Source organism: Coloeus monedula, assembly GCF_965178545.1.
Source record: "Coloeus monedula genome assembly, chromosome: 7".
In the NCBI taxonomy this organism is placed as follows: Eukaryota; Metazoa; Chordata; class Aves; order Passeriformes; family Corvidae; genus Coloeus; species Coloeus monedula.
This window is the reverse complement of record NC_138787.1, coordinates 12,946,320-13,018,408: the sequence shown is the minus strand read 5'-3', so window position 1 is coordinate 13,018,408 and position 72,089 is coordinate 12,946,320. Positions and strand designations below refer to the sequence as shown.

The 72,089-nt window shown below is 41.1% G+C and overlaps 3 protein-coding genes and 1 long non-coding RNA gene across 5 annotated transcripts in view; 1 reads left to right on the top strand and 3 right to left on the bottom strand.

Moving 5' to 3' along the window:
* Positions 1–6,496, bottom strand: part of PLEKHM3 (pleckstrin homology domain containing M3) — a 78,771-nt gene extending 72,275 nt beyond the window's left edge. Inside the window, exon 1 of one of the 2 annotated variants that reach the window (XM_082285176.1) lies at positions 6,415–6,496. The gene's annotated coding sequence lies outside the window, so the exon portion shown is untranslated. The remainder of the gene's footprint in view (positions 1–6,414) is intronic. The other variant, XM_082285177.1, reaches the window with a different exon arrangement.
* Positions 6,497–22,978: 16,482 nt separating this feature from the next.
* Positions 22,979–29,396, bottom strand: LOC309574851. The gene is made up of 4 exons (XR_014226559.1): positions 28,532–29,396; positions 26,649–26,702; positions 25,412–25,575; positions 22,979–25,294 (listed from the first exon to the last, which is right to left on the bottom strand). It is a non-coding gene; the product is annotated as an uncharacterized lncRNA (long non-coding RNA).
* Positions 29,397–33,348: 3,952 nt separating this feature from the next.
* CARF (calcium responsive transcription factor) lies at positions 33,349–60,958 on the bottom strand. The gene is made up of 15 exons (XM_082284781.1): positions 60,557–60,958; positions 57,154–57,275; positions 55,361–55,582; positions 54,232–54,352; positions 51,914–52,043; positions 50,260–50,344; positions 46,078–46,267; positions 43,795–43,915; positions 42,776–42,919; positions 42,110–42,340; positions 41,554–41,716; positions 40,482–40,557; positions 36,730–36,860; positions 35,359–35,725; positions 33,349–33,569 (listed from the first exon to the last, which is right to left on the bottom strand). The coding sequence occupies exons 2-15, from the start codon at positions 57,262–57,264 to the stop codon at positions 33,481–33,483; spliced, it is 2,181 nt and encodes a 726-aa protein (XP_082140907.1). The 5' UTR covers positions 57,265–57,275; positions 60,557–60,958; the 3' UTR covers positions 33,349–33,480.
* A 147-nt stretch (positions 60,959–61,105) lies between these two features.
* Positions 61,106–69,081, top strand: WDR12 (WD repeat domain 12). Its single transcript, XM_082285474.1, has 13 exons — positions 61,106–61,238; positions 61,324–61,418; positions 62,506–62,600; positions 63,240–63,346; positions 64,155–64,270; positions 64,662–64,816; positions 65,401–65,446; positions 65,637–65,722; positions 65,912–66,052; positions 66,164–66,269; positions 67,204–67,336; positions 67,859–67,931; positions 68,626–69,081. The coding sequence occupies exons 1-13, from the start codon at positions 61,198–61,200 to the stop codon at positions 68,701–68,703; spliced, it is 1,272 nt and encodes a 423-aa protein (XP_082141600.1). The 5' UTR covers positions 61,106–61,197; the 3' UTR covers positions 68,704–69,081.
* The last annotated feature ends 3,008 nt before the right edge of the window (positions 69,082–72,089 follow it).

The window sequence follows — 72,089 nt, the reverse complement described above, 5'->3', positions numbered from 1 at the left end:
CACACGGTCATGACAAGATGACAGGCCCCCCCTGTATCACATGGTTCACAAACTGCAGCATTCATACCTTCCAAACTAGTCTGTTTGCCCTGCTCAATAAAGACATGAAAGGTGACGTCAGTGGTGGCAGGCTCATCCTTTCCTACACCAACAGAGTTGTGCCAGTAATTCCCACTAGCACTGGGATCCTGCAATCACGTATCCTCCATAAACACAATTAGGCACTTTCTGACAGTGGCACTCAACAAAAATTTAATTCAAATGTCTGCATGGATTTGGTGCCAAGTGAAAGCAAACTCTGACATGGCAGCAAACAGTTTCATCAGAATCTCCTCCAGGAGGGAAAGCAGTGAAAATCACTTCCTTCATGTGAAGGGTAAAAAAGGCAAACAATGGCATAAATTAAACTCCTTTTAAGTTACTATAAAATGTATTGCCTTATGTGTTGTTTCTTGAGACACCTTAAATTTTCCAAAGACATTCAGTCTAAGGCAGTGAATATGAGAGGAAGAAAGAAGCATCAGCCCAAACTATCAAAGACTGATGTAGCTATGGGCAACTATAAACATGGATCTGTGCTCATCCAGGCCCCTGGGAACCAGTCTTACTGAAAAAAGGATAAAGGAACATGCTGCATTGTACTCAGCAAAAACTGCTGGATACAGGAATTGCAGCAGCTGAAAAACAGTTTTCTGTATATCTGCCCAGCATGAACAAGCAGCAGTCAGATAATTAATGTGCATTTGCAACATGAGTAGTCTTTACTATTACAAGTTTATAGTGGCCCCATTACTCACATGGCTGAGGTAAACAGCAAGGATTACTAGTCATAGCACATAAGACACTGAAGTTCAGTTTAGTAAAGATTACCTCCCTTGGAGAAGCCACATGGACTTAACTTAGGTGACAGCACAGTCTGACAGCAGAGAAAAATCATGTATGACAAATGCCAAGGAACATACACTGGAAGAGATCATTTAACTTCCTGATATGTTTTCTGGATCCTCATGGGTCATGGAAAATATCCAAGCATTGCATGGCAAAATTTAAACAGCATAGAAAATGCAAGGGCAGAAAGTAAATCTCGCAGGTGGTATGTACCACCACAACAGGCACCCACAATCAATGATGTTCATGAGAAAATGCATAAGTTATAGGAGCTCTCAGTCAGTAAAAGGCAGCAAAAGACAGGTAATATAAAAAGTCCCTCAAGTCTCATTGATTCTTAATGACTCTTGGGCTCAAATTCCTGGCAAAGATTTGGGTTTCTGAGAATTTTATCTCAAGGGCACAGGAGGAGTTTTACAAGCTACCTGTATGCAAGTAGAGAGCAGGGCTCCCTCAGACACTGAGGAGCTTGCCCTATCCCCTTCTCAATGCACTGGAACCTGCTGCAGGAACCAGCTCTGCGTAATCTCACACCACATTACAACTGTGGGCTGAAACTCCAAGGCCAAGAAGGAAAACAGAAAGAGATTCTTTCAGTTGGGTAATAATTGGGTAGCAGAGCAAATTCAAGGAGCCTCAGGGACTTTAATTTGTCTTATGCTGCAGGCCTGGACCACTACAGTCCAGTTTACGGGCTGCAACAAACCTGAACGACAGGTCATTTGAAGAAGAGGTGGATCCACTCTCTGTTTGAATACAATCCACTGGGGCTGGAGCAGCTAAGCACCAACTGAGCTTTTCTACCTGTCAGTCTGAGCAACCTCAGACTGCGACCTGAATGTCTTCCAGTGGTACCTCACACAATCACAACCCACAGGTTTTGCTGCTACAAGGATTTCTGATCTGCTTTGTGGGTCACATCAGACAAGTACTGCCCTGAATCTAAACAGGACACACTTAGTGACAATCCTTGAAAACCAGGCTCTGATGTGCAGGATCCCTGAAAAAAGCTATGAAGCTGATGACTTACGTGCTCCCTAATAGTTAAGAAGTTGAGCTGTATTTGTCAGGTGGGCACACCTGAGTGGGCAGAAGAGAGAAAAAGGATGCACAGATGGCCATCACACACACAGCCTTTACCACCGCCTGTGCAGTTCTGCACATCACTGGCACGGAGTGCTTGCACAAGGAGCTGAAGAGCTGACAGTGACAGGTATTGTGGAGTGCCCGCTTTCCAGCACCAACCTGCTGCAACTAGACAACAGCTGATGCCTTCTTTATTTGCAGTATAGCAAGGCTGACCCAGCAAACACTCTCCATCTTGTTCTGCTCAGAAGCTCTTTCAAAGCATGATGGCACCTTGGTCTCTCCCAGGCAGAGTCCCCTCTCCCTCAGCTGTACAGAAGCACAGTATCATAGCTGCTGTGGATGAAGCCTCAGCATACAGCATCCCCAGTCAGAACTGTTGCACTGTGTGCCATCCACAAGTAACCAAAGAGCAGTCCTGGTTCAAAACACTTCCACTCCAAGTGGTTATGAACCCCAGGCAATGCAATAGCCAGTTCTCTGAGCAGCAGCTGAAGGCTGCACTCCTGCTTGCCTGTCACACTCATCTTGGAGAGGCAACCGATAAGGAGGAATTTCACAAGGGACAACCATACAGAGCAAGCATCAGCTGGGACACTGTCCCTGTGCAAGCTATCACATTCTCCTGGATCCTGGCTGTATTTGTTCCCATGGCACAAGGAAAGCCTTTTCCTAAGTGATTCCAAAACCCCAGATGACCTACTGCTGTTTACATCAAGTGAGACAGAGCACACAAGCTTGTTAGATTCACCATTTCAATGGCTGGAGGAAATTTACAGTGCCTCGCAAAGAAGAGAAAACTACAGGAAACTCCTCATATACAGGGGATCACAGTTTCAAAAGGTTGCCATATGATAGTCAATGGTTGGTTCAACATCACCTGGTCAATTGTCCTTAGATCACATTTTTAAAGCCCCTCTCCAAAGGCCTCTTTCCCCAACAGACAAACTGAGAAAGTCATAGATTAAATTTTTCAGACTATCCCAACTTTAAAGTGTCTCACAAAAATACCTTTTGACTGATATTCCTGCACAAACCCACTGGCAATATTCAGGAAAAACTCACAAAAACTGGAGAAAGAGACTTCCTGGTCAGGAATGCTTGGCTACAGGCGAAGGGGTGGGTAGCTGAATGTAAGCATAACTATCTCCATGTTGCAAACCCCCGTTTGCCTAAGGATGACATTAACTGCCAACACTTATCAATGAAGAAGAGCTCTCACATCCTGTCTGCTAGACCCAGGGAGAGGCAAACAGCAGGAACACCTACAATTAACTTGGAGCCTAATTACAGTCAAGCTAGAAGACAGTGGTGATGTCTTCTACTCTACAGAAAACAAAACGAAAAAGAAACCGAACTTCCTTCAGTTCATCAACTGCAAGAAGATGAACTGAAGAAAGAAGTGAAAACAGGCAGGAAGAAGAAAGCCATGTTCTCTGAGGAGAAGCAAACCCTTAGCAAGGACACACGAGTCTGGCTCTGTGAAGCACAGATTTTCCCCAGCTGCTGATCTCACCCAGTGCCTCTAACAAGGAAGCTCCTCAGGCATCCTCCCCGTGTGGAGAACTAACATATCACAGCTCCAGAACAGCTCATCCAGTGATGAGCCACAGCAACGCACAATAAACAGTGCTTACAGGATACATTGTCTTTAATTTTAACTGCCATTCGGAAACAGTGATTAAAACACAAAAAACACTAAGCTGCAAAGAGCACAAGAGCCTGCACCAGCACAAAGCAGGGCTCCGGAGGCTGAGGAGCACCCAGGAGTGGCGGAAGACAGACAACCAGAAGGATTTCTTTTCCAGAAACTGACTGCTGGACAGCTCTCCCAAGATTTTTATCACTGACTCATTTGCCTTGCAGCCATGTGACACACATCCCACCTGGCTGTGGAGCACCACCAAGTAACGAAGGGCTGTATCACTTCCTGGGGATGAGTAACCATTTAAAATCTCAGCAGCTGGACTGGGATGAAGGATGAAGGACCTTTAGCATGGAAAGGAAGAAAAAGCCAAGCAGACCGACCACAGGGGAGTAGCTGGTGGTGACACACAGCCCAGGCTGCAGCCAGCCAAACCCATCAGCACGTGGGCACTTTCTTAAATCACATCAGACTGAAATCCAGACCACCCCCCTCTGCATGCTGCCTGGTGGCTGCCCAACCTCACAAAATCCACAGGGACAAAAAGAACAAAGCAGTGTAGTGATTTGGCCTGAGACATGGATCTGTGGTCTCAAACACACATGAACCCTCAAATAACAACCCAAGGGAGGGAATGATTTCTGTGCTTATATTCCAGTTTTGTCCAAACTTGTATAACTTGGATTTTACATGCTGTCCTTGTCTATTCGAACACTGCCTGTTCTGCCAGGCACACAGAAACCACAGAACACCTCCTGAATCCAGCACAGAGCACAGAAATTGTCAGGGAACAGGGTATCCAAGAGGGGCAATACAAACTCTTCCAGTACAAGACGAAACATGATTAAACTAGACAAGCAGGAAACAACAAACGACATGACTCAGTCTAATACTTCTAATTGTATCTACCTCTATGGAGCAGTTTGGCTCCTGCTAGGATGTGGAGCAACTTTGTACATGTCAGGTGAAATAAAACTTTTCTTTAAAAAAAACCAAAACATTTCCATTTAATGCAAACTGAAATTTTATAAGTACCTCCTCACTCCACATTTCCTAGGACTAGGTTGAAGAGGAAAGACAGTCAGTCCTTAAATACTTTTTCTTTTTTTAAAGTTCAGAAATTAAGACTTTTCAGTTTGCCATTGTTGAGCTGTGAACAGAAGTAAAAAGCACAGCTGGAAATAACAGCTTGCATTGCCCCAGAGGCCCAAAAGAAGGTAAGAAACACGGCATCTCCCACAAGAACACAAGAGACCGTTTCTTCCCTGAGATCCTGGCACAGCAGTAAGAAAATACACTTGACATCCAAATCTGTACTGCACACAGCTTTCTAAGTAACCCTGATCTGCAACTGGAGCTAACTCCTCTCTCCAGCTGCAGTACCCTAAGAATCAGCTGGGATTCTACATTTCTACATCAGCTATTCTACAGTGAGACCTGGATTTCCCATAACTGTTAGTGGCTGCATGCTGACATTGATGGGATACAGTGCTTAATAACAACCTCATTTCAGACCTCGAACTAAGCTCTTCTCTTGTTTTTCAAACAGCCAGGACCACAGTGGTTTGTCACATAAATTGGCAGAAGGAAAAGAAGCAATGATCCAAATCATTCTGAAGTTCGGTCCAAGTGCTCAGGTCCTGGCAGCCCTGCCACAACAGCTGACCCTGAGGGATGGCTGTAACCACAGGTACCACTACAGAGTTGTGTCACTACTCAGCACAAGTGCTTGTTCTGTTCTAAACTGAACTACGTCTTCATTACAGAAAATCATAGCAGAAGCCCTGTAGAAACGTCAAGGCTTCTGATTATACTGAAATGCTAACACATAACCTGACTTCAGTCTGATAAGGTCCTGACAGAATGATGTATCTAGCTACTATAGACTGATAAGAACTTTCATTCCACTATACAGTGCTCTGTTTCACATTTTAGATTTCTGATTTAAAGTCCCAAATTTAATTCATCAATTTTGGATAAGTAAGATGTAAAAGTGGCAAGATGAAAACTACTGCTGATTGAAGTGTATGGGCATTGGACCCACTAAGATTCAGAGGCTTATTCTTACACATTGCAACTTTTCGAAGTCACTTAGCACGGTATGCAATGCTGAAAATGAGATTTGCCTATAAAACTTTGTGGGATGACGGCTATTTGTGCATATTTGCAGAACAGATCAGGAGAAAGGCACGATGCCCTACACGAATGTACAGTCGAGTTTGTTCCCTTATCTTACCTCACACTGCCAGTTGACCCTAGCACTTCTGCTGATGCTCCAGCTAGCATACATTCATTCCCACATAACAGAGACTCTTGTCAGGCCTGTTTGATTCCAGAAGGTATAATTCCACTGTCTGTGTCTTGGTGCCTGCTTCTTAAAAGAAGCAATTTTACTGCAAGGTAAGAAGACCACGGCATTATGTCATACTCCGGGCTATTAAAATAGAGAGGGATGTCAGCACCCTGTGCCTACACATACTGGAGTCTGACTCGGGGAGCACCCAAATTCCTGCTGAGACCGTGAGCCGGGTGAGGAAAACAAAAGCACGGAGCCTTTTTATGCAGAGGTGAACGTGTCCTTCAGACGGGCACATGACTACAGGCGTGTTTGTGCTATAAATGCAAACGCGGCCGCGCCCGGGCCCTTGCACACAGCCCCGTACGCTCGGGCGGGCAGGCAGCGCGGCGAAGGCTGCGGGAAGCCCGGCCCGGCCGCCCGCCCCGGAGGGGCTGGGGAGCCTCGCAGCCCCCTCCGGCCCCGCCCCGCCCGCGGACCGAAGGGAGGATTTATTTACCTGCCGCCCGGGCCGCGCTGTGCCCGTGCTCCGGGAGGGGCCCGCGCTGGCCCGGCCCGGCGCCGAGCGCGCCCCTCCTGCCGCCGCGTCCTGCCGCAAAGCCGTCCCGGCCGCCGCGGGAAACGGCTCCGCCGCACCAAGGTTCCTGCCGCCGCCAGCGCCGCGCCCGCGGAGCGCCGCGCCCGCGGAGCCCCGGCCGAGCCGCCTCGGCCCGCCGGCCTCGCACCGGCCCTCGGAACCGCAGCAGTGCGGCTCGGCGGCCGCCGCCCGTCCCGGCAACCCACCAGTCTCACTTCCCTTAAAAACACAGCAATAGAAAAACCACAGCTTTTCCTGTATAAACATCAAGGGTAAAGTTGCACCTTTCCAAGCTTAAAGCAGCCGAGATTCTCAGGGGGCTGGCACTTGACTACAGGAGAGATGGGAAACGCAAAATCCTAACCGGATTTTAACAGTCCCAAGTGCAAGCTCACTTACCTAGGCGTGAAGGCTGCAGGAGCAGCGTGGTGCATGAATTCATATCGCCACAGGGCAGCAAAAGGATCTCTAGCAGAACCTGTAACCCAAGGAAAACAAAAGAGTTACAAGACAATTACAAATGGCTTATTTCAGGTAGCACGGCAACCCACCCGGCAATACCGGTCCTGTAAAAATAACCTCACGGCAAGAAATAGCCACGTCCGGATTAGGGATGCATCTGAATTCTGACGTGCCCTGTTCGCAGACCACCTCTGAGTAGCACCATGCACATGTCAAAACTCACGGGCATGGTGGTGTCTCGCTGGCTGCGCCCCAGGGGAGTCGGTGGTGCTGTGCTGAGCAGCAGAGATCAGGTTAGTGCTGAAGTGGAACTACATGAAGATGTGGTGCTGAATTGATTCCATAAAGAGGATTCACAATCCACAGCAAAAGGCAAGTGTTTGGACAGCTTCCACCAGTAGTTTTTCATTTCCTTACACATCGACCATTTAGTGTATACTGCAAAATGTAACCGGCACAATTAAGGAAGTTGTATTTATATAGATTATCTCACTTCACTGACAGCAAGGATAAATGAGAGACTTTGGCACAAAAAATACCAGTTAATCTGGCTGAAAAGTAATTGATCTTTGCCTTCAAGAATAACATATTACTAGACCACCATACATTCTAAGACCTGCTCTGAAAGATGAATGGCTTCTTCACTGGGTAACAGTCAAGGATTGATCTTTTTACCTGCCACGTTATTTATCATCAGACAGCCTTTTCTCAAATGGTACTTAGACATTTATCTCTTGGGCTCCTCAGAAGGAAAGAGAATCTCAAGGACTCACGTGTCTGACAGTGTTTCAGAACTTTGCCTCTCTTTCAGTTACAAACTAAAAGTTTCCCTTTGAGGCCCAACCAAATCGTACACAGGGCGAGCTGGTCCATTACCTGTGTGGACACAGCAGTCAGGGGAGAAGAGCAGGCACTTAGTGTGTGCTGTATAAAAATCCATCTCTTCCTTTCTGATTCCTCTAGTCGATTTCTGTAGTAGAGACTTTTCTTCCTGCAGTCTGTGTGCCAATGGAGAAAGAAAGAAAAAAAACCAACCAATTATCGACATTATCTTTCAAAGCTGCAGAATAATACTCTCAGTTCTCAAGAAGTAGGAACCTTTGAAATGTTTTTTGTTGTTATTACTATATATATCTTTCAGAATGCAAGCTCCAGATTTTGCAATTTTCATTGTTTAAGCATATCGCTGTCCCCCAACATGGAATCACAAGATGTTTCCAGTAAGGTATACTGGTTAAAGACATAGTGGTGGTTATCTATCAGAACCTTCCACATAACTTGACTTCCAGCTTTGTCCCCGTTACTCACTAACCATCAGCACATGGCTCAACACTGAACTGTGCATGGAGCCATATGGTGGTTACCTGTATGAGTAAAAGAATTGTACCTTATTTGTCCATGTGACAAAGACATAAAGGAACCCATCTTCCTGCTACTTGGAATGTGTCAAATGTCAGGTTTTCCTTAGTTTTAGATTATGATTCTGCAAGTCTAGAGAGATTTTAACACTGTGTTGAAAGAGGGAAAAAAATGGGTCTCTTTAGTAATACTAGAAACTTACCGTAGCTGCTTTCCTTGTGGGACAGTTTGCAATGCTCCTTCAATCTGAACATCTTCCATGAGTACTGCAGAATCATCTTTCAAAGACCAGATCATTGCACCATGTATTCCTAAGTTTGGCTCCTGTTGAAAAGAATCCAAACATCTTTCTCAAACTGGGAAACTCTCAACAACCCTCTGGGCATATCCTTTGCTGGCATAATGTGGAAGAAGCAATGCCTATTTATTGTGGCCATTGACTGACTTTGACAGCTCATACCAGCTGAGCATTAGACCCACCGTCTTCCACTGCCTCTGAAAAAGTGGCCTTTTTTCACACGTTTTAATTACTGACTCCCTACATAGAAGCTATTTCCTCAAAGAAAGGCCATTAACTGGAATGTTCAGCACAAGATGAAGCCTTTCTGATAATTGTTCCTTGAATTCATGTTTGTGAAAATAAGTATCATCAGATGATTAAATTAAACTCCACAGCCAGCCCGGCTAGACACTATTTTCACTTATCATGCAGAAGGGGAGATCAAAGAGAAGGCTCAGGTAGAATTATCCCAACTCTTCCAAGTTTGGCTGATAGCTACCCACTGAACACACTAATTAGCTTCCTGCGTGGGGTGTGCAGCACAAAATTAACCCTCCCAAAATTGGGTGGTATAACCATTTTCATGCTCTGTAATCAACTGGATGCAGATGGATGAATGTCTCATCTCTGTACAGTAAAGCAGCAGCGCTGCCTGATTCTGATTTTGGGGATTATTTGGCTTCCGTCCCCTTTGGAATTTTGTGTGGGCGCGAGGAGAGCTGTCCCTGGGGAAGATGAGGAAAGGCTGGAGGCACTCCAGTCCTGCGGGGTTTCTGCCTCCCAGCTCTTTCCTTCCCTTCTGGCGAGCAGACATGCCCGTCTCTGCGATCCTGCAGTGAGTAGCAACACGGCTCTCACAAGCCCCCTGGCACGGGGGCTGCCCAAACAGGGAGATGGTTTCCGAGAAAGAGTTTCGCTCAGCACTTGCCTGCTTTGCTTCCTTGGGCCCTGGAGGGCAGGAGAGGCGGGCGAAGCAGCGGGCAGAATAGTCCATTCCCACTGCGAGCCCGCTGTCCTCTCGTGAGCACACACACCCACACAACCAGAAAGCTCTGCTATTCTTCTGCTAATGGGATTGGCACCGCTTAAAGCAGTCTGCGAGGGTATTGTCTGCAACCACAGCAAGAGAAACATTATTCAAAGGCTATTCAGACCCCAAAAGAAGCGGCAGAGCAGAGTAATTATCGAAGACTCTCCATTAACGAGGGCATCTTTGCTCTTTGTCTGTGTTGGTTTAATAAGGGCCACTAATGGGGCCGGGGGAGGGGCGCACTAATGCTTCTAAACAAACCTCCTTCCCTTCCCCACCCCCGCACTGTGAGGAGAGCTGCCTTTATGGGCGATGACAGCCGGGCTGGGAGTTACCATATTGCAGAGTGACCTTCGGGAAAACTTAGTGTGAACCCAGCCGCATTCAGCCCCATCCCCACCGAGCCGCTTGGAGCATCGTTTGGGGTAGCTGTTCTCTTTTTAGCCTTTCCATATTTCCCGATGCTTGCCAGACCCTTTTGTACACCTTCTGCCCGACCTCCCTCATGTCATCTTGTGACCCTTCATGGCTAGACACGACGGCACTGAGTGGCAGTAATGAGGGACGACAGTGCAGATTAAGTTCTCGCAGCAAGACCTGGGGCTGCTGTCCATTATCCAGCAGCTGTGAGTGGGAGATGCTGCTGGGAAGGCAGGACTGGAGCAGCCTCCCCTTCCCACACTGCCAGAGAAGGCAGGCTGGGATTTAGCATGGGCCAGTGTCTCCTGCCTTCCGGCTGTGGGCAGTTCTCTGGTGATGAAGAGATGGACTGAGGCAAAAGCAAGCATGAACCTCTATCCTCACGTTCTTCAGAGCCGCTTGCATTAGCATGCAGCAAAATTTTTCTGAGGGCTTCTAAACTGCCTCCATCTTCAACCACCAGCTGTAAGGGGCCAATTTTTAAGGCCATATGCAATATTACAGGGTCAGATGCATGCTGGTCACTAAAACAATGAAATGGGGCCAAGAGGTCTCAGGAGGCCTCTGCAAAAGACCGCATTGGAAGAGTGAACTGTAATGGTACACACGGATACGAATGATAAACTATACAGCCTTTTCCAAGGTGTTGTGGATATAAGGCTGAAAACTGCTAGACTCATTTTTAGCCAATGAGGAAGCTCAAGAAAAATAAAAGGAAATTATTCTCCCAATATTTGGGAAGGTTTTTTACTGAAGCCAAGCCATGGACACTGTGCTATTCTATCTCACCTTCAAATAGATATTTGTACTGTACAACCAATCCATGGACTGGAGAGACAAAGCAGTGCCTTTGTGCCTAGGGCACTAGTCTTGGGAACCTCACTGCTGAGCCTCTTTTGGTATGATCAATTATTTCAATTCATTCAGCTGAGGTATGGAATAACAAAATTCTCTGCATAGGCACCCACCCAGTCCTCTCCACTTAGGCAAATGTCCTGATACTAAAGGTTTATCACAAGCAGAGGAAGAAAGGTATGTGGAGACAGACTCCTCACTTCTTAAATCACATGACTCTTGTTTGAAGAAACTGCCTCCACAAAGGATTTTAGCCTTGTTTCCTCAGGGCTTGGTAGTTTTGAAATTTTCATGATTTTGGCCTTTTCAACATTTCACCAGTAACTGCATCTCTTCTAACAAAAGAAACTTCTCAAAGGTGCTCCTCTGAACACCATCTCTATAGGATCAAAACATCTCAGAACAATCTTGCAGGTCAAAGAAAGAGCAATCACCCTTTACACACAGAGAGCTAAGCCTCAGTGAAATTAAATAAAACCGAAAATTCTTGCCAGAGCTATGAAGTTGATACAGTTCTTTCTCCAGAGTCTTATTGCAGTGTATCAAGATCACTGGTATTCCTTCTCCATCTTTTGAGTCACACTTCAGGATCACACTCCTGATACAGAAAATCCATCCTGTTTTCAGCATTTCATTCTTTGTGTTAATCAGTTTCTGTTTATATTCTTTTTTTTCTTCTTAAAAGAATAATCATTAAACATGCATAAAGCAATGATTACTAGTAGCACAGGACCTGGCCTCTGGCATGGGTTTTGCTTTATAAGTGTCTTTAAAAGTCCTCCTTCGTTGCCACTAGCAGATAATACTGCCAGCTTTGTTGCAAATGAAGACAATATTTGAACAAAAACAAAGCAGCTACTCAGAAGGAAGAATTTAAATCTCATTTATATCCAAGGCAAGGGGAAATGAATAGAGAGGTGAAAAAAAAAGTTAGTTTATGGCTTGGAAGAAATGGATACCACAAAAAAAAAGTAATTGCAGCATGTAAAGAAGGGATGGTCAAGGCAGAGATTTGTCATGAGAAAGGGGAGTTTTGAGACCCCACATGAAGGAAAGCTCAGTGAGCAGCTTGTGCATGGCAGACTGAAATGAGATGGTCCTTTAGAAGGGAGGAGAGCTCACAGTATCCTATCTCCCAGTGACAGAGATAGGATGGGCAATGAGAGACTGGTGGATCTAGTTCTTAGAACTTCAGCCAGACTAGGACAGCTGAAGGTGAGGCATCAGGTACAAAAGAGATGGAAACTCAGCAAGTAAGGTCTTGGAAGCAAAGCTTTGGTCTAAGAGCCACCATCTTTTCTGCAAGTCTTTGTCCAACTTACTCTCCTTCAGGTCTAGTTCCTGCAGTGAGCAGGGAATGACTACATCAGATCCCATCAAGCCAGTTCTATTTAGCCTTGCTCTTTACCACCTATAGTTTAGTACAGAGATATTCTCTCACCACCTTCCCCCTTTATTTATTTATTTTTATTATTATTAATTCTGCTAGCATTTGAAGCTAATAGACAATAAGTGGATTCATCCAAGTTGTTCTACTTCACTCTACTGTTGCTATCTTGTTACACTTTAAATAAACTGACTGGGATCTGATCTGAATTCTACTAAAACAATGAAAAGGCCTTCATTGGCTGTGTAGTTCTGGATTGTGCCTCGAATTGCATTTGATCTCATTTAATGTAGACTTGTGCCATTTATTCAATTGCACCTCTGTGTTGAAACCCAGGGGAAACTGGACTGGAGTAAGGAGGAGTAAAGTATACATTTCCAGAAAATCCTTTGTGTATGTTTGCAAGGAGAAAGACATATTATATGGGACAGGAAGCAGCTATTAATCTCTGCAAGTGCATCCTGGTTTAGTTCAATGCAACTTCCCTGCTTTGTCTTTGTATCCTTGGAGCTCCTCTTTCTCTACTAAACAGGTCTTGTTCTGCCAGTTTAGCAAAAACCTGTCCCTCTAATGCCCTCAACTGGTGTTTCCTGCACCTCCTTTTCATTCCTGCAGGCCATTCTCCTGGATAACAGGAGTGTACAGAGAAGCACTCACTCAGCAACCTGGTAGACCAAGGGCCCACTAGAACAGGGGGGACAGTAGCAACCATGTGACATTTTTGCCTGTCCACGTAGCCCCATTTGGAAAGGTTTACAGGCAGGAATGCCAGATTAGGGTGGTAACTTTCTGCTGTTACTCCTCTGGTATGCCATGGGCTTCCTGTGTGAGTTTAAGCAAGCTGCTTTAGTCTCCACCTCTCAATTTCCCTGTCCAGAAAGGGGAATGCTGCTGCAGGGATACATTTGAGAACACTTGAACTCTACACTGATAGAGACTGAGAAATCAATTTGTTCATTAAATCCTGTCCTGACCAGGAGGGGCTTCTGTATGCCTGCACCATGTTTAGCCTCCCCATCTTAAGGGGGTATAGGCAGCCTTAAGAGATGCTGCTGAATGTTCAGTATTCTCATTTCCTGACATGTCTTTTGCTCTGCTCTACCTATGAACTCTCCCTGCCTGCCTTTGCTCCAGGTCCATCTCTCTCCTTGTCCTGGTCCCACACAGTCCCTTGGCCTTTTGTGACCTGTTTTGGTGCGGTTCATGGTTTCTCCAGCTTCCCAGTCATAGGCATAGACCTTATTCTGATGTCAGGACATTGCTCACTTGCCCTGTAAGGTCTTTAATACAGCAGAGGAGTATCTATACCACGGGAGGCAGCTCAGTGCAGAGATTGCCCTATCCAGCACCAATCCTGCCAGCTTTGGGACTGGGAGGAACACTGACACCTCAGTGCTGTGTAACACTTCACTCACCTACCTGTGGGGCCCTGTGAGCAGCCATCCTGCACCAGAGCCTGGGCCAGTCCCTCTGCATGGCAGCACAACCGTGTGGAGCCTCCAGCCAATTCAGGGGTGTCTCACAAGACACTGCTTGCATTCAGTGTGGATACGGCCTATGTGAGCTCCTTGCTGGGATGCAAATGCTGTGGGAAGGAAATACTGAAACTGGAGTGAGATGAGTGAACAGATGTTATACAGCAATAACTTCCACCCCAATTCCCCTGGAAAGCCTTGACCCAGATCCCATCTAGAAGAAGTCTGAGATGCCAAAGCTTTCACAAATATAATCTGTTGACTCTACTTTGAAAAAGTCTGTAACAATTGACTGCTTATAATTGTTGCTGCTAGAAAGTTGCTTTTATTTTCTCTTACGAAGTTACAGACAGGCCTTCAGTGTCTGCCTCTGCACTCCTCTACAGTGAGTCTTCATCTTAATGCTAATTTAATTAGCAAGTAGCAGAGCAGGGAACTCTGGTTGATGTTTTAGCCTTTCAGGTGCAGCTGCAGTTACATGGAAGTTAGAAGTTAGAGCAGCCTCAGGGCTCTTTTTCTCTCTGTATGAGGACCAGAGCTCTTAAGACGATAAATGTGGCCCACAGGTATAATTTCCCCATAGCTACAACTGCTATACAAATACTATCCTGAGACCTAAAATCCTCTTTACTCCATCTACCCATCATGGTACTCATGTTCAAAGTACATCCAAGAATATGGTCAACCTCAATAGTATGTGTTATAATAGTCTCGGCCTTTTTCATTCTAACTTCTAAAGCTAGGGAACAAATAAAAAGAAGGGGAAAAGGCTGATAGAATTAACAGGGAATCCAAGTAAATAAAAATGATGTGTTTGTTATAAACGAGGCTGAGACTTTCTGAAAAGAGAAGCCAACTTGTTTATTTATTAACAGCTGAGAGCGGAAAGCCAGGATAAGCCCAGGCTCCGCATGACAAGACAGAGTAAACCAACACACAGACAGTTGGGACAGTGCGACCCACTGGGTGCTCCCTTGGACCCCAAGTTCCACAGGAGGACCCCGGATAAAGTCCCAGGTCTGTTTTTATGCCCTCTGTCCGTTCACAATGGGTGGATTTTGGATCCTTCTTCTGATTGGCTCGCTTCCAGGGGTTCTGTTGGTCTTTATCAAGATTAATTTTTGTCCAATCATTTCCCGAGGGCGCAGAATGATTGGATAATCCTTTATCCAGTAGCGGTCCAAGATGTTGACATCACCTGCATGAGGTAATTTTCTAGTCCATCACATCATCACATCCCCAGTTGCGTCTCCACCTGGTGCTCACACTCTGGTATTACACCTGGACAGTCTTGCAATATCCTCAGTTAACATGCCCATTTATTCAACTATCAACTCCCCTCTTTTATATCTCATCCAAGCAGTAACAACCAACACCCCGAAACCAATTCATTTATTACATGGTGGTGTTCATGCAGATGAACCTCTTAGGTGATAAAGGAACATAAGTTTGCCTTAGGCAGAGGAGTCTCTACAGTGTCACCTGTAAGAGAGTAACAGCTGGTTTTTGTACTTACTGCATCCTGTAAGAGTAAAGCCCAAGCAATCAAGCTTTATGCAATTATGTCACAAGATACCAAGGAGAAAAACTTAGCCACTCTGTATCCAAGTATAACCGGAAGAGGGCTGAAGTATCTTCTATTCCACAAATCAGACTGAGCTGCAAATCATCAACACTTAATGCTGGGAAAACTGTAATACTTGTGCATAGGTATCTATGAAGTCAGCGCCATTGTAATGCCATCCCATCTTCAGCCCTTTGCAAGAGCCCCCTTGTCTGGCTTCCTTAACAGGATCTATATCCAGCAGGACATCATGATTCTGGCAGCAATATTCCACTGAAGTATTGTGACTTGCATTTGAGTGATTTTGTGTCATATCTCATATCCGCCTGTCTATATGGACCTTCCTATCCGATATGTTACCTTTTCCCCACCATCGCTACTCTGCCGGAGCACGTGGCCGGGCATCACTGCCCTCTCCCGGGCAGAGCTGCCCCAACAAGAACGCCAAGCCCGGCTTGCCAAAGCTCTGCACAGCAAGTAAGATTGCTTTGCCTCAGGCACTGGAGCAGTGGGAATGTCCATTTGCTGTTGCCCTGACACTTAAAGTAACCTCACCAAGCATTAGTGACAGCTGAGCTACTTCTGAGGAATAATGATTTGCTGAAATACAACTAAACAGGATAGAGGTGGTGCTCACTAGGATTAGAGGTCCACATGTCAAGAACTCTGAATGTAGAAATAGATGCAATGTAAATTAAAATTTGCTCTGATTATGCAAAGCTAACTAATATATTTAAGCTAGGTCAGTTCAAGTGTGGCTGTATTTCAGCCTCCAAAGACCCCAAATTCTGGCTGCTAATGTGCTGTCAGCTGCAGTGTTACAGTGACAGATCCCTAGTGCAAAACAACGAGATGGCAAAAGAGTCAGTCAATACGTTTCACGATGTTACCTTGTGTTTTCAAGCCTCCTCCTGGGTGCTTTGGAAAATTTTGCTTGGAATACTACTTTGTGTATATATATACACACACACATAGTAACACGAGTGCTCCCTGTGTTACAGTTCCCATGTATTCACAGGGATACGAGAGACAACTTATTTCCTCAGAGGAAGTTGGGAAGATAAATTCAGTCACAACAGAGAGCTGCTCAGATATAGAAGAAATTGCAGCTACAGCATTTCATCATCTGAGTGTCTCTGAAAGCCATGTGTAATTTCCTAAGCAGATACATTCAGCCCTTCTAATTTTGCCAGTGATGGAAAAAGGTGCATTACAGTCATCAATAGCACTTTACTTTCCATCTGTGTTTCCTCAAGAATTGTACAAGGTATAGTGATTCATTCTGACTGCTCAAGCCATGGGCTCCCTCTAGCATCCAAAAGGATTAATGCAGTTGGTACCTTTGTCATCCTAAAGGAACAGAGAGCAAATACAAGGAAATATCAGAAAGACGAAGGAAGCCTGACTCTTTTCTTCTTTTTTGACAAAAAATAAACCAAAAGAAAAAAAACCCAAAACAACGAAACCAAACCTCAAAAACCAAAAACCAAACCAAAATCCTTTAAGTTATTTATGTGCACATAGCTAAACACTGTCACCCTAAGAATGATGAGGCGAACACACTCACAGGACAGAAAAAGGCAGGCTCTTAGTTTACATCCTAATCCATGAAATACAGGTACAGATTGTACAAGTCCACTCTGGTTCTCAGCTTTCACAGAAGTGTATAAACTGGCAAGATGGTGATTCTGGCCTTGAAGATGTGTTCATTGCTTAAATAATCATTGTCACCAGAAAGGAAATAAAAAGAGAAAAGAGAACTAACTTGGATAATAAATGGATGAACTAATCCTTTAGAGTACCTCAGCCGACAGTATGCAGGTTGGGCATTTAGAGATTCTCTAGTCATTACTTCCATTTTATAGCATTGGGAGCAAAACAGGATTGTTCCAGTGGTGTTAGAGCTCCTCTTCCCCAGGAATACCTAAATGGTGTTCCTCGAGAAAATTATGTGAGTGAGAAAGGCATCTAAGGGCTATGGTTTAAATCTTCCAGAGTGTGTTGGCAAGTTTCCTTCCCCAGATCCAGGGAAAGAAGAAGAGATGTAGCCAACAACTTTTTTGGTGGCATTTGGGAGTGGTTTTAGAGGTGACAAGCACAAACATGCTAAAGCCTGTATGTCTCTGCTCCACTAACTATGGTATTTCTGTTGTGCCCGGGGCCAGGAAGCCCCTCTCTATGGCACAGCAATTCTCTCAAAACACAGAGGGAGCAAAGAATGTCAGAGTGAGGCAAAACTTCTGATGAGAGAGGAAAGGTCAAATGGATTTGTTGCTACACATAGTTGCTGGCCAAAACTGCAAGCCAAACTAGTACATAGAAGCAACACCAGCCTTCACAAGAGTGCTCAGTAGTTAAGAGAGCTCCTTCTCCCATGTTCAGAAGAAAGCCACAACTCTGTAGTATGGGCAGGCATTGCAGATTTCAGTTGTGACATTCCCAATGACTCTGCGCTAGTGTCTGGTGTCCTGTCTTTGACATCCAAGTCTTGTCCTTGACATACATCACATGTCCATCAGTGCCACCAATATTCCTGAAAGATCAAGCACCTAATTAAATTCACTGCAAGGCTTCAGTTTTGAAGAGGCTGTTAATGCAAGAAGAATCTTTCTCTCTGTTTAATCCGAACTGGTCCAGTCTTGCTGGGAGGACCACAGACTTCATTCCAAGTTGCAGAATACAAGTTGCAGAATACACAGCACTGAAAGTCCAGGAATCTCTCCTTCTCCCTTCATACAGTCTGAGATGCTTTAACTTCATGCACTCATGTTGTGGCTGGAGAGTCCCAGTTACCCACACACAAAACAGATCTGTTGTGGCTATTCTTAGAAAAGAACAGCATTGTGCTGAGCAGAAACACTGCACCCTCTGCCACACATCCTTATTGCCCAGGGCAGGGGGAAAGACAGAAAGGGTGAAGTGCAGGGAAATCAGCTGATGTAGAAAACCAGGTCAGGCCAGGCTGAGATAAGCACATGTATATCAGTGCTGATGTTCCAGAAATGGTACCTAATTATGTTGGTAATTGCTTAGCGCTCATCTACATTTAGAACTTTGGCACTGCCTCTCCCTTCATTCAGTGCTACCTTTTCTGATGTCTTACATGCACCGTCTCACAGACCCCCTGTCTATGATTGCAGGGGCCTCCCCACTGCAATCCCTCTCTCTCCATTTGCAGAACAATGCAATCCCTGGATGCTGGCTAATACAAGCTGAAAATGAATTTTTGATGTCAGTTGAAGAAAACAGAGTCACTAATGATTCACAATCCAGACCCTTCCCAAGAGTTTGGCTTTACAATTCACTGAAGACTGTCATTGATTACAGCTGCTAGTGATTTTATTACATTTCTTAACTTTCAGTATCTAATTAGAATAAATCCTCTAATTCTCCTATAATGCCAGCTTGAAAACAGCTTGGAGACTCTATTCTCTAATCAAAGGTAGAAAAAAATCAAATTTCTGCATATGTAATTTTAATGTAGACTTCAGTGCCTGCTCAGCACAGAAGCAGCAATATATGGTAACAGCCATGCTAAATGTTTAAAATTCTTTTAACATGCAAGCAAACCACCTTACACTTCAGGAAATACGAATTTTTTAATCACTGTCTTTGTCAAACTGCTGTACATTCTATAGTTTCTAAGGCCTTATTGAGCTGTCACATGAAAACAAGCTATTTGCTTTTCATAGGATGACTGAAAGCAGCTTTCTGCCAAGCTCTTTGTAGCAGTTACTTTTAACAAATTATGACATAGTTACATGTGTATTGGATGTGTGTGTGCACTGCATGAGGCTACACACACACACACACACATACACACAAATCTCAGGGGTTTTGCAGCCTCCAGAAGTAGAGTTACTTCCTAAATTTGCCATCTCGATGTGTAAAGAGCAACCTGCTGCAGAAAGAACTGGCAACATTTACAAGAACAGCTACTAATGTTTGGTGGCTGAGCAGGGTGCACTTATCCAACATCCATCTCTTCTCATAACCTGTTGGCCTAACTGGCATCATCCCTCCCAGAGCCAAGAACTAGGGAATGGATAGCCTGGGCCAGAATATATTCCTTCCAAACAGCCTGCAGAAGACCGGGAAATTATCTTCTCACTTCTAATGCTACAGAAGTAGCTGGATGACTTTGTGGAGTTCAACCAGATGCCATCACCAACCTCCCACCTCTGCTTTCTCTTGCAATGCTGCTCATGAATTCCCCTAGAAATCTTTTGATCTAACATGGTAACACCTAAAAGAAAAACAGGGCTCACATCCATCTTCTATTTCATTCCTTGTTCTCTCATCTGCTGGATATAGGGATGGTGGCTGTGTCCCCAGCCAACACTCAATAACTGCAGCCATTGTTTTCCAAACAGCAGCACCCTCAGCCTATCTCTTCTGCTTGATTCGGTAGATGACAAAAATTTTTCAGCAGGGCAAAGACCTTCCAAGGAAGGAGTGGGCTCTTAATTATTATTGTCAGTTATCTACTGCCACTCAAACAAAAATCTGATAAAAGCCAGCAGAAAGAGTTTTGGATGCCCCATTCTGTGCTAATTCTCTACTCCTGTCTGACACTGCTTGTCCCTGTGTTAGTGATAATGTTATAAATGTGGATTAGAATGTCAAGATGTGCATTAGCAATGAGAACCCACCATCAAAAAATCAAATAATTGCCTGCTTTCCTCATACAATATATTAAAATATCAGTTCACATAAATATAGATAGAAAATTTAAAAATAAAACAAATTAAAAATCCCCAAAAATGGTATTTTTTTGTCCCAGTGGTTTAAGTCAATATGAGCACTCCTTTCTGGCACAAATTAATCAGACTATTACCTATTACACTAGGTAGAAATAGTCAGGTAAATATTATTTTCCCTCTGTCTCCCTTCTAATGGAAAACAGGAATTACAGATTTGAACAGAGATTCAATTTTTCAGCTTCTACTTTAAAAAAATGGAGCTTCAATTTTTGACTGCATCGTTTTTAGACTGCTTTCTCAAGCAACCCATTTAAACTGGGATGTGGTAAAATGACACTAAAAATTACCTTTAACCGAGTATGTGGCCCAACTAGAGACTTCTTTTCTGGCTTGGGCTGAACAGGAACAAATTTGTGTGTGTGCTGCTGAGAAGGTTTTGGAGGTTTGTGATAGCATGTGCTCAGGTCCACAATGCCAGCTTGGCAGCTCATGCTCCAGGATTTAAGAACATGTTCCATGGGCTTCTGAAAAGCAAGAGTTAGTTTTGGTGCACATTTTCTTTGTGGTACAGACTTTCCTAGATCTTTCTTCGGTATTTTCCACTGCTTCTCTTTTAGGAATTTCTGACACAGCTCATTGTCACCTAGAAGAGAGCTAAAGTACTTGGTTGTGAAATTGCACTTCTCATGTAGCCAAAAGTTAACCATTCATTCTAAAAAACAGCAAGAAGGAATCAGAGTCAGTGCTGGTCAAGTAGTCAAGAACCTAGTTCAGTTCTTCCTCTGTGGGCAAGGATGGTAAACTCTGGCTGACTTGTGCAAAGGAAGTTCTGCTTCAGATATCAGCCTTGGTGAATGCTATGCTTCAACAATGGTAACATCAAAAAATTGTTCCCCTCATTCCTCAAAACATCAGTACTCACCATATTATGCCAGCTTTGCCTTCTCAGCAGCCTTAAATAAATCCATCTCCAGAAGACAAGGTTTTATCTAGACAGCCAACTCTACTAACCTTTCTGCAAATCACTTAAGTAATGGGAAAGAAATTTTTTTCTGACTAAGTTAGTAAACAATACTACTTCAACACAGTGGAAACAGCATGCTACTGGAATATACTGACAAAAATTCCCTGGAGAAATTAAGTGACAGAAACTGGAAATCTGAAAAAAGCATCCAAATTGCACTATTACCAATCTGTAATATTATTAGCACTACCTGATCCTGGATCCTATAAAACTCGGCAAATAAGCTTAACATTATCTTTTGTTACCAGACAATGCTATAGAGAGAGAGAAAAAACCCCAAACCAACAACTTTTTATTCCTCAAATATCTCAAGACACTTACCAGTGTAAAAATTTTAAACATGCCAGCTGTTGCCTCTGTTTCTGGGTTTAAATGAAACATTTATCATGGACTCTTCTTTTTATCATCTCACTGGTATGTCAGCAGCAAGACACTGAATAATGAACACAAAGTATTCTAGGCATCTCACAACAGAGCAGGAAGCATCACTGCCTCACACCACATGGCTATGATGCCAGTCAGACTTCTCTGGAAACCTTGTTTATCTTTGTAACATTATGCCCAAAAAGTATGTTTCTCTGAGTGCAGAGGTGGCTCCAGCGTCTCTTCTTTTTGGAAATTCTGGCCATTCAAAATTCAATACAATCCTGGTTTCCCTACTTGAAACCATTTTAGCTGCAGTCAAGAACCTACAGTCCATTTCAAAATAGTCATTTTATTGCTAACAAATGCTGACAACTTCAAAGAAATGGTAATTCATCAATTCCGAAGCACAGATAAAAAGAGTGAATACAATGTGAAGTCTCTCTGAAATGTCTTGGTAATTATCAAGAATATTCAACTTTTACTATTTGTTAGAAAATATATGAAATATCATATCTTGCAATGAAGTACTTGTGTCTTATGCTCTAAGTATTAACTATTAACTTATTTTAACTTACTCTGCATAAGAGATCAAATAAAACAGACCCTACACTGGATACACAAAGGAATGAACACCAAGTAAAAGCTTGACAAAGCCAACAGAAACCAAAACCACCACAGACTGACATTTTACAAACTGCTTTATTTCCCAGTTATTTCTGCAATGGCTCATAAACATTATTTTTGTTTGCAAGATCAGAATAAACATCAGTGTACGACCAAAAGTATTAGCCTGTGGTTAATCTCTGGAAGATCTTACCTTACTAATGTTAATGATGCTGGCTGACTTTATGGTACATTTTGTTAGCACCTGTCCACAGGGAAACTTTTCCATTTTTGCAGTTATTAGCTAATCTCACTAGTGATCCCTCATTCTGCAAAGGAGTTCAGAAGTCTGAAATAAGAGGAGACACTTTTGTTCATGGATTAAACTAGATGAATGAAAACATTTCACTATGAAAACATCAATCTTTTTACAATTGCAACTGATGAACCGTAGGTCACAGCTCCTAAAGACGCTAAATTTGGTTCCAGTGTAGTCTGCCTTTTTTTTTTTTTTTTTTTTTTTTAAAGATGTCAGATTCACTCTGCCTGATCCAAGGAAAAATCACAAGATTATGGAGTACTTCAGCACAAAAGACTTTTTGGTAGTTATGGAACACGGATAATCATGGACTTTTCCAGAGCAGCTGGTGGCTAAATGCAAAATGAGGAATTCCTTTCCTTTTATAAAAACTTCCAGAGAAAAGAGAATTGCCATATGTATTATTTCTATTATTTCTTTTCTGACATGGCCAGAGAAGTTTAACGAATAAATTATACAGCAAATAAACAGTAAGACAATGATCAACAGTGAGTGATATCATTGGAAGAAATTACTTGATGAAGTTACAATGACAGTGCAATTCTTTCTGAAGCTCATCTAATTAATTATCAAAGAAGTCCTTTTTGTCCAACTCTTAATAAACAGTTTTATGGACAACTAACAATTCACCATGTTCCTTTTTTCTCTTTATGGTGAGATGTGAAGAGAGCGGAAGAAAAAAAAGAGATTAATTTAGCTAACGTTAGGAAGCTATCCATCAATTTTGTATTCCAAACAGAGCCCCCAGTATAAACTAGTAAGTGTGTCATGTCACCTAGTACCCTGTCTGGATGCCCCTGGTGCCCAGTGCCAGGTATTTTCCAAAGGTGGTGTAAGAACATAGATATAAAACTTACCCTCTCAAGGAAGTTCCCTTCTTATTCAGGAAAATAATCTCTGAAACGCACAAGAATATAAATCTCATTCCCAAACTCTGTGTATTTCTTTTCCCAAAGTTAACAGCACTTTCACCAAAGATGCCACTCACTGCAAACCTTGCCCCACTCTGAAGCACTGCAAGACGTAACACCGGGAAGATGCCACACCCTTAACACCTGTAAGAACAGCTTTACCAAAGTAGATAAAGTAGAATCTACTGCTACAGCACCCTTGCCTCAGAATGATTCTCCCATGCTCAAAGCTGTAAAGATATGGCTCGTATCCTTTTCCAGCTGAAATGTAATGGATTACACATGTTCCTGAGTTAATTCTCCAGCTCAGAGCTACTCTAGTGATGAGGTGAGTAAGCCGAACTTGAAAGGCCTAACCGGAATACATCCAGAAATGCAACTCCTGATTCAGACATGGTAAACTACTTCCTACACACAGAATGAATTCTTAAAAATCAAAATCTGATCAATTTTTTGTCTTACTTAAAAAATTGAAGGCAATAGTGACTTGCAGTGATCAAACAGAAATCAGGATTTTCTACCATGACTTGCATCCAGATGTAAATTTCAGTATTTGAATCAATATGAGGAAAACTAATTTATTGCCAATTAAAACAGATTACATCACTGAGAAACAAAGGAAAATTAAAAAACCACATTCCCTTCATGTTGCCTTCTTTCCTCAGACTCAACTTCACACTTTGAACCCCCAAATTCTCTGTCTCCCCTTGTCCAAGGCAGCACAGGGCTAAGTAGGGTCAGACTGTAACAGCTTCTTCCTATCGCTCCATCACGTGTCCTCTCCACAGGCCACAGTCCTTCAGCAGAAGCCTGTTCTGGCATGGCTCCTCTTCATGGACTGCAGTTCCTTCAGGAAAATCTGCACCTGCTCTGGCATGTGATCCTCTGTGGTCTGCAGGGAAAATACCTGCTCCAGCACCTGAGGCAACTCCTCCCTCTCCTTCTTCTCCGACTTTGGTGCTCAGAGGACTGTTTGACCTTCTTCCTCACTCCTCTCTGCCATGCAGCATTTTGCCCGATCATACAGACACCTCCACAGAGGTGCCCCCAGCATCACTGACGTGCTCAGCTGTGTCCCGTGGTGGGTCCACTGCAGAGCTGCCTGGAACCAGCTGTGTCCTGCACAGGGCCACCCACACCAGAGCACCTGAACTCAATACAAAAGCACAAACTAAAAGCTGGACATTAGGACTTCCTGGCCATCTCCTGTGCTCTCTTTCTTGTGCCCGAAGACTCATTTGTGGGGACACAGTGGGGCAGACCCACAGACTGATCTGGATTCACAAGAATAACTTTGTACTGATAATGTGCTGGTACACAAAGTGCAAGACACTGCTCTCATCAGCACAGTTCTGCAGTTGTGCTGGCCTGTGTGGAGATGCAGGTGCAGGAGCAGAACCTGTGGCAGGTGCTTCCTCTGAGGACTTCTGCAGTGAAAGGGGCAGTGGAGCTCAACCCAGTATTTCCCACTCCTTAAGCAAAACACAATGATATCTTACAGTTCAGTCATGTAAGAAATCAAACTCCAGCACAATAAAGCAGAGAGGAAATTAAACTCCAAAACATGGGAAACTGAGGATAGAGAAGTTTTTTAAGATCAGAAATTTGTTTCTGTGCTGCTCTGGGTATGAGAAAGAAGCAACAGGAGAAAAGCAGAAAAGTGGAAAATGAGAACATGTTAAAACGATTTCCCCACTCCCAAAAAGCAATAAGCATGAGTACGAGTGGTACGAGACAACAAACAATAAGGCTAGGCCAGTGAGAGGTAATTTTATGGCTTGTATTATATACAAAGTTAGACATACACTAGCACCTAACATGAAAAACCTGCACACCCACCAAATTATTGTGAGGATATTGATTTTAAACTGGTAAAGCCCTCTTTCCACAGATTATCTGTTCTCAGTAGAAGTAAGGTCAAGAAGGTTCCCACTTCCTCCATCTCCTTCCATGTACAGAACACCTCAGATGTGATAACAGCTTTGTCAACAGCCAAAAACATGGAGTTGTCAGACCAATTTGCATTCAGAAGATAACTAGTGCACTGAAGATAAAAGCAAACATACAAAATTACCATTCTAGCTTTTATTAGATGTGAGCTCAGAGCATAAACAATAACAAAATCAACAATTAAAAAGTAGTATATTAAAAAAACATTTACCATCTAAACTGAGCCATTTCAGCCATAAGAAATTGCAATCTTGAGCTGTAACTTTGAGAACTTTCTATCTCCTGCAAGCAGCTTTTTGCAAACTTCTCTTCCTCTTCTGCTCTCTGCTCTGGTCTCTTGACAGTTATCTGGAGTACTCTCAGAGGTAAGTGATCCTGAGAAAACAGCCAATACATAGTGAACTAAGAGCTAAAAGTGGAAGACAAGAAGGAAACACCTGCACATTTCAGAAAACTGAACAGTGTCGTGGGAGAAATAAATAATTTCCAATTCTCTCTCACATTTAGCTTTAAGAGAAATAGCTACACAGAAAAGTTAAATTTATGTAACTTAACAGTGACCTGACAAAGCAAAACTGAATTTAGATCTAAGATAGATTTTTTAGGCCAAACTTGTGATTAATTTGCAGATGCACTATTGAACTGTAGGCTGGCAGTGGGGAGAAACAGATTTGTTTTCTTCTCACTGCTGACCAGTGTTTGTCAAGAAACATGTTTAAGAAAACGTATTATGTAAGGGCAGTGCTATGTAAAGAGCAAGAATGCCTACTTTTACCATGATATTCTTCAGTTGCTTACTCCTTCTACCAGCTCCTATTTCTAAATTAAGCACGCTTGAGGGTGACTGTTCTAGGTGCTCCCAACTTTCTATATACAGCATCCATCAAGTTTTTATACACAGGGACTTTATCTTCCCTTAAGCTGGAAAGCAGAATTCCATGAACCATCTTTCAAGAGATTAATATGAGCAGCTTTGCATCAGGTAGAAACACAAATGCAGCTGTTCTTGCAAGCTGGAAGGTTTTTCTTCTGCTCAAGTACTGCAGAACACAGGGGCATAGTGTCAGAATTTGTCCCTAGCTCAGACAGAGCTCAGATTAAGATCAAATTCACAACAGAAGGCTCTCAGTTTGTGAGACAATTGTTTTTGACACCACTGGTTTCACCAAACCAATGCAAATTCCATGCACAAAGAAAATTCACTGCATCTAGAACTGATGTGATACAGATGTTAATAAACAAAATATGGTTTGCAGATATTTTAACTGACATGCTGTCAAGTGACCAGGTAGATGATGCAAATGAAAAAGTGTCCTCACATGATGGGATAGGTCTTAACTATGGATTCTGGTGTTATAGGCAAGACTGATCTTGCCTTGTAAATCACTGAACACAGTGATTTACAGCACAGCTGGAAGATCATCTACAAAGGAAGAAAAGTGCCAAACCTTTCAGGCTCTGGGCATGGTGGTTTTGAGGGGTAGTTTGGAATGCTTCATGTTCTGGATAAAAAGAAAAAAAAATTGAAAAGGCTTTGGTTAATTTAGGTTATTAAAGGGTTAGAAATATACAACATTAGTATGTTAAAGCTTACTCTGTAAAAAGTACCTATCTGAAAGGACTCTAGATAAAAGCTCTCTACTGTTTCTTTATAAAACAAGCTTTCATTTACTTTAAGAAAATGCACACAGACAATAAAAAAGATCAGGAGGTGCCACTGGCCTACAGTTTCAGTATGACATGCAAAGATGGCAAGGTATGAATTAGTATTCATTACCATTTTGGGACACACTCATAAAAACACTGAGATCTGTCCAAACACTAGGCATCTTGTCGAGCAGGTCAGAGAGAGTCAGCAATAATACTAATACTCTGGAAAGGAAGATTTACTTTTATTCTCTATTGGAAAATCCTCTTCCTCCCACCAAAGAAAGTGCATTACATAGAAGTCACGTCATCAAACTTTAATCTCCTCTGTTCCATTCCTGCAGGTCCTCTCATAAAATCTTACACACCTTCATGCTCTCCATGTCCCTTGCAGGCTTGTAGAACTTCTTGAGTGGGCAAGCAGAAAGAACAGCTATGTCAGCACACAAAGACAATCACTGTTTCTCAAGGGTGCTTTCAGGACTAGCACAGAGAATGTTAGTCTGGCACAAGGACACTCTGCCAACACACACCTCTCTGTTTCTGGCTCTCCTACTGCCATCTGATTGCCACACTTAATTACATTTTAAATAGTATCTACAGAGACTGTTCTCCAAAGTGCAGAAGCATTCCTATGATCTTTCCTGGAGCCACTGAACTGTCAACATTTGACCAAGGGATAGAGCTGAAATTTTAACAGTATTTTAGTGGCAGTTTATGCTGTATTAACACTGTGCTGCTATAGAAATCCAAGTACATTAGAAAAATGTCCAAATGGCAGATCCAGTAGCACGTAAGCTTTTGCTCTCTAGTTCCTTCCTAGTGAGGACCCAGAAATCAACTCTTATGAAAGCACTATACTACAAACAGATTTTCATGATGAGCCTTATCAATCCCTATTAGAAAAATGATGAGGAAGAGTGAGAAATTTAATTTGCTTAGAACAGCATGCTCTTGTTTAAACAGGCAGAATGTCATTAACAGAAGCCAGTACATGCCAAATGACCAACTGAGCTGTGCTGCAGAGATGGTTGTAGTAAAAACATGAATTCCAATTATCCACATTAAAAGATCTGATTACATGTGCCTGAAAATAGCTGCATCATTTAACCACAGCTAAGTGTAATTAAAACTGTATTAAAGAACTATGTGCAAACAATTATAGTCCTGTCTCCATATGATTTTGCAGTACATACATATATATATGGATATGTATTTTAAAACTATTAAGTATCCAAAGGTAACTTGCATAAAGAGGCTATCATATACGTGCTTGTTGCAAGGTTTCTTCTATCTAGCAGAGGCTAACAGACTACTGATGAGAATTGCTCCCACAGCTCCTATTGTCCAGGGAAGAGTCCTTAGGACAAGGATGCTCAGAGTACTTGTCCTCATAAAGCTTTCCATGCTTCTAAAACCCCTTCTGTACAAGAACAGGATGGGGTCCTAGATGACAAACATGCACTATTACTTTGTATGATACAGCAGTACTATTTCTGCCCACTCCTTTGAAGACTGTCCAGAAAACACATCATTCAGAAAATAAACATGTCATTTGTCACGTGCATCAGAAATGGAATGGAATACTAAGATGTAAGATCTTATATTGGAAAAAAAAAAAAAAAAAGGCATGCACATACACTCTTGTTATTTGCTGCCCCCTCCTTCTCCCCACAATTCATACCTCAATTGCTGTTGTTGGATAGACCAGCTGGATAGCTTCTGACCTAAAAAATCAACACCACCTGTTTTACACAAGGCTTGTTTCATTCATTAATGAGGTGCACTGTTGCTGGGAGAAGATAATTGTTACTGATGGAATAGGCTCTGAAGTCTATTCTATGAAAGCTTTGCTCAGAAAGGCAGGGCAGATCAAAGATGATTTTCTCATCACAGACCCATAAAGAGCAGTAACTTTCCCCAGCACCATCCTCAGCTATATCACACTTTCTATCCCTAATGGAACAGATTCCTCCTACCTAAACATCTGAGAATATATCTGCTTGAATAGGCTTAAGGGAGAAAACTGTACATTTGCCAACAGACAGACAACAGGCAGCTACCATCCACAGCCAGAATCAGGAATTCAAGTGGTATGAAAGAGGCCAGCCCTAACAGCTGTCAGAAACCATCCTTTCCTCCTTGTTTTATCAAATCTTTTCCGTTGCTGTGAATGTAAATGGCCTGTGAAATGGGGCTCCTTCATATTCATTCCAGTAATGGTGATAAACCCCTAAGCAAGCAAGTAAAAAAACTTCAATTTAAAGTAACATATCTACTTATGATAATGGGTAAAGAGGGAGAAAAACTGATGGGGCAAGGCTCACCAGTGTTTACCTGTGCAGTGAACTTAGCAGCTCCTTCAACAGTCCAACACTGAAACACTGAGAACTGGAGGGCCTGAGGGCATGGGATTTCTGTGTAAGCCTTAATAAGTGTGAAGAAAGAGACATTTGGGCAGATGCTGAGCTGCAGTCAGTGGGATGAGGAGAGCAGCAAGGTAATTCAGTTGGGAAGAAAAGGCTTGTTTTCCTTGGTAACAGGTAAAGAAAAAGTCTCTGGCCCTGGGCTAAAGCTCCAAGAGGAGTTTCTTCTTCATATTAGAAGCTAAGAAGGGGCACCTCAGACTATGGGGAGTCATTTATCTGCCTCCAGTACTCACCAAAACTCAAGCAGCTTTTTTATTTTGAAGGGCAGGACAGGCTTCCCTTTTCTTCCATACCTTTAAATTCCTACCATGAACTCACACTATCCACTATTGGCATAGAGATAGACTCAGGAACTGCACTAAACCTTTGGGCTCTCAACCCCAAAGACCTCCCCCCCCAGCACAGTCCCCATCAGCCTTCCCAGCAGGACCCTTGCTTTTCAGGAACTTCTTCCACCTGGTCTCCCTGCAGTTATCCTACTTGTCCTCCATCATCCCTAAAATCCACTGCCCTGAAGGAGCTCTTGGATTTCTCCCCACGAGCCCCCATAACCACAAAACAGACCATTACTTTAAAAGAACAAGTTGTTAACATTTGAATAGGAACATTATACATTAAGTTACTATAGAAAAAAATATATATATACACATACATATACAGACATTTGTGCCTCTAAATTTTGTAGAAACTGCAATAATTTTGTACCACAAAAAGCACTCATTACCAGTACTGGTTTCCATCCAAGAGGTCTCCAGCCTTGAACAAGAGCTATGGATGTGTACCTTCTTACATCTTCTCTACGTTTTACCAAAAGGTTATTTTTGCATGCACATACAGAAGCACAGCTCTTCTTGTAAAGCAATGAATCACTCTTACAGACAACCAACAACAGGGATAACTGGAGAATCAGTTGTTCATTTACAGTACTGTTGAAGGTCAGGAATTCTAGGTTTGCAAAATAAGTGCTTGCATACAACTACCACAAGGAAACAAAATAAACATCAGAAGAACATCTACAATTCCAACACAAAGTAATAACCAACTACTTTGCATCAAGCTACATAGCTTATGCTGAAAAATCAGCCTTGAGTATTCTGTTTAACAACTTTAACCACTGAAAGTGGTAGCATTTACTTCTGATTTTTCTCATATACATAGCAGTCTTCTCTGTAAAATTTAGATGGATATTAGTGAGCAAAGGCATTAAATTGAATACAGAGACTGGACACGGGGGATGAGTTCATGTTCCTCCTTTAGCAACATGCACAAAACAAATGTAAACATACTCTTTGAAAAAGAAAGATTACATTAAATTACAAAAAATCAACACAGTAATAAACCGAAGTATGTATTTGGAAGACAAAGAACTGAAATTCTGTGAAAATGAAGAAAACTGAGGACAAAAATGTGAGTACTGGCTGAAGAATCATCTAAAATAAATTTTTCAATAAACAGAATTGCAAGTCTAATCCCCAGCTTTTAAAAACAACTAATTCTTTATTGCTTCTTTAAAATTCTTCCAACTTTTTCTTCTATTGTTTTCAGACTACCATACAAATCAGGATTGAATACAAAATTCATTTCAGAGCCTGCAATTCAAGATGGACTAAAAGAGTGTTTTCTCCAGCTGTGTGCACTAGGTCAAAACCAGAAATACCATCAGAAATACTGTTGGGCACAGGTTGAGACTGTAGCTCATGGTGGAAAGAACAGGGTTAAAACCCAGAACTGTTAATGAGGGAACTAAGCAAGAACTGATGGAAATGTAACTTGTCTTTCCCTAAGCTTTTACTCCAATCACAAATGTATTGTCTGCTTTGAAGAGAACTAAAATGGAAATAACCTCTTGCTGGTAATCTTTAGCTGTAATTTATTCTTTTGGAAAGAAGCATTCTCAACAATGAGGAAAAAATCTCAAAAAAAGAGCAATATAGGGAAAGAGAGTATCATTTGGAATGCACTCATTTAAACTTTCAGAAAACTGATGGTGATGGATTATTGAATACAGCAAGGAGGTACCCATTTTGGTATGCAGTTTTTGAGATGGAAAAGAGAAGGGGACTGCTGGCTGAGTACTCCAGAACTAAGACTGCAGCAGAGAAGATGCATTTGGGAGATATTTTCACAATTAGCAAAACAACCAACCAAAAAAACAATGAACAATCAAATAAAACAAAACTAAAAACCCCAACCAAATAAAAAAAACCCCACAGGTAAGTCTTGGGGGATTTTTTCTAGCCAGAAATGAGTAAAGTTTACCACAAAACAAGTCAGTGTTGATACCAAATATGAGAGGCTCCAAAAAACTGGAGACTTTTTTGCACACTTGCATGATAAAATACTGGCTCTTATTTAGTAAGAGCATGGTCCTGTTGGAAAATTCTAATGGGACCTAACCCAGAAACATGAGCTTTAAACAAATAGCGTTTACAATGTTACTTAACCTCAGAGAAGTTAATATATGTTAAGACTAAGATATAGGATCTAACAGATTTTGCACATAAAGGCATTTGGAACACAAGTTTAATGTAAGACTTCTGAAAGCTTTAGCTTTAAATACTCAAAAGAAAATGAAAAAATCATTTTAAATGGCCACTATTTAGAAGATGTTTGTGAATGCTTGATTGTAAGTTAAATGTAACAATTTAAAAATGTCAATATTTTGGTTCATATAATATTCACACCACTTTCTTCTCTACATAAACTAATAATTTTCCTGGGGTTCTTTGCTTATTTGTTTTCAAGTCTGAAAAACAGAAAAGTCCTCACACTGAATTCTTCTACAGCATGCAGGAAAAAAACCCTAATTTTATGATCAGGCTCTCAACCACTTAGTAGGAACTAGTAACAGAAAGGCTCCTACTGCTGTATATAAACTACTCTGAATGTTGCTCTAGGAATTCAACACCTGAAGCAAACAATGCAATTGCTTAACTTGGTATCTATGTTGGCATCAGTTTCATTTCATTTACAGCTTTAAATTGATTCCAAGTTATTTGTAGGTGCAATTTTTTTTCTTACAGAAACGTCTGTCACACATTACACAGCTCAGTGCTTGTCACTTATTACGGCTTTGACTTAAATATTTCTGAAAGGTAATTTTTATCACAATCAATTTTCTGAAGATTCCTAGTAAATATTTTAATTGTATGGACCACATTAGTCCTAGAATATGTCACTTTTGAAAAATATGAGTTTGTTTTCTGAGTGTTATGGTGACAGCACACTTGGATATATTGCTTTGATTACTTCCTTTGTTTTCTTAGGCTTCTCTTTGTTAGGAATGTATCCAAAAGCCCTACATCACAAACAGCAACAGGTTAAATCACATTTATCTGAGCTGATAGCTTTAAGTGCACAAAGCAAGAGGCAGATAAGCTGAAATGGCAGCATCAATCATTTTCCACGAGAAAGACTCCTGCATTTAGTTGTTATGACCAACTGCAAAGGAAGGCTGCATGCATCAATGAACCTCATTATAAAGCCAGAACTTAAGTTCAAAGATGTCAAAGTCAAAAACATTCACCATTACAATTCACACACTTTTCTTTATCATACAACCTTATGTTCACCTACCAACCTCACCTTTCTCCTCTCCTTGATCTTCACACCATTAACATTATGATCAGGTCAAAGTTGCGTTTTCTTAAGCATCCATGTCCTTTATCACTTTGAAGTTTAGCATCCTGGACCATCCTTTTGTCACAAAACCATGGCCATACTGATCCACTTTGCTGTTGGATTCTGTGATCTTGGAGCTGACAGATTCTATGGTCTCTGTAGTGCAATAAGAGTCAAGGATCTCAAGGAGAAAATGCAATCCCAGCATTGTGATCCACATTCTAAAGCTAAGGAATTAAAATGTGGAAGACCTTCAGAAACAATGAACAAAATGGGCCATTCGGACAGAATCCAAATTACTCAAAACTTGAAACAGAAGAGAGAGGTGGTGTTCCACAGGGCAACTGAATGACCTGGAGTTGGCAGTGAGCCACATCAGTCAAACCAAAACAGCTTTCTGTCAGAACTACTACAACATATGCTTAGGCTGAATGTCATAATACAATTAAAAAAGAATGGCAGTACTTTGAGAGCACCTGCATTTCCTTCCAAGACATTTAGAGTTCTCCAATTTGAAAAATCCTCCCAGGCTTCACAGGTGAAGGCGAGGAACTGTGGTGAGGAACTGTGGCAGTCTCTGATTTTATCTATTTTCCATAGACAATGCTTTTTCTCTTGGTTCTTGTTTAACTTGGCTCACACAGGTAACAACACCCTCTGTATTTTCTTCAGCTTAAAAACAAAACAAAAATCAAACATTGAAGTTCAAACTCCATTGACAATGCTTTAGCCCCAATAACTGTGCATTTAAAAGAAAAGTATTTCAGGAACTCAAGCTAATAGGTAAGGCACATAGGAAGTTTACTGCTTTTTAGCTGGTCAGCCAGTTCTGTCACCTACTGTGCTCTAAGCCATTGCAAGTTGACATGAACTTACTGGAGTAAGGCCCCCCTCAAGTAACAATATTTAAACCAATTTATAAAAAAAAGTTTGGAGATATAAAGTCACTTTCACACAAAAGGTCTTTCCTCTTTCCCACAGAAAAATAAAGCTGCCATCTTAATTCTTGTTTTTGTTATGAGGGCCTTTTTTTTTGAAGGGGAATGAAGAATAGGGGTGCTATTGCTGAAAAAATTAGCTCTAAAGCACGCTGGTTTACAGAATGACTTACACTTCAGGCACAATTGGCCACTTCTTTTGAGTAAAATAGGATTTCTTTAAAAATTCACTTACAAGAAACATTTGATAGGTTCTCTGAAATTCTTTTACTCTGCAAAAAAAAGAATTTCTCAGGAGAGAAGTCAAATTCAATTATAAAATGGAAAGCAACCAGTTACACAAACTTTTGAGTACAAGTAGAAAATGCCTTAAATTTAACTTTGACAATACTGTCACAGCAAAAGAATCCATTACTACCTTAACACATATAAGTTTCAGTATATTTCCTCAACTACCCTTAATTTATACTAAATTCTGTAATATTCTGAAAATGAAAATCTAAGAATACATGAAGAAATAAAAAGGAATAAAGTTTTGCTGACCTGCAAAAGTCATTGGTACTTATGGAGATGGTAATTACTGCTATGTCATTATGAAGGTGTAGCTATGATCTAGAACATCTTTACCTACATGTTCCTGCAGAACTACTCAAGATCCATCTTTTTAGAAGTCACAGATGACATGAGAAAATAATATAGAAATAACAAAGCATTGCACACAAATGTTTCAGACTCTGGGTAGGTAAAAGACCATGTTGTGTTGATTTCTATGTGCTCCATATCTAATAGGTCTTCATCAAGAATTAACAACCAATCTGTGAGAATGCAAGCACCCGTTCCCAATCAGTTCCTACGGCTGAGAACTCAAAGACTGTATTTATATTTGATAGCAATGGTTTTAAAGAGCCTTCCGTTTTCACATAAAGCTATTTATGGTGTTTATTGTGTAGTTTTTAAAAACTGTTTTCAAACAGAAGTTTGAAATTCCCAGCAATTACATACAAATTTATCTGATCATTTCTAAAACATACTGATGACTACAGAATACTATTAAAACATTATTGAAAATTTTCAGAGATCTGCTGGGATTGTGTAAACAAAGAAGTCTTCAAACCCCCCATATTTCTTTCCAAAGAGTTCTAACTAGATTCAATATCCATTATTTTCTATTCTTATTTCTCCCTAAAAAAATAATTTTGAAGATCATAATTACAGCTAAATACTAGGATTTCTGGCAAAAATACTGTGCTTAACATAGGAGTTGGTATTTGGTCAAAGAAACTGACTAGCATCTTTTTACAGCAAAAAATAAGTTTGGGGTTTTTTTGTGGGTTTTGTTAATTTATTTTGGTTTGTCATTTTTTTCCTTTGTTTTAACAGTAATAACTAATTAGAATTGTCTGAAAGAAGTCTGTGTTGGAGTTCCCCACTATCAACACATTTATCTCCTATCTTCAAGATACACAGAACAAAATCCATTGTATTTTCTATATTTACATATTATTGAGAAAACTGCAACTTACTAAGTGCTGGATGGCTGTCCACAATCTGTACTGGAATAGTCTGTACATCTCCTAAGAGAATCTGATGGACTCCTCCTTCGAGGTTTCTGGAGTCATCCACCCCTCCAGCTGGTACCAGCTGGCCCATGGCAACCAGACTCTGATCAGAGCCCGGCAGAGTCCCAAAAGCAGGAGCAGCAGCATTACGCTGTGTTAGGCCAGCACCTGCTTGCAGGCTGTGCCCCTGACTAAGTGCTAGAGAATGGCTGGTTATTGCACTCCCTAGGGAATCCAGGAAACTCGAAGGGCTGGGAGGGGAATGGTTATTTACAGCTATCAGGGCCGTTGATCCGTTTGTTGAGGTAAATGTTGACTGCAGCTGTAATCCCTGTGAAAGAGAAGGCAGAAGTACCAGTATTTACAGCAGAAGCAGCTTGCATTTAACAGCATGTATTGTATTTATTGGAACTAGATAGCCTCTGACTTTCGACTTACTCTTTTGAACACTCAATCCTAGCAACTCTAGGCTCAAAATGTGCTTGAAAACAATTAAGACAACAAAATCCAGCAGCATTTAGAAGACTGCTGATGACCATAAAGCTCTAATTTTGGATTCATACGCAGTTTCAGATCACTCCCCAGTACTGCCCATTCCCACAAGAGATGGGTATTATAAGCTAAGCACACTGCTTTAAATAAACTGGTGTGAGGTAGAGCCAGGCTGTCCTCAAAAAGAGAGGGAAACAGCAAGTAGAACAGAATCTTACTACAGACTGTACTTCTAGCAAAAAGATCATGCATTTTATTGGGTTTCAGGGAATATGAAGGCAGCTTTTCAAAGCAGTTAAGGAAGAAGGATAAGAGAGCCAGCTTTGAAGGGAGATGAGCTTTAGAAGAAGCTCCTTGAGCATGACATTCTTATCCCTCTCTTCAGCCCTTCAACCTGCAAGTTTACAGCTCTGAGCTAGGAGCAGTTTCAGGATTTTAAGGTATTTTCTTCAGAGGCTGGAGAAGGATTTAAAAGGAATAAACAAGACTGTCTCATCTCCCCACTGTTTTGCAGCATTTTCATTATAAAATGACTGGACTGTGTGGAAAATGAATAGGTACTTGGTTTGAGGTAGAAACCCACTACCTTTATCCTCCTGGTTTTGCCTTCACAAGGGACCCTACCTTCGAAGTGTCAAAAGATAGTAGTGGGATCCCCTGTACCACAGCTCTGTGCTAAATGTGATGTGCAAGAGCGACCAGACTAAGAGCTGACAGCTACCTCAAAGTCCGTGTTACCCAGCTACTGTCTGGCATCAGGTGAGAGGGAACTTGCTGTTCTCAGCTCGCCTTCAGCACTTCCAGCACAGCATGTTTGATGTTCTGTAAATGACTTGACTGTACCTGAAGTTGTGCAAATATCTTGGGCTGAAGTGAAGAGAGTGAAGACAACAGCTGAGCTGTTTCTGGTGTCAAGGACTCCCCACTCTGGTTGGATTCTGCTTTGGTGATGACTGACTCCCCTCCTGAGCTCCCTACAGTGTCAAAGTGAGGAAGCAGACAGTTATGACAAATCTCTTCTGTTTAATAAAAGCCACCCCTGTGAACCAAACAAACTCCCTTCAATCTCAATACAGATATCCAGAAGACACATATATACATATATATATATATGCTGTTCTCTTTGCAGAACTTGGATGCTAAAGAAAGAAGACTGGGTATGACAAAAAGACAATACTGCAGGAAGATTGTATGTATCTGTACAGACCAAAAACCAGAGGCACCAATAAATCTGTTCCTGAGAGCAAAGTAATTGCACCCTACACTGTGCTTTGAATTTGTAGTTGTAACATAAAAGCTGAAACATTTCTAGCAAAGCAGCAAATAATTTGACAGTATCTACACCTCAGTAAGGGCTTAATAACAGACAGGTATCAAAAGAAAGGATTGTCTTCCAAAATAAAAACCTACACAGGAAATTTTCTGTCTCACCACTCCCTTAATATCTTTGTGAAATTAGCATAACTTCTATGCAATATCATCCAAAGTCCATTTATCTGGACGTCTTTCAGCCTACAGATTACATCATATCCTCAAAATTCTTATTTAATGCAAGAATGATGGACTTCATTTCCTGAAGGTTTGTGAAAACTGAGATTTGCTTGTAGAGATTTCTCCAAGAAAACTTCTCATGAGATCATTCCATTTCCTGTCTGAGCCACCCAGAACACTTTGGTTAAGATTTATACAGATGCAAGCAGACATTGCTCAGCTTCTTACTTCTCAGTTTCACTGTTATGGAGGTAAAAGAAGAACTTGTCCTGTGAATGCAGATTAGTCTAGTGAATGCAAAAAATTTGAGAATGGTCAATGGCAAACACTATCAGAAGATCATAGAGAAAGTTTCCAGCAGTCTGAGTGGAGGTAGATTTTTCAACATACATACTGATCTGCAGACTCTTAACAATTGTAACTGACCGGAAGATACATATAAATCTATAAATCTTCTTGAATGCAAGTACTTCAAATATTTACACTCTTTTTAATATTATACAGAGATCCCATATGCATATGTGAATGTTCACATGCAGGAAGAGATAGTAGTTCTCTCCCTAGGTCGTACTCTACAGCAACAAGCCTAGGAAAAAAGGTAATAGTTCAACTCCTCCTCTACCCACTACAAAGAAAGTTGTATCACAAGGAGATAGGGAGTTCTGCACAAACAAGTTCTGTTCTTGCCTGATTTCTTAAATGTATAGTTGTCTCCATCTGGCACAAGTTGAAATTAAAAAAAAAAAACGTATACAAAGAGAAGTCTGAAAAGTTAATGCTGTTCTCCCTTGCTACCTCTTCACAAACATTAATGAGAGCTCATTTTTAGGAAGTCAGGCTTCTTTTTTGTAATACAATTATAAACATGTGTTGAAATGTCTACAAACACATACCCACACATATAAGGAGAGAAGAGACATGCTGCAATTAGAGTTTCTGTTTATATTTACTGAGCTGGTTCACATGTGCAGAAAACTAAACAAATCCCATTCTTTTGCTTCCTGTAAAATTCAGTATGTCAATGGATAGATGTTTAGACATTTGATAGGCTACTTTGTCTTAGAAAATTATCTGTGTAAAACAAAGAAAGCAAGAATTGGTCTCTTTCTGAATGTTCTCCAGCACTCCGTTCATACCAAAAGTCACCCCTGCTGAGCTCTATCACTGTTGAAGCTGTTGAAGGCACAACTATTCTGTGTCTCTCCATAAAAACACAGTAATGGCAATATTAACACAGGCATGCAAGCTGACGCACAGTAAGTCTGTTCACATTGCAAATTTCTTTTTTTCTAAAAAACAAGAACTTCCTTAAAAAAGAGGGACACTGTTCAAGCTGAGTCTAAACCTCTTGTTCTCTCACAGTTGTAAACACTGGAATTCCTCCCTAAAGCACCAAGCATACATAATGCTTTTCAGTTCAAATTAATCCATTGCAGCAGCAGCCAAAACAAGAGTTAAAAAATCCCAAACAAAACAGAGCCCAACCTTGGCCTTGTTTTAAACAGTAAATGCACTGGTGTATGGAACTGTTTCACATAAATCAGGTAGACCAAGTCATTTAGGAGAATTCATGCAGTGAGCCAAACCTCTGGGGGTTTATATTTCCTGCTACAACAAATAAGAAATTGGCCCACGTCACTCCCTGACCTAAGGGGAAAAGGACACAAATGCATCAGCAGGACTTCTTCAGCAAGAACCACAGGATAACTGTTGACACAAGTAAATCCTGAACATGACAACTGTGGCAGTGCCCCTTTGGTCCCTGTAGACTTCTCTGTCATCTGTCTAGAACAAAATGTACCCACCACTATGTATCAGTTAAATGCAGAAACCAGCTGGCTCTGCTACTGAGATTAAAAACATCTGCGAAGTCTGCAGCATCATCTGAACGTGTGCAAACCATTAGGCTCTTCCACCTCACTTCAATCATATCCCTGCTAAAAGCCACAGATAGAGTTCTGATGAGTTTCACATCAAACCTGTTAAACAAAGGATGGGGAAAGCATCTACAAACATGAAGAAAAGTTCTTTTGGTGTCACACTAGACAAAATGTCCTTGAAACAAGGGTGGGAAGGACAGAATAATCTAATTATTACCAGCCACCATAATCCAACAGAACATCTTAGCCTATGTGTAATTGTAACTATGTGGGTAGCAAGTAGATCTAGTTACAAACACCTGTATTTTGTCTTAGTACGTGTTTTGAAGTTGAAGTAATAATAATAGCAACCCACTTTCAACAAAGGAAAAACAGCATAATATCTTGAAAAAAACCAGTCCTTTGACCAAGAATGCATAAAAATAAGTTTATATAGAAATCTACCATATCTACATTCTAGTTTTGCCACAGACTGGGAAGAAGTTTAACTGTGGCTCAGCAATCACTGGGAAGAGATGATACTTGGGTGCCACATTAATAAAGAAGTTACATCACAAAGAACTGAAGAAACACATCTCTCAGCCCTGCTGACACTTAACGCCCGTGTTTCTATTTCTATTCTAAGCATCAAGGAAAAATGGAAAGGAGTGCTCTCAATTCCAGCAACAGAAATATAATGTTTGTTGTTCAGGGCCCGATCCTAGCACTGGAACTCATCAAGCCAATGACTTTGTGAGAAGCAGGAGTCTCAATGTGCATTGAAGCCCCTTTCAGCAAGATATTTAAGCATATGTGTAGCATGAGACATGTGGGAACTCAAGTACCCAGCTGGATCCTGGGTGTTGTGTCCCCTGACAGACATATCTGTTCAGTAGTAACTTAATTCTCTCTAAACAGGTGTTATTAGCATCCTCATCCAAGGTAAAATGTTCTTTCCAGATAACCATCCCATTAAAATCTTTGGTAGCTTGAAGATACTAAATAAAAGGCAAATTTATAATTTTAGTACTTCTGCCAACAACATCATGACTATGCTCATTTTTTCCACACATGCAGTCAAATAGTTAAAAAAAAGTAAACCAACATAGTTATAGCAAAATAATCCTTCTTAAGTTCACCTGAGCAACGGGACATGACAGCAACCTCCCTGGAAGGAAAGTGACTATCTGTGACATAGCTAACAAAACACACTTAGAGACAGACAGGTTATACATGCAGTCCTACCATCTGAAGGCGGTGAGGCAAATGCAACAGTCACTGTTTCTGTGAGGACATTCCCACTGTCTGTGGTCCATTGCAGCTGAAAGGAAAAATATCTCAGTTCTCAGAAAGGGTACAAGCTTGTCTACAGGAACACAGGCTCAATATAGGACTGATGGAAAAGTGTCTAAAACTACACTTTCTTATTTTCTTACAATTATGCATTTTTTGAGCTCTTGATTCACACACACAAAAAAAAAACTACTGTAAAAGATTTTTAAACGTGCACTGTATCAGGAAGGTTAATCTGCTTTATCTGCTCATGACAGTTTAATGACTTTAAAATAGAAAATAGTCAAACTATTTGACTAACTAACAAGCACCAAGCACACTCACTCACCTGGGCTACAACAGTGTAGGGAGAGGGAAAAGACTGATGACACAGCATGATTTAACAGTGCTGTTTGTCAAAGCTGATTTCAAATCAGCAATTTCTGAACAGTCAGTCTCATAACTGAGAAAACTAGGATCACTGTGTACTCTTTATTACTCAATACATGGAAGAAAATTATGGAACAAGATTTAAGAATTACTGAGCATTTGGAAGACTCAACTCCAAGCTTACTTCACTTGCTATAAACTGCATTTATTACTATTTACACATTCAAAATGTATTGTAAGTCCTAATTTAGACTGCACCTGAGACACACTTTTTCCCCATTTTTCCAGCTACTGAAAAGTAGTAGTAACTTCTTCAAAACACAGACAGTGACAAAGTAATGAATAAAATTTTATGCCACATGCCAATTTTTCTACACCAGTGGCTTCCAGTTCATGCAGTCATCAAGAAGTACTAGTACTGTGTAATTTGTCAATCAACTAACAGCGATCTAATGCTGATGAGATAAATACCAAATAAGGTCAGGTTTTATTCACATTCAAGCCAATCTTGCTCAGCCAGAGATTCCACTGAAAATATTGCTGCTGGAAATATAAAGTCACAGAGAATTCTGGATGAAATACAGCTAAGTGGTAAAAATTAAGATTTCCAGTATTTAACTCCAAAATCCAAAAGGATACACAAAGGCCAACATACCGTTGCTGGGATACCTTCTGAATTATACACCATCTCTCCATTCCTTAGGGACTTCTGCACTTCATGAATGTGGTTCTTGATGTCATTCACAGTGGGGAAGAAGGACAGGTTATGTCTTTCTGGCACTTCATCAGGCGTGAATAATTCTCTTTCCACGTACTTTCTGTCATATGTTAAAAGACATTTATTACCATATTTAAATATATTCTGCTATTTCCCGCTGTTAAGAGACACTGCTACCTTCTCCCTCCCCTTGCTGCAATGACAAGACAAAAGCAAGCTAGATGATCTTCTGAGCCAGTTCCTTGTGCATCTGCTACAGAGTTTGGAATTTAAAACCTCCATTTATTCAAGTAACTTTACAGAGTACAGCAGCTCTTAGTGGCTAACTACAATGATATGGAGAGATATCAAAGGCTGGGAGAAACAGCCTCATGACATCTGGGAAATAGATTCAGTAATGCATCAGCACTGCCCTTTAGCTGGAAACCAAATTAATCAAATGCAAAAGTAGATACAGTACTATAGACTGAGAGCACTGCAGACAGTTCTGTACCTTAGCTGCTTCCTCACTGCGTACACCTGCTCTATTCCCTGAGACACCAGTTCTCGGATCTTGTCTGCCACTTGAGGATGAAGTCGAGAAGGTAGAGTACTGTTCTCATCTCTAACAACTTCCTCCTCCTCCTCAGAAGACACTGAAAAATGGGAGGGCGAAGGAGGGAGGCAGGAAGTTTCCATTTCATGATATTGGTGGGCTTGCTGAGTAGGTAACTGTACATACCACCTAGCAAGAAGGAGAGAGTTTATACACACAGTTCTCAAACAAAGCCGAAAAATTAGTGTCTTGGGGGAACAGTCTGACAACTACCAACAACCTAGTCAGGGCAACTTAAGATTTTACAGCCCCTGAGACAGAAGATGTCTTTCAGAACCTCAGGGTCCTCACACACCTTTCAATGCAAAATGAACTAGATCAAACTCCAAATTAATACAACTATTTCTATCAATTCCCTGCATGGAAACACCTGCTGAAGTTCCATAGCTTAGTGCTTAACACATTTACTGAATTAATACTTCAGTGCCACAGAAGTCTTACTGACACTGTGAATTTTTTTTTACTTTTAATAAGTGACTAAGTGAAAAAAAAAAAAAAGACCAAGTAAAATACTGCTCTTTTCTGCTTCATTTGTGAAAATAAAGAAAAAAGTGGAAGTTTCACCTGAGGACTCCTCCAGCATCTATCAAGTTCTTCTTCAGCATGTTGAATGCTTTCTCCTGCTCCATTCTTATGATTTTCTTGTCAATTTTAGGGTCAGTAGGAACCCTGTATTCTGGAAACTTTTGAACCTTTTTAATATAGATCCTTCCAAGGAGGAATAAAAAAAATTCTCCATCAGTATACTTTGGCCTTGGGAGGGGAAAGGCAAAAATCCCACTTCATATCAGGCATTAATATGGAAATAGTTCAAGCAGAGCCATGTAGAGTGTGAGGAGTCTCTAAAAGAATGGTAAAATTCTTAAGGGTAAAATTCTTAAGGATGCAGACAGACACACTTCTGTTCTGGTCTGGAAGCCACTCAGCCAGAGTGATTTTATTCCTCAGCAAAAGCCCTCATCCCCCAGTATAGTAAAAGCACAACACCAATTGTGAGCAGGCTGCAGTTCACCCAGCTATGCAGAATTGAGCACATACAAACCTAGCTGCAACTATTCATCAAACGCACTCTTAGCTCAGTAAAAACTGAACAACCACCCAGGAGAATGCTCAAGGGTGAGGAAAAAAACCCCAAAAACATTGGTGTTGAAGGAGGAGAAAATCCCCAGTGAACAGGAAGAACTGTAACTCCTTCAGCACACAGGACACGTGCTAGACTAGGATGACTGACTGATAACAGAGCAATTAAAAGCCTGAAGAAGAAACAACAAATAAGATGACAAAGTTTTAGGAGCAGAAATAGTCACTAAAGGACACCACAACAACTCATGAATGCTCAGGTAGATAATGAATCCCACTTGTATTTCATTAGTGATGTACTGCTACTTTGCATGCAGGCAACCTACCAAATTTCAGCCTGATTCAGTCAAACAGGACAGCATTTCCTCCTTACCTCTAAATAAGTATCAACCTCAAGTTATCAAGGAGATAAAGCTAAGAGAGCTACAGTGAGTATCAGCTACCACCCCAAACCAGTGCTCTGTCACGGCTCACAGAAAGAATGCTTTATAGATAATTCTCACCTTGCCGGACAAGTGGCTTTGTACAGCTGGCCAGAGGTGCTTTCCTGCTCACCAGCTTTTTTGGGCTGAAATCCTTTCCTCCTTGGCCCATATTGGCACTCCATTACAATGGCTCTGCTTCCTGGAAACAGGAAGTAATACACTCTGTTCAAGCAATCACTGAATTCATTACAGTGAAATACTAACCACAGAAGAGATGAGGGTTCTGAAGCAGTTACTTCTGTTTGCCATCAGACTCTTCAGAAGGCAGAGCCCTAGTAATACAGTGCAAATGCTTCTCTCCCAGCATGTAAGAACACATAGCACTTTAAACCATTTCTCAACCTTATTACACCTCACAGAACTTCTGCAACATATGTGAAGGCAAAATACTGGACTTTGCCCTGGTGAGGACCAATACTTTACAAGATGAGAAGTCTTGCAAGTTACCAAAAGAACACAATACGGGTAATAAACACAACAAGCAGAACCCCCAAAACAACGGAGAAAACCCCCGGCTGAAATCAAAGGTGTGATGGTTCTGGTTGGGATAGAATTAACTTTCTTCACAGTAGCCAATGTGAGGCTGTGTTTTGGATTTGTGCTGGAAACTGCTGATAACACAGGGATGTTTAGTTACTGCAGAGAAGGGCTTACACAGGGTCAAGGTCTTTTCTGCCTCTCACCCCACCCCAACAAGGAGGAGGCTGAGGGACACAAGAAACTGGGAGGGGACACAGCTGGGACAGCTGACCCAAAGTGACCAAAGTCATATTCCATACCATATGGCATCATGTGCAGCATACAGAGCCAAGGGAAGCAGGAGGAAGAGGGGGACATTCAAAGCTAGAGTGTTTGTCTTCCCAAGTAACCATTACAAATGATGGTGTCCTGCTGTCTTGGGGATGGGAAGTTGTGAGTGAATCCTGATTTTGATTTACTTGTGTGTGTGTATTTTCCTTTACCTTTTAAATAGTCCCTATCTCAACCCATGAGTTTTCTCATGTTTACCCTTCCAATTCTCTCCCCCATCCCACTGGAGGAATAAGTGAGCAGCTCTGTGGTAATTTCCAGCTGGGGTCAAACCACAAGATAAGGTCAGCAGCCATTTCCAGCCTCCTGGCTTAGATCAACACTTCAGACCATGCTGTCCCATAAAAGCTCAGCCTTGCAGTTAAGAAGTCATAACTGCTAAATAACAGTTTTAGCACAGCACACCCACGCAAAGCCAGACAGGCTTAAATAAATACTGTTTTGCTCTGAACTCGAATTAAGTGACTTCTTCCAGTCAGACCTCTAACAAAAGGGATTGACAAGTAAAGCACTGAAGTGGTCAAGAAAGGAACATCTTCCAAATTTCTTCCACATCACATTTAGTTATCTTTTATTTATAGTTCGCGTACTCCAGCATGCAGGCAAGGAGCTGCCTATGCCACAAGTGATAAACCCAAAAACTTTTAAAGTATTATAATAGCAACATAATGTGTTTCCATAAGATACCAAATGATCTAGATGAAACTAAAGATGTCTGATATGCATGTTCAGGAAAAGAAAGGGTATGTTGCTTTGATTTTATTCTTAGTTTCCTTTTATCTCACAGTTTATGGCTGAAGCTTTAAAACTGGTGCTAAGATTTCCCTTTTTCAGTAACTTTCAGGAAAAAAAAAGAAAAAACCCCAAACATAACCTACATTCCTGTCACTCATTATCTCTATGCAGCAATTAAAGCCTGTTCATTTTATATCCAAATTAAACTTAGTAATTTCACATATGCACCGCATGAGCTAAATATGTAATTACCAAGCTGTGAAGTTTGCACATACATTTCAAAAAAACCCCAACACCAAAAGTCTCTCTGCTGAGGTCTGTTGATGTTTATGTTGTTTGTTTGGCTTTTTGAATTTATTTATTACTTTAAAGGTTGCAATTTGAATAGTTTATTGACTCCAGTGGAACAAACTCTTCCAAAGGTATTCAAGTTTAATCAAACAAGCTCTTATCCTTGTGAGAACTTTCATGTCCTAATAGAGCAGATGGGACCTCTGCCTAAAGACCTCACCACAAGAACCCCCATCAAATGGTACTTAGCTAATTTCTAAAGGACAAAAGGAAATCATCACAACAAAACATAAAAAAGGAAACAAACTCCTTCAGACGCTCACAGCAGTGTCCCAGCTGCTCCCTTTTTATGTTTGTGTCTTGACCTTATCAAAACTAAGGAACAACATGAAGCTGCTTCTTTATGGCCAGTTGGGAGCTGATGTTGAAATTTTGAAAGTAGTTATTAAAATAAAAGTTAGTTACCTGCATTGACAAAGGGGATCCCATCATATGGGACATACTGAGATTTCCACATCAACCGTGTGGCAGGTTTGGCTGGGCTTGGAGACTGGCGCGTCCCCCACACACTTTGTGTTTGCTGCTTGTGTAGCGTGAGAACACTCTCTAACTCTGTCTCGCTCACACAATAGCCGCGGTACGAGTCCCCAATTCTCTGCATAGAAAGGACGGGAAATAACAGGATTATTCACCCACCTGACTGCTGAACATTACACAAAAAAAACAAAAGCAGTCAGGGACTCCGGCAGGTGAGAACATAGGCCCAGATTTTTGCATTCCATGATTTTTGTCCCCACAGTAGTATCCTCATAAAGAGATTTACTACAGGATCTAACACAAGAGCAGTCCCCACTGAGGTCACGAGTTTGTCAGCCATCCAAGACCCTAAGAACACAAAGAACCCCTGAAAACGTTACAGTCACACACACTACAACTCTGATTTCCAGAGGACAACTTCACTCCTGAGGTTTACCCCCAACACACACTTCAGTGGCAGTCACTGACTAGACAAATTAGTATTAGATGAAGTTTTTCACTTGACTGCCATAGAGAATCTCTGAATCACTAATAATTGTCTCTGCATCTACTGCAACACACGCACACTGCACCAAGCTGGAGCAGAATGCACCTGCCCATAGCACCAGTAACTGTCTCACCTACTTAGTGCACTAACTTTGAACTGAATGTCTCACACAGCATCCCTCCCAACCTTCGAGGCACTCTTGATTCTCAACATTACACAACATAATATACCAGATTTGCCACGTGCAAACTGATGAGGATGTCAATGAACTCTGCTAATATCTGGGCAACTCCACAAAAACTGCATCTAACTTGACTCAAAGTAGTTACCCAGCTACTCAGTGCCATCACAGTTGGTTCAGTGCTGGTCTACCAGGGCCAGCCAGCAAGCAACAAAATTACTGGGACAGAGAAGAACTTTCCATCCAAACCCAGAATTCCATGCTTGCTTCTGTTCATATGCAGCTCAGGGTCAGGCTGTAACCAACTGTAACAGCCACAGTAGTTTGCCAGCTCAATCTTACAGTGTATCTGTCGGATAAACACATGGTGGATGAGTACTAAGGTCTGATAGATTTATTTTGCCACCTTCAGTGAAAGAACAGCCAGATGTTTAACTGACAGCAAAAGGAGCAATGGTGTCTCTCCAAGATTAGCACACAGATACCTTAGTGACAACTGCTTAAAACCAGCCTCATACCTTTCTAAGAAAAACAGAAGGTCTGTGGTTAGCAAGACCTAAAGTCAACGAAGAACCAGTGAAGATCTTGTGAATGAACTGGGCCAGCACAGTGCTGCTGATAGTGCAAGGCCAGACGCAGAGGGTCGTGTGTGCACCAGGTGTGAGTCACAGACATGAGCTGCTCCCACCTCAGAGCTCGCTGCTCTGCAGGCACTGCTGCAGCAGCTAACCAAGTCAGCACAGGCTCCACTCACGGCTGTGGGGAGCAAGAGACATTGGCAACTGTTTAGCCAGAAGTTATAAATAGCACTTCTGTCCAAAACTTGATCTGAAAAATTCAGGAGAAGCAAAGCAGCCTGAGAAGTACCAGAACTTTGTTCTTTCCAGAAACCTGGGACACTGCCTTTCAGAAGAGGGATTACAGCACCACTGTACATAATAAGTACTGCACAACCCAGATGTGATTTTTTTCCCGTATCTTATACCTGTCACTATAAATAGGTCACTGACCTTATTCTAGAGAGATGAGAAGACTGATAAAACTGTTCTGCCAGAAAAGCAGCAAAAGTTACGGCACTCTCTCCTATTCTGGCTTTACTTTTGCACAAGTTAGATCATTTCCCCTAAATTGGTGGGAGAGGAGGAGGAGGAGAAGAAAACCATAAAGCATGTAAGATTCCTGCTTTCTACAAGCAGGGAAAAAACAGACAAATGAGACTATCTTCTTCAGACAAATAAATTAACCTTATTCTGTATAGTTAATTAATGCAGTTTTCAACAACATTTTATTTCAGTATGCTGATACATGCAGGAAATGCATTCTGATCGGACCACTGAAAACTAAATAGGTTATTGAAAGTAACTGGTTTGAAATTAACTCTGTAACAAGTAATTACCTTGAAGTAATTGCATTCTCTCCAGCCCTTTAACTCCAAGGTTCAAGCCAAAAAACAGGAGCAATTCCTTCTCTCTCTCCTGGCCTTGCCTCAGCAAAGGTACATACAAGCTTACCCTAAAGTACACACACCAAGACTGCAGTTTTCCTCAAGGAAACTAACAGCAGCAGGGTAGCAGAGGCATTTTGCAGCCCAGACACAGCAAGTGTAAGCTGAACATTTCAAGGCAGTAGGGAACTGACACCAAACACAGAGCTTGGTGGTAATTTGGACGACTGCAGCTTTTACTGCTGTTTGCCCGCAGTACTAACTGCTGAAGGAGTCACTGCCCTTTGGAGTGCAGCGGCTTCACCTGCTGACATCTTGTGTGAGTCACAGAGACCTCAACACTGTTTTGTTTCAGTTCCGGCAGACAACTGAAAGAGTAGAGTTGTAAGCTGATGTATTCACCAGCATCTCTCCAAACTGGATCTCCAAATTCAGTAGGACCCTTCAATTCTGTTACTAGTAACAAAACATTTTGACACCTGAAAGATAAACAACACCTCAAAATCCCACTGTCTCCAGTCTGTGCCCCAAAAAAGGCACATACATCCCAGCTCTCTCCGGTGGATCAGGGAGGATTAGCACATACAAGCAACAGTTCTGCTGAGCAGCAGAGGGAAATGTTTGTGTCCTCAGAACACATTCAAACAGACATTACTTCTATTTCCTTTTCTTTAAAAATAAGATCTTTTCTGTAAATGCTGCTGTGAATTTTAAAGCACAGCAGGTGAAATTTCTTGTAACAGATAGACAAAGCAGATCATAAGTCCTCCAATAATACAACACCAATAATAAAGGATTCAGATAAGCCACACTGATGTTAAGACAGGAAAGAATATACCACATAGTGCTAAAAACACTGTGAACTTTATCAACTAACTGGCCAACTGAATTAAGAAATTGATTCTATAAAAATGGTGTTTCCACCATGGAAAAATTCATGCTATTAATTTTCTGACTTCTTAACACTTATGTGGACATAAGAGTGGACAGTACCATTTGTATTAAATAAATGGCATAACACAAGAGAAATAGATAAATATATTTATTTTAAAAATTGTTTCTAAGTAGATTGAAAGAAATTCAATTTCTAGGTCCCTCAAACTGCAACTTCTAGTTATCAATGGCCAAGCCAATAGGAAGAAAAAAAAAAGAAGTGGTAGAAATATCAAAAGAGATTAAGCAGCTAGAGAGTATGAGCTTTCCTTCTAAAAAGTATTACGAGAAAGTAAAATAAACATCTATCAGGAAGAGTCTGGTAGTAGGAGGAAGGGGTAGTTGACCTCTCAGGAAACTTCCCATCTCCCCTGCCTTCCTGTTAAGTGACTTATGATGCATTCTAGCTGCTGATAGTATCCTAGTCATCTGGACAGTTCTGCAGACACCTAACAATACGCAAATAGAGGAAGAGTTCTGTTTAGGTCAAAAGCCATCACAGAGAATAAAGACTGAGCATTTTTTAACAAAAGAGAAAACAAACACATGTAACCTAACCTGCTGGGACCAAAAAAAAAAAAAAAAAAAAAAAAAAAAAAAAAAAAAAAAAATCAGCAAGAATATCTAAAATAGGAATCCTTAGTAAAATATTGATATTAGGGTGCATTAAGTCTTAGACTTGACACTGGCCAGTCATATGGATTTTGATTTCTATGGGATAACACAAACCAATATGAACAGTTGCAGAAGTCAGCAAAGTTTGCACTGTAGCTCAGGAGCAAACTCTACCATGGCGCACAATGGCTCTTCCCAGCACTACAAGGTATCAGGTTTTCAGCAGCACTTTTTTTACTTCAGGAGCTGGTAATGGTCAGTTATTCTAAAATTCTCAAATTAGAAAGGGATTTCACAGCATTTTATGTGTTTAACTGTGCTAGCAGTCCCGGTGCTATATACCAGGAAGCTTGAACACTTCTACAGCTATGACTTATTCCTTTCACAGAATAGGACCATTATCTTAGAGCTAGATGATAAAACACCAAGTCAGAATTCTTTGTGGCCCACCTCACAGCTCCTGAGACGGCGCGCCCATGCAGGTGTGTTTAGTGGCAATGGTTGAAGAGGGATAGGAAAAGGATTTTCCACTACCCTGAAAAAAACGAAAAAAAAATAGAAGTTTATACAGACATTCAGAAAAGCTACAATTTAGACTAAACTACAGGTAACATCAAATGAGTGTATTACGTATAACCCTAGAGCATATGATCAAACTATGGATATTTTATCAATACGCCTTAAAAACCTGTGGTTCATTTTCTTCATATTCTATTTCACTGTTAAAATAATTTACAGTGAATCAAAGCATTAAAAAAACCCACTGTTTTCTACATTCAACTTCTCCAAACATTCAGTATTCTTAGTACTGTTACCTGACAACAGCAGACAAAACATGGTGAAATAGACCAGCTGATTATCTTGATAATTTTCTTACATGGTAAAATGTAAATGTAAATGATGGTAAAATGCTGAAGATTAAAACCAATATCGAACACTTGTTGCATGCTGCACATTTTAATTTACTTTAAATTACTGAAAAACAGTTCCAGTAACTATTTAAACCTAGTTTCTCCATTCCCTAAATTCTGGGGCAGAAACAATGATAACTCACTGTTTATTACTCCAAAACAAGTGTATTGCTTCCTGTCTACACAAATATATCTCATTTCCAAGATTATTTTTCTGACATGCACAGACTGTGTTCACACATCACACATTCACAAACTTCTCTCTTTGTTTTACATGTTTCTTGAATATATACAATTTCTGTTTTAGTGAGATTACTCTGATCTTTTCTACTACTTGATTTCTAAAGAGCATAAACCAATGCAAACCCAGCTTGCAGTCCACAGAGCAAATGCCTTCTTTGGGAGTTTTTTGTTGTTGTTGTCACTTTTCATTGTTGCTGTTGCTTTATTTGGTTGGGTTGAGGTTATGAGGATTTTTTGAAGTAAAAAGGAATTCCAGAGTATTCAGAATTAAAACAGTGGGCAACATTTAGCATGGAGAGAGATTTGGGTGGATATCAAGTGAAGAATACCTAACAACTACCAAACTTTGGAAACTTAGCTGATCAATCTGCCTAAGCGTTTCACCAACACACACCATTAGCAGCAGCTTTCTCATATTTTATCAGAGGACACTGAAGAAGTTATCCAGAGAACAAAGATTAGGCTCTCAAAGTTAATGACAGCTATTGAAAACTCCATCTAAAAAATTCATCTCTACAAGTAACTGTTCTTGTGGAAGCATGGTTTGTATAGGTTTTAGTACATTCATCCAAGAAACTCTACTCCCTCAAACATCAACTTTCCCTGCAGTTCCTTCACTCGGTCACTTTCAACTCCTGGCAGGCAGTAACAGTATCTGTTTAAAGTAATTTCAGTTATTGGCATTGATTTACTTTAAATGTCCACCTATTGCTGCGGTCAGAATATATCTCTGGAATACAGGTACTTGAACTGCTTTCCCTATTGCGCCGGCACACACAAAAGCTGCCTGGAAACACAGTTAGCTACACATCACTCACTAACACTGTGGGTTCATAACCTCTGTTCCATGGTCATTTTGTGATAACCATTGCAAAAACAAACTGCAAGAAAAAAAGGCAGTGGTAGCATTGGATCAAAGTGATTGTTCATCCTTTTAACCCCTGACCTACCTGGTAGTTGTTTTTTTCGATACAGTGAGAGATGCCTGTGGATGTAGAATGTAACTGCTTGCACTGTCTGCTATAGAAGCCACCACCACAGTCTGCAGATTCCCATCACCACACTTCTCTTCCGAAATATCTTTATAAAAATAAAGCAGCTTCTTGGTTAATAACTGAATGTAGAATGGGGAAAAACAAGCTATGATTAAATTTTGTGTGCTGTTAAAGCAAGCCTTTTGACATAGGAAATAAGTTTTATAGGTGATAAAGTAATCTAATCGTTATGAATCAGTGCTCGAACTCCTGGCACAAATATGAAGATACACTTGATAAGGTTGCTTATATTTAAGGACTCTGATAGCTGTGCTACTGCTTATGAATCCTTTCACAACAAAGCAAATAATCAGAACAACTTGCAAATGACTCTGCTTCCAGGAATCCACATAGGATTGCCCAAGTATTTTGTTCAGCTGCAAGTCACATACTGGTTGCTTTTAAAATAAGAAAAAATGAGATAATGATACTGCTTTGTACTTAGAAAAGAACACTTAAACAAGAAAAACAGGCCTCTTGTAATTGAATCTGACATGCTGTTAGAACAAATGTTTTAGCCTTTCTTGGTAATAGGGAGCAATCCACAAGCCAAAAATTGCTCCTAAATTGAAGGCTGTGTGTGCAGTTAAACAAAAACATAATGGAAAACTGTGAAAGCAGACGTTCAATATTTTGGTCTCAACATAAACACACAAGGTCTCTTTAGATGAAGGATTTTTGCCCTTCAATTACGAAAGCTTCCTTCCCTCATCCAGAGAGAGAGTGGTAAGCTATTAACACAGTACAGAAATGGATCCACAGGAAAGCTCTATAAGAAGATTCGTAAGTGTGCACTCGGATTAACACCATTCTGGCTCAAAGCACAGGCTCCTCCCACAGAGACATGCCCTTAAGACACTACAGGCTACTCTGAAGTCTGCACCTTTCCATGCATTACCACCATGTGCAGACAAGTGAAACTCGGGCTGACAGGCCATTCTCCTTCCTCTTTCACCTCCACAGTAAACTGCTGACCAGTCTTCCTGTCTTTTAAAGACCAAATAACTGCAAAGTCTTTTACTCAGTATGTCACAAAAAGAACCAAACAAAACAAACAAAAAAAATCCCACAAATGACACCTGTATCACTGTTGTAGAACATGTATTCAGATACTGGGATGGCAAACTCCATGTTGAATGAAAAATGGAAATGCAAAACTGCTATTTAGTACTGGAAGTTAGTGCTTTCAAAGAGTAGCAGCAATTGTTTTGTAACTAAAGGCTCACAGTTGACTTCAAAGTAATGTAAGAGTCTGCTGTAACCAAACTTGGTCTTAGCCCTGCAAGAGCTGGAGAGGGAGGGAAGGTTGAGCATTAGGGCAGGAACAAGCCTTTCAATGCAAGGTCATGAAACGATATTGCAACCCTAAATGATCACGACTTGAACCTCAAATCTTTCTTCTATCCACCCAGCACCAGGACTCTAGTCTTACTGTGAGCTATCATTCGACAGGAACACTCAACCAGTGCTCAAATTTTGAGAATTTTATAGAGAGAATGAAAAACAGTTTAAAAAACATTTGAGAGTTTAACAAAATGTGACCACCTCATTCTCAGTCTTACTCTGTGAATGCAAACTAGTACACAGTGTTCTGCCATCCAGCAAGGATTGCAGATGAATAATCAATGCTTTCAGATTTCAGTACGTCCATTTTCTAGAGAAAACCTGAAAAGTTGCACTTCTAGTTGTGCACATGCTTAAAATGTGACCATTAACACATTCCAATGAATGGAAAGTTACATCTCGTTTTCCTTGACTGGGAACTGGATTTCTACCTAAGTGATTCATTCCTGGCTTCACAAAAGATGCATCATCACCAGTGATCTCTGGAACAGAAGATTTAATGTTCTTCTAGCCTGTCTGCACTACAGGAATTAACTACTTCATTCAAAATGAAGTAAACAAATAGTGAAAATTTGAAGCTGATAGGACAGCCAATGGCACAAATATCCTTATTAATGGTAAATAAGGCAAGAAACAACTCTGTGCTTGATATGCCAATCTACCCACCACATGCCCTTCAGAAAGGTGGTATAATAGCTCTTCTTCAATAAGGCTTTGCCCAACAGAAAGTGTGGTGTGTGAGGCACCAGATTCATAATCAGAAAGCAGAATCTGTGTGTATCTTGTCTTAAAACTGACCAAGGAAAGGAAACAAGGTGCTTAAAAAAGACCATGCAGGATGTGCTTACTCACAGGAGCACAAACCCTCAAGTCCCACAGGTTAAACTCACCCTGCGTGCTGGTCACATCCAGAAGCTGACCTGGGGGAATAATCACTTGGGTCACTCCTGGCTGGGCAGAAGGAATGACATGCAGCACCTGTCCATTTTCTGACTGGCTGGCAACAATCATCTGTAAGGCAGTCACAGAGAAGCATGAATGGCATTAGTTTGTATGGTGATCATGCAGCACAGCACGACTGGGTTTGATTATTACCAGAACAGGAAATATTTTGCTTAGAATTAGGGCCTGTATATTTACTTGATTTTACATAATAAAAAAACTGTCTCTTTATTGTCCATTTCTTAAAATCAATTTCCCCTTTTAAAATAGCCCTTTAATTAAGGAAAGAACAAAACCACACTACCTTATCCGATTCTACAATGAATTACACATTTATTTGAAACTTACAACACTATTATTAAAGCTATCAAACACCTGAAAGCCATTCATAGCTGGATTCACTGTAACCCCATTCATGGACTAGCAGAACTACTCATAACGTAAAAATTTTGACCTTTACTCCTAAGAAACTGACCTCTATGGGCAGCACATCATGCAAAAGCAGAGGAGAAGAAAAGCTCCAGGACTTAAAAAAAAAAAACGAATTAAATCACCTTGGATTCTGAAAAACTTAAACAACTCCTTATGGTATATTTACCCATAATTACAAAGGACTCTGGGTGAGAGAGTTACGTTTTTTACAAAATAGATATTACAAATTACAAAGCAACATTTTAAGAAAATTATTTGAGGGCTGGGGGAAATGTGAGATGTAATGACTTAGCTTACTGCTAATGTTCTGATTTCCCAAAAAAACCCAGAGTGACTTATCCAGGGAACATAGAGAAAACAGCAGCAGCAGAAGTACAAGATCTTATCACACTACAGCATCCAGGCTTGATACTGACAAAAGACATCAGCTGTTGTTTAATAAAATTAGTAATGGCTGCAGACAGAATGTGCCTACCTGAAGAAGGGCAACTGGAGCATGAACTGTACCACTGAAAAGCTCCACCTTGTTGCTAGAGATAAAGTCTGAATCAGCTGTTGCTACAACAAAGCACCACGTAAGAGAGTTCTTCAAAGAGCTCCCTCATCTGTGAACACAGCCCCAGCCCTGCCTGCAGACACACTCACCATGGGTGCACTGGGCCCTCCCAGGGGCTGCAGCTCACAGAGGGGCTGCCTGGGCTGCTCTGCCAGCTGGAATTCCTCTGCACAATGGGACCGTGGCTGGGGCGGCCGCGCCGGCACAGCCAATGGTGGAGAACTGCCTGAGAGAGGCACTGTGATGGGCAGGGCTGTGGGAGAGTCGCTCTGGCCAAACAACGGATCCCTGGAATCCATGCACGTTAGTTGCTTTCACAGAGGAAAAACAGTAAAATGTACTTTGAGTAGCAACCTCTATGAAGGAAAAAAAAAACAAAAAACAACAACAAAACAAGAAAGAGAAAAGAACATTTAAAACCAGTGTGCTATACAGTATACTCAGAGGGAACTCTTGTCCTTCTGATCAAGAGGCCAACACTAGCAGCTCTACTGTTGTTCTCCATTTCCATGCTGAAAAAGTATTCATATTCCTGCTTCCTAGAATGAAGCTTCTCTACCAAGGCAAAAGAAAATCCCTTTTGCTCAAAATCTGCTTCCCAAAACCACTTATCACTTTAAAATGTCTCAAGTCTGCCCAGAAACTGAGAAGACTTACACCAAAACCAAAACTGTAAAATATTCACCAACTTAATTTGACTTCAAAAGAAATCCCAGATACTATTCCACTTGGCCTTTCCATATGTGCATTTAGCTATGAAGAAAAAAATCTCTACACACTTTTTACATTCTTTACCACCACAGAAACACAAGCAACACAACCTCCAGTTCAAGGCCAAGAATGGTACAGCACAAGGCCAAGAACCAGACAAAATCTTTTAAAAATAGAGCTTATCCTCATCAAATTTGCAGGACCAAAATCTTAGAGTACCTCCCATTATCATTAAATTTAAGTGCATAGGCACAAATATTTGTGTTGTTGAAACTCTGACAACACAAACATTAAGCATGTAAAAATAATGGAAAAATAGGCAGTCCCTGTGTACAATAACATGTCAGACTGTCACCTGGCCAGTGCAAGAAGGGCTGCAATTTGTTGTATCTCTTGCAGCAACTGCACAAACAACTCTGTCATTTTTGTGACAAAAATTAATACACTAAAATCAAAGAATGAGGAAAAATGTTCCTAAATTTTATATAAAAGTCAGATTTGATCTAAATAACTTCATCAAAAATTCTGCAGGTATAAATTTTCTGTGCTGAAACTGTCTGCTGTGAACTACACCAGAAAAGCAGCAACAAACAAATGGCACTTGTTGTGTTAAAGACATTGTGCAGACACCATAAGCACACAAGTAAATCACTACCTGAGTGACATTTTATGTTAGAAGAACATTCTGCAGAAGAGCATTCATGCACAGAAATCTCCTTGAATAGAAATATCTGGCAATATCTGATAAAAAATACATGGAAGACTCCTCTCCCCCAATACCTACACACATCCTGTGTCCCTGGACTCTTTGTTGGTGACATTTGGTCACTAAGCAATGTGACCTCATTTTCACCTGTTCTGAACCTCTCCTACTCCAACACATTATAAAGTATTCTTTTTTTTAAAGGGTTGACAAAATAAAACATGCATTTCTTCAGCACTGTAACAGGACATAATTACTGAAGGTTGTCATTACATGTAACATCTGGGTATGCATCAGTTCAAAACTGAATGGCACAGGAATCCAAGGGAAGGATGTACATTCTTAAAAGACATGATGTATTACTCTAAAGGCAAGAAAAGACCCCTGCACTGATGAAACAGGGTATTTTAAACTCATCAGAGTGGATGTAAAGGAAGCATCTAAAAGGACAAAGCATTTGTACCTCACCTGAAAAACCTGATCGTTTGTTTCTGAGTCTTCTGTACCATGACAGCTGCCTATGAACAAATCATTAGATCCTTCCATAGCAATGCCATGGTCAGCTCCACTTTCTTCCATTACAAGGTGACCTGAAAAGGTTATAAAAGCTCATTTTTGCCTTCTGCCAAGAGATTGCCATAGGTGTTGTCTTTAGGTCTTACAAATTTAGTGTTACAAGTTCTAATGCTGTTGCAAGATAACAGCTAAGTTCTCAAGAAATCCTTGCCTCCTTATCACTTTATTACTCACTGCAGAAAAATTTCAGCGTGTTGCTCCAGGAGTACAGCTTAGCCTTTTATATGAGACAATTTGCTTGATTTGTCATTGCATACACAGATACAAAACACACATACACTCTCCCATCATTTTCATCTGAATATGTCCAAAAGCACTGAACTAACAACCACACACATCTAGAAAATACTTGATATTTAAGCACATGCCAGCAGTACTTTATAAATATATTAGTCACCTTCTTACACAATCACCAGACAGAATTTGCATTATGCAACTCTGTCATGCAGACATCTTGAAGTAAATCAATTTGTTTTAAAGGCTTATAAGACAACATATAAATGAAATAAAATTACTATTGCTAGTATACAGTAGTATGCTTCAGGCAGAAAAAAACACCAGATATATGAAACAAAATTTGGCACTAATCACATGATGAAATTCAAAAAGACAGAGCTCCCGGCATTTTAGAAATCTACCTCCTATCCCAAAGAAAGCTTCAAGATGCTCAGTTGCCCACTACAACCCTTCAGGTAGACAGATAGTATTGGACAGTGAACTGTCACAGCTACATGATAATGCTCTCATGCACACAGCACACCCTTTAAAGCAGCGACCAATCCCAAATATTCACAAGCAACAGGACAAAACGACAATTAACTTGGTCCCTACCTAACGAGACATATACTAGACTACACACATAACATACCCAACTGAATAGAAGAAAACTTAAGTCCTGACATTTGGGACGAAGGAGGGGGAAGGGTGGTCAGGATTTTTCCCTTCAGTATTTATTTTAAAGACAGGCTGCATTACATTAGCACATGACTCCTACCAGCTGTATCTTCTTCACCACACCACGCAAATAAATTCCTCAAGATGGACCTTCTTGGCTGTGGTATTTCAACTGTTTACAGCTTTAGTAAGGAGACTGTAACAGGCTAGAGGGTAACTTCAAAAGAACTGTACAACTCTTAAAGCACAGATTTATTCTGCGTTGCAAAGATATAAAGGACACAGGCAAAGTAAATCCACATCTCCTTGGCTTTTGAAGCTGAATAAAGCATCCTGCTGATACAAACAACATTGAGAAGTTAAGCTGCTCATATGCTCAATATATTAATACTTTAATCTAAAGCAGATTTATTTTTCCATTCAATTTTCAAGTGATGACACTCCAGACCAAGTTCCAAATGAAGTTACCTCATGTTTACCAAGTACTTTTGAGCTTCGGATCTGAGAACAACTATAAGATGTTTCAGTTAAAATGTCTGAAGCATCTTAGCAGCAAATGAAAACAAAACCCAGAACACTAGATTTCATCATCACTCAACCACTTCCTCTCAGTTCAAAGATGCAAAGAAGACATGACAGTTTTGCAAAAGCAGCACATTTAGTTCTTTGAGATAAACTGAGTTTGTTCCAGAGATACTGATGACACGGACTCTGAGCATGCTGGAACCCGACAACAGAACACAAGGACAGCTCTATGGGGACAGACCAATGACCCAAGCAGCCCAACATCCTGTATCTAACAATGACTAATAACAAAGCTCAGGGAAAAAAAATCCAGCAGTATGGTAAATACACTGTGATATTTATCCAGCTTCCTTTCATAAGCAGCCCAGAAATATCTGAAGTTTCATATCTGTGTTTAAAATAATTCCTGTGGTACAATTTTGCCCCATGATTTTGTCTAATCACTGCTGCAACCCAGGCAAACCACTGGCACACACATCACTTGAAAAATCGACTTCATGGTTTAACTATCCAGTTTCATTAACCTAAGTCCTTGTGTGCAACCACAAACAATTATTATTTTTTGTCTTAAAGAAATATGCTTCTACAGAGGTGTGTGTACAAATACATACACAGTTAACAAATCTTACACTCACATAAATATTGCTAGCCAATTCCTCAAACAGGAAAGTTAAATCCTGTACATTTATGTATAGGTATGGATGTTTTGTCATTAAATAACACATAAGTATCTCTTCATAAACACTAAGTGAGCACCACAAAAATTCCCACTGCTGTATTACACATTTAACAGTGGGCTGAAGGAGAAATGTGGAAGTTTAATGTCAGTATAAAGTAGGAGCAAGAGCTGCATCCTCAGAGCACACAAGCAGCTCTCCATACCTCAGATTTAGCTTTAACACAACTCCACCCAAACCACTTTACGGGCTGCTTCCCGACTAAAGCACTCAAGGGCCATTTCCAAATCATGGGTTAGCGTATTTTAACGCCACAGGTCAACTTCCTTCACCCTGACTCCATTTGGGAAGACCTTTCCTCAAAATAAAGGGAAATCTATGGCCATTGTTGTCCTTGGTTCACCTCTACAAAGAGAGCAAGCAGGCACAGAAACTGCTAGCGCAGGCGAACACAAGTAACCACCATGAGCACACCATGCAGGGTGTTGGTTACACTTAACAGCACACACATACAGTTGAATGCTTCACCATCAATCTCTTTTGGGTCTTCTGTGAAATGTCTCAGAGGTTTTATAAGAAGACTTAAGATAATTGCACATCTTCCTACTATGAAAACACACTCTCTGAAAGAGCTCCTTCTGAGGGCATTTCTCCACAACCATCCACAGTGGCACAAATTCACAAGGGCATGAATTACAGTAAAACATATCAGGGAGGAAATTAGGGCAGAGTGATACTCTCCAGTAAAGGAGTTACACTTAACTTTGCTAACTTGCACCAGGTTTGAGATTTAGCGTATCTCTATCATGGAAGAGCAGGCAGATGCTGTTAAGAATACACAGAAGATCTGGGCACTCCCACTTAAAAGGTTTCTCAAGCCAGTTTTTTCTAGACAACACAAAAAACTGGAAAATGCACCTGTGTCAATTTCACTGACAAACAATGTCAGGTCTTTGAAGCATGCTTAAGAAATAAATGAGATTTCAGAGTCTCACGAAACAGCAACGTTCAACACCCGCCCGCCCCAACAGCGGAGTCACCAAAACCGGAGTCACCACCCAGGGAAATCCCAACTGATCCCCTGAGGCCACGAAGGACTGTCAAACAGGTGGGGGGGGAAAAAAAATGTGTGCACAACGCAAGCACAACAGCAGCTCCTCACACAAGCAGCCTTCTCCCAAAACACCAAACTCACTTACAGCTTCTTTTAAAGTCCACCGCGCGTTGGGTTTATTACTTCTAGTAGGCAGTTTATTGTGGGTGTGTCGCTTGACACGCGGAGAAACACAACCCGAGTGACTCCACGCGGAGAGCGCCACTCCAGCGACCCTGGGCGCCACACGAGGCACTGTCCCGCTCGGGCACAGCCGGGCAGCGCGGGCGGCCCCGCTCAGGAGCCGGCTCAGGAGCCGGCTCAGGAGCCGCTCCGGCACCAGCGAGGGACTCCCGGAACGCACCGTCCGCTTCCTGAGGAGCGCGGAGGGCGCCTCAGCCCGCGCCCGTGGGCGCCACAGCCCCGCGGCGGGGGCGGCGGAACGCGCCAGCCGGGGCCGCGTCCCGGCGGCCCGGGGGGAAATGCCGGAGGCGCGTTACTCCACCTGCGCTCGGCTCCCGCAGCCGCGCCGCCATGCGCGCCTCCGCTCCGCGCACGCGCGCCCGCCCTCAGCGCGGAGCGGGGCGGGGGCGCGCGGGGGGCGCCGGGAAGGCGGCGGCGCGCGGCCTCTCGGGAGCGCGGCGGGCGCGCGGCACGCGGGCGGTGCGCGGTCCCGCGGGGGGCTCGGCCGGGGCGCGTCGCGACACGTGGTCGGTGCCGGTATCGGCGACAGCAGCGGCGGCGGCGATGGCGCAGCTCACGGCGCGGTTCCGCACCGAGAACCGCAGGTGAGGGGCCTCCCCTCCCTCCCGGGCCGAGGGTGGGATCGGGAGCGGGTGGCGCAGTGGCGGTAACGGCGCGCTGTGCCCGCAGGTTCGCCGTGGAGGATGTGCCCTTCTCGGTGCCCGCGGCCTCCGAGACCACCGACCTCAGCCACCTCATCAACAAGCTGCTGGCGGCAGGGCACGGTAGGTCTCGCGGCGGGGGCGGCCCCTCGGAGCCCGGCGTCCCGCGTGTGCGGCCGGGCCGGGCCCGGCCCCGCGTGGGCTGTCACAGCCCGGCGGCACCCGCGGGCCCTCGGCGGGGACGGCGACAGCCCGAGCCGGCCCTGCCCCGCTGTTTTGGCCTGGCTGCCTATAGTAAGGCACTCCTGGGACTTGATCTGAAGCGCTGCGGGTACTGCTGGGCATTCCCAGGAGAAACGCTCCGAAGGCTGGAATACTGTGTGTGCCCGGCGCCACAGGCCAGGCTGCCACAGCAGATGGGAATGGAAGCGTTCCCAAAACCTGGCACAAGATCTAATGAAACCAAAGGTTTGGGGTTTATGACAGCCTTTAATAAAACGTCAGCCATTCTGTCAGTGCTGAAATGGGCTGACTGACTTGAAAGATTATCTGGGGAAAGGCACTTGTGCAATGTTGTTGGAAAATCCCATTTTCCATAAGAAACTGGGTCAGTGGTATCATACCCTGCTTCTTGAGGCTTTTGCAAGTTGCTTTTGACCCATGAAATTGCAAACAATCTGGAATGGAAAACGAATGCACAGTGCAGTGCTTCTGCCAAAATGCAGGGCCTTTGTCATTTATGCCATTACAAAGGGAGAAATATGAACCAAAAATTCTTAGGATTTTCCTACTGCTGCCACAAATACAGGGCTCTAGCTGGTGGTAACAAGTGGCAAGATCCATACAGAACAGTCAGGAAGCACCACTGGGGTTTGATTATGCATAGCTACAGCAAAAATATAGTAAGAGGCAAACAGCTCTTTGAACCCCAACAGAAAATTTTCCTTCCTCTTAACTTAAATAATCCTGTGGAAGTAATGGGCTGCCCCCTTAAAACTGGGAGAAGAAAACAAGGGGTTGAGTTTTTGGTTCTTGTTGTCATTTATTTTGGGCTTTTGGTCTTGTTTTGGGGAGGGTTATTTATGTTTGGGTCTTTTTTAAACCTCTTCCTGACTCCATTTTCCTGAACCAGTCTCAAAATGATGCCATTAGTGATGGTATCAAATAAATAGTGACACCTGAACGTTGATTTTTCCCTGATTCGTTTCAGCGGATCACAAGTATGTGGAATTTGACTTCCTTATCAATGGCCAGTTCTTGCGATTGCCGTTGGTCACACACATGGAAATGGAAAATATTTCCACAGTAAGTCATACTCAGTTTCTCCCCTTCTAGGACAGTAGAACAGACTTAGCCTCAATCTGATTTAGGTATTGCACTGTCAGCTAGGTAGATTTGCTTGTTCAGTTTTATTTCTTGTCTGACCACTTTTCCAGGAGAATTCCATGTATTTTTGAATCCATTATGAGTGTGATTAGAGTGATTAGAGACAGGGCCATGCAAGGAACATAGTTATCCAATCTGTTGTCTGTATACAGTTCAGAGGGGAAATTCTTGTCTTACTCAGTTCATCATTAATGTATATTTTTGTCTCTTATGGTGGGGGATAATGAGGAAGATTAATATTACCTCTAGAAAATGTTGCAAAGTGTTTTAGACGCTTTAGTTTTGTACTAGTAAATATAGAAGAAGAGGAATGTAAGAAGAGTTAAATCACTTGGTTTTGCTTCCAGCTTGCTATTAATAGTAATTTGATAAAAATATGGAAAGCAATATAATTCACACTTACTTTTCGAAATACTTTAGTTCTACTGATGTGACTTGGATACCAAGACCTTTGCTCAATAAACTTGCATATTTGTACCACACTACAGTTAAATTTTACTGTTATTGATTAAAAAACCACACTACATCACTAAATAAGTATTTTGTCTGTGAGCTCAGGAAGAAGTGGTGGAAATAGAGTACGTGGAGAAATACATGGCCCCTCAGCCAGAAGAATGCATCTTCCATGATGACTGGATCAGTTCTGTTCAAGCCACTGAAGAATGGTACCACACTGAGCTAATTCTAAGTTTTGTCTTGCTTATTCGTGTTCCTCCATGGTGTTAAATGGAGTGCTATTCTCTCTTTAATAATCCCTTGGCTGGGTTTTTCTCTCCTCTTTGCTTTGTTTCTTTTTCTTTTAACCTGTCAAGTCACTCAGCTACTTGCAGTTCACTGACAGTGACTTTAACACAGGTAGAAAACAGCTAGAGACACTGAACAGGAGATACTCCTTATACAAATGAACAAAAGAAATGCTGTTTAGAATCCTTTCTCCTAAAGGAAAGCAAGTTTTCCTCATCTCTCTTTTTTGCTTAAACCCGTGACTTCCAATGTGACGCCCATTAGCAACAAATAGAATAGCATACCTTTCTGCAGAGATTTTCCTTAAAAAAAGCCAGAGAGCCATAATTGTCTTTTTCTACTGTGTTTTCACATTCATTTTCCAATCAACTAGGCGATGTTCATATATTAAGAAGAGGTTTGAAAATGCTTTGAGAACCTCTGGCAACATACTACAAACAACAAATGAAGTTTTAAATTATGTAAATAATATAAGTCATCTCAGGTCTCACCTACCAGAACATGCAGTATTCTCACTGCTTGTTTTTCTGGCCTGTACTCCTGGCCTCCCAGTTGCAAAGCTTTAATGAAGCTTTGCTCTGTAGCAAAAAGATTTTTTTACTCTTTCAAGCTATTTTTTTAAAACAGCTATTGTGCTAATATTTTTCCAAGTTTCTGGTTGAGGCTTTATTTCATAAAAACATTTGTTGGTCTTAAAGACAATGATGCTTAAAATGCTGTACCCTGTAGGATATTAACTGGCTGCTACGATCAGACTGCTCGGATCTGGTCTGTGGAAGGAAAATCCATCATGACAATAGCTGGGCATACAGAAGTGGTGAAGGATGTGGCGTGGGTGAAGCAAGGTCAGTATATATAGCAGGGACAGAGTAGTAATTTGATTTACTGGGGGAGAAATGCTGGCATTCCTTAACCACAAATATTTAATTACCTAAATGTAATTATTTCAATCTCTGTCAGTGGTGTCAGAAATGAAGTCATGGTGTGCATAAAATACTTCTTTAACAGTAATGAATATAGTTACTTTAAGATGGTTGTTGTCTATCCACCTTGCAGTCTCCATTTGCAAATACTGGTGTATATAGTTATATTAATTGTACTTGCAGGGTAACATGATGTAGACTGAAATACATACAAGTTTCTGTCTATCTGCTATTTCTTCTAGGATTAGAATAATTATTTATAAAGACTTTGGAAAGCTGAGCTGGGCTTGAGTGTAACTTTTTTCTCCCTCAGATAGTTTATCGTGCCTGTTACTCAGCGCTTCCATGGACCAAACTGTCCTGCTCTGGGAGTGGAACGTGGAGAAAAACAAAGTGAAAGCCCTTCACTGCTGCAGGGGACACGCTGGCAGTGTCGAGTCTGTGGCTGTTGATTGTACAAGAACCAAAGTGAGTGACTCCTCCTGGAAAGGAACCTTTGTGATTTGGGATTTAGCAGCCTGTACCTCAAAAATCCTCTTTTTGTCCCTGCATGGGTATTCATCATCATGATTTTATGACACACTGATAATTTTCCAGTCTTGTTATAAGTGGTGGTTATTTAGAATTAGGTGTGTTACATCAGTGCTAAGCTTTAGAATCACAGAATCATTTAGTTTAGAAAACAAGTTAAATTTTAAAGTATATTTTACTTTAAATGCATGCTAATTTTGTGCTATAATGAATATTTTCAAATTTGACCTACATTTTTGCAGTGGTTGTGGTGGGAAAAAAATTTCCAGAGTACTTTGAAAAAGCAGGTGGTAAAGAGGTTCTTTCCCTTCACCCAGGAATTCAACAGTTATGAGCACTCCCACCAAAGGTGGAGTCAGTGCTCCCAGCTCGACTCACTATCCAACAGGTTAAAGTAAACGTTTTGGTGTTGAAGGAAATAGATATTTTGTAGATATTTTTCCTACAAATAAAGTAAAAAGAATAATCTCTTCCAAGGTCTCTCTGGATCAACATTTAACAAAATGTTTCTGTTCATACAGTTCTGCAGTGGATCCTGGGATAAGATGTTAAAGATCTGGTCTGCAGGTAAGATGTAAGTTTGTAGGGCTGTACATCACTGTGCTGAGTTACTGGTTTGGTTAATTACATGATTTCAGATCTGGTTATCACCTGCATGATGGTTGTAGGCACCACAGATATGGGGATTTGCTTAATTACTTACATGGAGATGGAATTCAAAAACCTCTAGCTCAAGTCTGCCTGTCTTTTGTCACAGTACCTACAGATGAAGAGGATGAAATGGAAGAAGCAGCTAACAGACCACGGAAAAAGCAGAAAACTGAACAGCTGGGACTAACAAGGGTAAGATGAACTCCAGGTTTGTCCAGGATTTTTCTTTAGAAGTGTAGCCACAATGAATAATTTCTCTTTGCTAAAGGTGACTTTAAAATTTCTGCTGGTATGTCTCAGGATAATCAGACATTTTCATTTGTTGAAATAATAGATTTTTTTGATGATAACTCACTCAAATCTGTCACTATTAAATTCTAGACTCCCCTGGCAACCCTCTCTGGCCACACAGAAGCCATCTCCTCTGTGCTGTGGTCAGATGCTGAAGAAATTTGCAGCGCATCATGGGACCACACCATTAAACTCTGGGATGCTGAGACTGGAGATCTCAAATCAACTTTGGTGAGATCATTGTACTCTGTAGATTCAGCTGCAGTCCAGCTCAGAGGAAAAAAAAAAAGCTGTGTAAAATAGTAGCTCCTCTCTTATAGTTATTATTTTCTTTACTGACAGACAGGAAACAAAGTGTTTAATTCTGTCTCCTACTCACCCCTGTGTCGACGTCTTGCATCAGGGAGCACTGACAGACATATCAGACTATGGGATCCTCGCAGCAAAGGTGAGCTAAAACATGCATGGTCTCTTTAGTTCTTCAAAATCAGAACTTTGTCCTGTGGAGAGACATCTCACAAACTTTTCTGGTCCCTCTGCTTGAAACTAGCCCTTTGGGGCTTTTATTAAATACAAAGGTTACATCTATTTTCTGTATTCTGGTGCAAGACTTGTTTTAATTTCTTACCTAATAATTTAGAAATCTAACTGGGCTTAGGTTTTCCTTTATTTTTAAACTTACTAATAGATGTGCAACTGTGCAGTTGCAGAACGAAATTTTTTTTGGTAAGGTTCAGACTTAGGCTAGTCTGATAATCATTAAAGTGAAATAGTAGTCACTTGGATATGGTACTGTGTATCATAAACAGATGGAATTGTGGATATTATGACTGAGCCTATACCAGATTTATTTTCATAAACACATTTCATAGAATGGTCTGGGTTGGAAGGGACCTTAAAGATCATCTAATTCCAACCCTCCTGCCCTGGGCAGGGCCTCCTTCCACTAGAGCAGATTGCTCAGAGCACCACCCAGCCTGGCCTTGAACACATCTTTGTTGTAGGCTCTGTTCAGGTACTGAAAGGCCACAAATAGTAAATAATGTTTACTTATTTAGCGTCTGTAAATCTAATCCAAAGTTCACTAGCATATTACATGTTGTTAATAAAAGCAATTTTTTTTGTTTGCTTTAAAAAAAAAAGCTTTAAAAAGAAAGTTTAGTGACAAAAGAAAATACATTTTGAGGGGTTTGGACTGGGTTTCTTTTTTGTTTGGTTGGGTTTGTTTCTTTGGGTTTTTTTCTTCCCCAGAACTTGTGTGGCTTACATTTTTGTTCACTTTAAATAAAGTTCACTTAACTTGAACTGCAATCACACTGGATTTTGTGCACATCTTAAAAGTGCTGGTTTCAGCATCTGTGTTTTTTCCTCTTTCTATTCAGATGGCTCCTTGGTTCTCCTGTCTCTGACTTCTCACACAGGCTGGGTGACATCTGTGAAGTGGTCACCTACCCACGAGCATCAGCTGATCTCTGGTTCTCTGGACAACATTGTGAAGCTTTGGGACACAAGGAGGTAAAATAAACCTGTGTTTCTTGCTGTTCAAAGGCATGTAAGCTTACAGGGTGAGCTACCCCTCATGAAATAGCAAAAGCAGTCAGAGACATTCATTGGAAACCCCTGTGACATTTGTGAAAATCCTCTAGGTTTTGGAAGTCAACCATATAATGAAAGGAAGAAAAATACTTGTAGTCTACCAGAGGGCTGGAAAACACACACAGCTGAGCAGCATCTACATGTGGAAGAAGGAAATTAGAACAAATTCTTCCTAACAACTGATTGAATTTCAGTCTCAAAGTTGTTTGCAAGCAGATGAAAAATGTTGCTGCTTTTCTCTTTGGGGATGTAGGAGAGGATAATACCAACGTGATCAGCTCTGGAGAAAGCAGAGGAGTACAGACATGGTCAATGTCTGTACTCTCAAAGTGTTTGTAACTGCTTGACCACATCTGTTTGATAGCACTGTGATAGCATTTCTTCCTGGGACCAGTTGTTGTTTGTGATTGCTCACCTAACTTCAAACCTGTTTTTCGCCAGTTGCAAAGCTCCTCTGTATGACTTGGCTGCTCATGAAGACAAGGTTTTGTGTGTGGACTGGACAGAAGCAGGGGTAAGAATCTGAAGAGCAAGTTACTCGATTTATATGCATGGTGTTTAAGAATGGAGCTAAAAGCAGTCATGGATTGTTTCCTTTATGCTCAAAGCTAGAAGAGAACAGGCAGTTGTAGTTGTGCTGTCTGGGTGGTGTCACTTTGTGTGTCCCCACACTCTGCAAAGGGCCATGGTGGGAGCTGAAGCCCTGTAGCATTAACTGAGCATTATATTGATGTTCCAAACTAGGAGAGACAAGAACAGCACTGCACCTTACTCAGAAAACACATGTTCCACAGTACTGCTGTCTGCCATTGGGACTAAAGCAGCAGCATGAAGGAACAGCTGGGGCATGGCAGTCAGTACATGTAGAAGGGGGAAACTATATAATCTTCTATAGCAAGCTGTTCTGCTACTGTTGTGGTACACATGTATTTAAAATTACCAAAAAACCCCATTCTGTGAATGTTCAAGATTCTCAGTAAAAGTCAGGAAAAGCTTAAGCAACTTCCCTACAAAAATTTCACTTCTAATTTTAATAGGAGAGTAAGGGACAAAGTTGCTTCTGCACCTTGATTCTGGGTTTTAGTCATGCATTAACAGTTCATTATTCACTACTACCTTTTAAAAAGGAAAGAAAAATTGAGTCCTTAACTTTTGTGTACTTACTTTGCTTAATTGTGATATTAATCCCAGTTTCCTTCTTTCATCAGTTGTTACTGAGTGGAGGAGCAGACAACAAACTGTATTGCTACAGATACCCAGCTACAGTCTCTGATGTTGGGGCATGAAGGTCAACAGCCAGAAGACTTTTTTTTTTAAAAACAAAGATTTTTGCAGCAGTTGCTTTCTATTAGCATCTCTACACAATCAACTTCCGAAGAAAGGAGGAGTTTGTTGCTCAGAGAGCTGTTTCTGGTTTTGTATTGGCAACCTGTATCCATATTTGTCACAGAAAAACAGCAAAGCCCAAATGGGATTAATGTGAAAGGTCATTTCCTCCCTTTTTGATGGCTTTGAATTAATGTCTTTTAAATGACTATTTGTATAGCCCTTTTAATAAGAACTAAACTGTTTACTGATACTTACAGAAAAACTACTCACTGACTAAATTATTTTTTGAGTTTACCTGCTTTCCACTGGAAAAAAAAATAAAGCTTTTATCAACAGTTCATTGGTTTAGTGTGTCATTTCAGAAAAAAATGAGATTTCACCTCTCCTCAGTCTGGCTGTTGGCAGTTCTTATTATTTGGTCCTTAATTAATGAACCCAGGCTTCTTTCTAGGATGAAGACTTGGTATGTTTGCAGTGTAAATAGCACGATATAGAGGAACTTGACAGATTTACTGGCAGATGAAATATTCTGTATTTTAGTAGCTCATAAATAAGGGCTGTAGATTATAAGAATGCCAGCCTTGTACCACAGTACTTCTTGTGTTGCAGTACAACTAATGTGGTATCTTGGTCCTAAAAGCATGTTTGTAGAAACAAGTGATGGATCACAAACAGAATGCAGAAGAAGTAATTTGTTCTTAGAAAGAGCAGATACAAAAAGTTTCAGTAGCTTTTAGGTTGATAGAGAGGATAAGAGCTATTCAAACATGCTCAGTTTCTCTGCTGGTGGTTTTGCTTTGAGTTCATTTAAATGAAAAAGCTGTTGCTGCCACTTGTTAGATGACATATATGTGATGTTAAAGCAGCACACTGGTAAACTGCGTGGAAACCACACTTGAATATCCTCACCAGTGTCTTGGCTTTCGATCAGTGTAAGACCTGTCCAGCACAAACAAGTCAAATGCTTGAATTAATAATTTTTCTTTGAAGAGTGAGAACTCTGACCTCCAGGTTCATAATATGTATTATTATATATAGACTATATATATAATACATATATAGTTCTGAGTAAGGAGTTTTAAGAAATACCAAAGAGCAAAACTGGTGAAAATGGCAAAGGACAGGGGAAGGATCTCTGATCCCTTTGCTCTGCAAGTGAAGTACTGCAACTAATAACTTATATGCATATGTCTAAAGATTCATGAATGCAAGATAAGTAACCTTAATATGGTTTTCTTGCCTTCCCAGAAAGGTTTACAAAACAGTTTTTAAAAAGACCGTGTCACTTGAAGTGTCAGCTTATCTTAGAGTAATATTATTTAGACTTAAGAAAACCCAGCTGGCATTAGTTGTTTCAGTTTCAAACAGTGAATCTATTAGATCTACTATCACCTGTAATAAATACACAGATTGTATCTAAAAAAGTAGGTTTTGATGGACCACAGTTAAAAGCAGGAGCATTTTTACACCCTCCTCTTATTTGGAAAAGTACTGTGGCAAAAGAACAGACCAAGAAGGAACTAAGTAAACCATATTAACATGAAGTGATACCGGTGTAAGTACACTGTATTTTTGGAATATATCTGTATTACCACAGTCCATGAATTATCCTGAAACCAATGCTTTTTACATTTGGCTGACAGTTCTTTGGATAATCTATAATCCTAAATAAAATGTTTTAATATGACTTTCCTTTCAAACATGCAGTCCTTTTGTTTAAAATGATTGTGTGAAATTACAGTGGTCAACACAAGTTGATTTTAAAATTGCAGAAGAGCTGAATCAAAAACACGGAAATGCACAATCAAGGTGCTGATGGTGACTCTACTCACAAAAATTAGGTTTTTTTCCTCCCCTAAAAACCATTTCTGCATATTCCTAGTACCCTAGTAGCATAATACAAAACAGTAAAGAATCTTTATGTACCAATTGCTAGTTTTACTTAAACATAAAAGTGATACTACAAGTGAGGGGAATAAAGACAATAATCAGCTACTGCAAGATTGACCTACATTTGGTTTTTTATTGATGGGAGGTGGGGGTTGGTTTTTTTTTTGAGAGGCTGTGCAATACACACTGTTCTATTTCTATCTTTTCATTCTGCACTGACACCTGGCATAAACTGTTCACTAGCACATGTGTGCTGCCTCTAAGTAGAGTTCAAACACCACCATGCATTAAGACACACATTAAAAGCATTAGTTTAAGACAAGGGTTCACCTGCTTGGTCCTTGGCTTAGTGTCACACTTGCATTTTCTGTTCATGTGTTTCCTTTTATCCAGCTGGTTCTTTCAGCTTTCTTCTTGCTTTGAGACTTTCATCTTTGCTTCTGGATGGTTGCCATCCCTTTCCTACAGCCAGCCCTGGCAGAGCACTGTTTTTTCTCTCTTGTTGGCATTTGGTTTATTTTTTTAGTCTCAGTCTTCTCTCAGCTAGGAGATTGAATTAAGGGAAAAACAAGGGAAGGGGGAAGGAAAGAGTAAATGTGGCAGTGACACACAACCTGAGCAGGTGTGTGTGGATAATGTGGATATATGAGTTCGGGCCAACAGTGCAGATCTCCAGCCAGTGCTGCTCTGCTTATCCCTTTCAACACTCAGTCCAGAGCCCAGGGTGAGGTTTGTCCTTAGTGAAGATAAACTTACTGAAGTTTAATTTGTATAGTTTTGTATAGGCTGATAAATTTCCAGGATAAACTCAACATACTCCTCTAGATTTTAGCATGCATACCTTAGGAAACAGATCTAACCACATATGCTTAAAGTGACTTCTACAATTGAAACAAAAATATTTCACAGAGATTGGAAGGAAACACAGAGAAAGGAATACACTTCAAATGAAAACCTCATATCTCAGGAGTTTTCTCCTGCATTTTCTGACATTTCTGCAACAGAAAGCACTAGATAGGCACATGCACAGATTCCCCAAAGGAAAAAGACACACTTTTGTTACACTCTTAAAAGTTGATTTAAATCTCATTAATTATCAGCTTGTTACTTAAATGTGGATATAACTTGAAGAACTCCAGAATTTTTAAGGTTTTTCTCATTACTGAATTAATGGAGGGTACAAACTTATCTCCAAAATTGTGTGATGATAAACGTGATTCTTAAAAAAGCAAACAACCCCTCCAAACAACAACAAACAAAAGTCCCAAACAAGTGGTGGATGTGATTTAGGCTGATCTGCTCCATGACCTCACTGAAATTTCAGCATGTGCTCTTTTCCCTTGATGTAGGGAAGGCAAAATGTTTTATCAGATAAAAACTTAATGAGAACTAGGTCAACATACTTCAGATTTCTACTCTCTGTCAGAATAGGGCTGCCAAGCTGGCCCTCACA

Coding starts and splice junctions, on each gene's coding strand:
- CARF (XM_082284781.1), bottom strand. CDS start 57,264: ATGGAAGAAAGTGGAGCTGACCATGGCATTGCTATGGAAGGATCTAAT. Junction 40,558..41,553: donor CAGAAGGTATCCCAGCAACG/GTATGTTGGCCT, acceptor TTTTCCTTTCAG/CTGCAATGGACCACAGACAG. Junction 35,726..36,729: donor AGATATTTGCACAACTTCAG/GTACAGTCAAGT, acceptor TCTCTTTCACAG/GGATTACAGCTGCAGTCAAC.
- WDR12 (XM_082285474.1), top strand. CDS start 61,198: ATGGCGCAGCTCACGGCGCGGTTCCGCACCGAGAACCGCAG. Junction 61,239..61,323: donor TTCCGCACCGAGAACCGCAG/GTGAGGGGCCTC, acceptor CTGTGCCCGCAG/GTTCGCCGTGGAGGATGTGC. Junction 66,053..66,163: donor GAGATCTCAAATCAACTTTG/GTGAGATCATTG, acceptor CTTTACTGACAG/ACAGGAAACAAAGTGTTTAA.